This window comes from Ursus americanus, chromosome 13 (assembly GCF_024610735.1).
Source record: "Ursus americanus isolate L20-20 chromosome 13, mUrsAme1.1.p, whole genome shotgun sequence".
NCBI classification, from domain to species: domain Eukaryota; kingdom Metazoa; phylum Chordata; class Mammalia; order Carnivora; family Ursidae; genus Ursus; species Ursus americanus.
Window position 1 is genome coordinate 14,705,237 of NC_142139.1, and position 72,089 is coordinate 14,777,325.

The window sequence follows — 72,089 nt, forward strand, 5'->3', positions numbered from 1 at the left end:
CGATCTGGGAGAGTAAGATCATGTTCGGGGTCTTCTAAGCCGTTGTATACTTTCTCCACTTATAAAAGTGAATGTTCCTTTGACTTTATGACTTTCTGTAGAAATATATTATTCTTTATCGTCATTGACTTTTTGTGCAGCTCTACAGAGGCAGAATACTTTAAATAAAAGTTTTCTCTTGGTTTCAGAGGGCTTATATCTTTTTCCCCTTGTCATTTCTTTCTATAGGAACGTTATAGTGAACTTACGTAAATTACCTAAAACATGTTCTTATTAATCAGCCCACTAATGAGAAGGGCAGATATGCCCAATGAGTACCTGAAATACTGTTGTGTCAACCAAAAATGTCATGGGATTTCTCAAATGGGCTCAACCTCGTAAAATAATGCAAAATCCAAAGGAAAAGAGCAGTTGTCTTCAGCTCTTGTGACTAGAGAGTAACCCCGAGTTTTACTTTAATTTTTCACATGAGTATTGGAATACCCCTCATTTAGTCGAAGGTTCTATTACATGTTGCAAAATGCAAGAGGAATCACTCCTGTCGAGGGAATTAATTCAGCACTTGAGCTCACCAGTCAGGGGTGTGGCAAGGTGTGGCCCCACTCACTCTGGACCTTCTTCTCTTGGGGACAGGCAGCTGACCCTTGTGGCGACACCGCCGAGTCCCTTAGGGTTTTCTGTCAGGAAGGCAGCTTTGGCAAGTGGAAAGGGCCTGTGCGTTAAAGTCAGAATGACGTTGAGGCTCAGCCTTAGGATCCGGGCAGTTTGCTGGACCTTTCTGAGTCGTGGTTTGCTTACCAAAGCAACTCGTCCAAGGTGACCTTGTTAGTAGATAAAGGAGCTGGCATTTGAATTTAAGGCCCTCCGATCTTAGGCTTGTGCTACTTTAAACTTTATTTTCTTGGGGAAGACGCGTATCTCACATGTATTCAATGTAGACGGTTTAAGCATATATGGGTTTCATTAGAAGGCTCTACTTCCTTCCTGAATGCTTTGCAGAATTCTGCCTGCTGCTCAAATCATAGCAAACTGCCACACCTCGGGCTCTGACTGAGTGCTCTGTGGCTGTGCTGCCTGTCGCTCTTGTCTGCCCCCCGTGACCCGGGTTCTGCTGCGTGCAGGGCCCAGGACAACAATGCCGAGGCGGAGAACTTCCACATTTTAACACGGACATGTCAGAGTCAAGGCCAAGGTCTCTCAATCCCTGAAAAACAGGGCTACATTCTATCAGTTCCTTTTACCTCCTTCTCTTGTTTTATTTAAATTATATCTTAATGATTGAAACTGCTTCTAAAGAATTGGATGCTTTCTTCTCCCTTCCTCCCCAAGCTAAAATATTTAGGACTCAGAAAATATTTGGGCTGGACTTTGGCTCTCTTGGCTGTACATTGCTACTGCTGGAGCCAGCAGTAACCTCAGTGGGGAGCTGCCTCAACTTGGTTGTCAAGAAGAATAGTTGAGTGTTGGCTAGACTACACTTTCTGGGAAGGCAGTGATGGTATCTGCTTTTCCCCTATTATTATTACTTTTTAATAATTTTTTATTATGTTATGTTAGTCACCATACAGTATATCCTTAGTTTTTGATGTAGTGTTCCATCCTTCATTACTTGCGTATAACACCCAGTGCTCCATGCAATACATGCCCTCCTTAATACCCATCACCAGCCTAACCCAATCCCCCAGCCCCCTCCCCTCTGAAGCCCTCAGTTTGTTTCCCAGAGTCAACAGTCTCTCGTGGTTCATTCCCCTTCTGTTTACCCCCCCTTCATTCTTCCCTTCCTTCTCCTACTAATCTTCCTGCTATTTCTTATGTTCCATAAATGAGTGAAACCATATGATAATTGTCTTTCTCTCCTTGACTTATTTCACTTAACATAATCTCCTCCAGTGCTGTCCATGTTGCTGCAAATGTTGGGCAGTCATTCTTTCTGATGGCTGAGTAATATTCCATTGTATGTATGGACTACATCTTAATCCAGTCATCTGTTGAAGGGCATCTCGGCTCCTTCCACGATTTAGCTATTGTGGACAATGCTGCTATGAACATCGGGGTGCATATGGCCCTTCTCTTCACTACGTCTGTATCTTTGGGGTAGATACCCAGTAGTGTAATGGCTGGATCATAGGGTAGCTCAATTTTTAACTTTTTAAGGGACCTCCGCACTGTTTTCCAGAGTGGCTGTACCAACTTGCATTCCCACCAACAGTGTAAGAGGGATCCCCTTTCTCCACATCCTCTCCAACATTTGTTGTTTCCTGCTTTGTCAATTTTTGCCATTCTAACTGGTGTAAGGTGGTATCTCAAGGTGGTTTTGGTTTGAATTTCCCTGATGGCTAATGATGTTGAACATTTTTTCATGTGTCTGTTAGCCATTTGTATGTCTTCATTGGAAAAGTGTCTGTTCATATCTTCTGCCCATTTTTTTATTTGATTTTTTGTTTCTTGTGTATTGAGTTTGAGAAGTTCTTTGTAGATCTTGGATACCAGTCTTTTATCTGTAGTGCCATTTGCAAATATCTTCTCCCATTCCGTGGGCTGCCTCTTAGTTTTTTGACTGTTTCCTTGGCTGTGCAGAAGCTTTTTATCTTGATAAAGTCCCACAAGTTCACTTTATCTTTTGTTTCTCTTGCCTTTGGACATACATCATGAAAAAAGTTGCTGTGGCCAATGTCAAAGAGGTTGCAGCCTGTGTTCTCCTCTATGACTTTGATGGATTCCTGTCTCACACTGAGGTCTTTCATCCATTTGGAGTTTATGTACCAAATACCTAGCATGGTACCTGGTCCACAGATAGCACCCAGCAAATATCTGCTGAAGGAATGAATGAATTAAAAAACAAAAACAAAAACAAAACCAACCAGTGACTTTAGTTTTACATTGGTTTGTATATTCATTTATTCATTCAGCAAATATTCAGTAAGCTGAATACAGTGGATACATCCATTTAAGAACTTATGGATATATGTACACCTAGAACATTCTGGTGGATTCACTAGAAAACTATATTTTTCAATACTTGACCATGCTGGAATCATTTTTAAGATTTTTTAAGGTCACAAGGCAACATCTACTTCTTTTAATATATTTCACTTTTTAAAACAATTTTAGATTTACTGGAAAATTGTGAAGATAATACAGAGGATTCCTATATATCTTACACCCAACTGTCTTATTATTAGCATTATATATTCCTAGATCATATTTGTTACAATTAATGAACCAATATTGATGCATTATTATTAACCAAAGCCCATACTTCACTGATATTTCCTTAGTTTTTACTTAATGTCCTTTGGCTCCTCTTAGCTGTGACCATTTCTCAGGTTTTCCTTGTTTCTGATGATCTTAAAAGTTTTGAGGAGTACCGGAAAGGCGTTTTGTAGAACGTCCCTCAGTCAGAATTTCTCTGATGATTTTCTCATGATTAGGTTGGGGCTATGGGTTTTTGGGACCCGAGACTATGGAAGATCATGTCAGGGTACTTGCTATCAAGATCAGTATCATTGTTGATGTTGACCTTAATAAATTGAACCCAAAATTCATATATTGAAAACCTAATACTTAAGCTGAAGGTATTAGGAAGTGGAGCCTTTGGGAGGTGATTAGCTCTTGGGGGCAGAGCCCACATGAATGGAATTAGTGTCCTTATAAAAGAGACCCAGAATGCTAGCTCATCCCTTCTACCATGTAAGGACACATTGAGAAGTTGGCAGTTGGCAACACTTCATAGGGCCCTCACTAGAACCTGACCATAATGGCACCCAGATCTTGTGCTTATAGCCTTCAGAACCGTGAGAATTAAATTTCTGTTGTTTATAAGCTACCCAGGATGGTATTTCGTTATAGTAGTCCAAATAGACTAAGACAGAAACCAAGATCTGGGTGTTAGCTGTGCTTATTGCTGGGATATCATTGCTTCTAGGCCCTCTCAGCTGACAAAACATGGAAATTTGTGTATGTATGGTCAGCTGTGTATATACATATATTGATTAATTTTTCCACATGTAAATATCTGTATCTATCTTAATCTAAACATGAGTTTATAATGGCATCTCCAACTCTATTCCATTACCACATGGATCACTCTAGCTTCCTCATCTCCTTGCTTATTGGTAAAGTCCCATTCCAACAGTGGGAAACCTGTCTTTCCATCTGCCATACATTTTATCTAATCGTACAATTCCTGTATACATGCATAGCAGTATCAGAATTAACACTTAGCCCAATGGGAAACAAGTTTATCAACTGGACTACAGTGCCCACGTAGTTTCTTTTGCTCTTAAGCTTACACACTTTTTCAAAGTAACTTAGGTCAGCAACTTTCCCCCCATTCCCTACAGTGAGATTATTTCATACGTTTGTAATACAATTAGATTCTCTGGTCAAAATCTGTGTTCCATTCTGGGATGTCCGGACTTCTTAAATGATTCCTGAAAATTTGCATGCATTAAGGTATACTGGTAGAATATAACAAAGTAAAGATAAATAAGCAAAGTGATCAACTCGTGTGCTTTAAAAAACAGTATAAAAGCAAAGAAAGCAGATGGAAGAAAGAAATGAAGTTAACATTAGAAATTAACACAAAACCCAGAGGAGGTGGTCCAAGATGGTGGTGTAGGAAGATACTGAACTCACCTCCTCCCACAGACACATGGAATCAACAGTTACGTATGAAACAATTCCCTGAAAAAGACCTGAAAATTAGCTGAAGAGTTCCTTTACAACAAATGAGAAAAGAGCCCCATCAAAATGGTAAAAGAGGCAGAGAAGTCGTCTCACAAAAAAACCCACCCCAGTGGTGTGACCTACAATCGGGAGGGGTCTCACATATCTGGAGCTTCTTCCTGAGGAGTGGGGGTTTGTGCCTTACCTGAGGCACCCTTACCCTCGGGGCCTGCAATGGAGAGACAAGCACCCAAAATGTCTGGCTCTGAACACCAATGGGGCTCACATCCAGTAGATTGAGAACCAAAGGCTCTAGGAACCCAAATCCTTCTCAGATAGAGCCGGGGGGGGGGGGGGCAAAATGTGCAAAGGGGGTCAAGAGGTAAAACTTCCAGTTATAAATAAATAAATCATGGGGATGTAGTAAACCAAAAAGAATAATAATAAAGACACTTTTTAGAAAATTTAGAAGATTAAAAAATTTAGAAGCTTCTGCTTTCTTTGAGAAAAATAAAACAATAGATAAGTTCATGAGAAGCTTTTAAGAAAATAAGACAAGTAATTTGAAAAATAATTTAAAAAGTAAACTATATATAGACAGAGAATATTTAAAGACTGTAACATAATACTGTGAACAATTTTGGAACAGGGCATTTGAAAATTTAATGACAAGTTCTAAAGGAAAATATGAGTTAAAAATTTGAAGATGGAATAGGAAAACTGAGTAGAATACGATTAGTAAATAAATAGAATAAGTAGTCATAAGGCTCCAAAGGATAATAGAACCAGATGGTTCCCAGGTGTGTTTTATCAAATATTCAAAAAACCAATAACCGCTAATATTATACAAATTGTTTCTGAGGATAAAGAGAAAAGGAAAGCCCCCCAATTAATTTTGTGAGGCATAGATAACTTTTGTAAGAAAACCAGACAAAGGCAGTAAGAGAAAGAAATATTAGAATGCATTCTCATTCTGGAACACTAGAGTATAAATTCAAGACAAATATTTTATGGTTATTATATTCTATGCATGCTTTTTGTAAATAACTTCATATCCTCTGTGTATTTACATAAAATATATATAATTTTTTTTGTAAATACATATAAATCAGATGTACAACAAACCAGATGTTGGCATAAACTTGGTATTTTATCTTACCCAAAATGCAGATGCAGTAATAATTTTTATTATACACTCTTTAAAAATACTTTTCGATTCTTAGTTTAGTCCAGTATAGGTCCTTTGAGAGTAGTTTCATTTTACTTTTTTATGGTCGCTTTGTTTAATCAGAATTTGGAATGAGCATGAAATAGGAATATTAAAGCTATTTGCTCAAGCTTTTGTTAGAGAAGAGTGTGTTACCGTAAGTAAGGAGGTAACTGAGGCAAGCTCGGATGACCAAAAATTGAGCTTACTTGGGAACAGCAGAGGAATTGCAATTGGGGAAATGCAAAGTGCAGTCAGCTTTAAGGAGGCCATTGACGATCTGGGTGAGCTGTACTTTTGGGCGAGGAGTGCAAAGAGCCGAAAGTCTAGGCAAGTTCTGGTCAGTAAATTCATTGGCTTGAGAATGGGGAGAGATTCTTGTCAGACGTTCAGTGGTCATGAGATAAGTTTTGGTTTTCTATGGGAAATCTGTCTCTCGGTTCTTAAGTTTCATTCTCCTGATGGTACATGCGCGAGGTTCTCCATTTCACAGCCTCTGGTTCCATTTTAGTTTGAAATCCTTTCACAGGTGGCTTTACATTTAACTCCCAGGGGACCGAGATGCTGTTGGCTCTCTTTAGTGCCTGCCCTATCAGTCCCCTCCCCGAATGCTCCAAGGGCAGCATACAAAGGAGAAAGCTTCAAGGTGATTTGACTGTGGCTGTCATTTTCACCCACGGCAGAATTGTTTGAGAGTAATGGTGGAAAGATAGGACTTTCCTTCCTCACTGTTCCTTCCCCAGATAGGAAACCGATTACAGCTCAAGACCCAGGCAGAGTGAAGCGTCTTTGAAAGGACTCCTTTCCTTGCTTTTATTGGATTAAGTGGGGGGGGGGGGTAGAGGTTTGTGAGGGCGACAGTCAAAGAGAAGCCAGGGGGTGACCTGCTTTTAACCCAACCTCTATGTCACATGGATTCAGGGACAATGTAGATCGTCAGCTTTACTTGCCAAATGTCAACTTGATTAGTGTGGAACAGAAACACGGATCATCCCAAACAATGTTTAATATAAATGTTAACATAAAAATCCCTAAAACTGGGCTTCAGAAACATTTCCTTTGAACCTATATTTGAGTATATGTCTCTGTTTCTTAGACTTATGTGTGCATTAACCTCTAAGCAATATTCCATATTGTGGGGGTGAGCACTCCCACAAAGATGCGGATGTGCCCTAAGAAGACGAGCTCTGAAAGTGTTTTACTTGTGTTACAGAACAAGTTACTCGGACATCTGTTAAAAGGGTAGGACAGACTTTATTTAAGACCGTTACACTAGGTCTAGAGACGACTGCAGTGGGGTTTTGCCGTCGTGGAGAGAGATCCAGCTCAAGTCCAGAAACAACAAAGAGAAGTAGGGGTTGTCAGCCAGCTGGCAGGGTGGGGGAGGGGTCTGCAGATGGAAAACGACTATGAGAGGATGGTCATTCTGGCCAAATGGACCGAACGGGATTCTTGCTGCAGGCAAGCCTGGACAGTAAGATATTATGTGGGCGGTGGTGAGGAATGAGGGATTTGGTCAGCTATCAAGAGCTATCAGGTATCTGGGGTACAGGATTCCAGCAGGATTTTTTTTTTTTTTTTTTTTTTTTTTTTGAGAGAGAGACAGAGCGTGAGGGGGAAGGATTGGCAGAAGCAGACTCCCTGCTGAGCAGAGAGCCTGATGCGGGCTCGATCCCAGGACTCAGGGATCATGACCTGAGCTCAGGGCTGAAGCCACCAAGCCGTCCCTCTAGCAGGGTTCTTGCTAAAACTGGCCTATGCAGAAGCTGCCGGGCTGAAGCTTTAGTCCAGGCCTTGACAGCTCAGATGACAAGCCGCAGGAGAGCTAGGTCAGAGAGAGTCATTGTCACTTGTTGGGAGAGAAAGCTCATGTGTCACAGCGGACGGAGGGGAGGCTGGCGCTGATTCAGCACTGACCTTGAGGATGGTGTCATCTGTAACCGCGGTAGGTCACCCCCGTGTGTTTATGCTGATACACACTTCACACGTCTGAGGGCCACGTCCGGGAAGAAACGATGTGTAAACCAAGAGCATGAGATCAAGCTGACATGGAATGAGGACCAAAAATCAAGTTCGATGATAAAAGCCAGTTACAAAACTGTGTATTTAGTGTAATTCCGTATTTGAGAAAAATCAATAATAATAATAAATATTCGTTTATGTACGGGGAAGAAAAAAGCATTGGCATGTGAACAGAATTGTAAAAAGTAGTTTTCCTTGGGGAATGAAATTAGAGTGAAGATTCGAGTTTCATGTTACGTGTTTTAGTCATGTTGAAGGGTTTTTTAATACCAAACGTTGACTTAGGAATTCGGGGAAAATATTTTTAAAGTGGGGGAGGGGCAAGAGAGGCAGCAGGGCCCTCATCCCTCCTTCGCATTGTCTAGGAAAGAGCACCACCAAAGAAGCCACGTCAGCTACCTTCCCAGCCGCAAAGGCAGTACCCGAAACTCGTCAGCAGCTCCCTCCTTCCCCACGCAGGGCACAGGGCTCGCCAGCTCTCGGTCTGGGACTCAGGCAATAGCTATGTGCCTCTTCAGTGCGAAATACGGAGGAAGACTTTGTACGGGAGCAAAGAGTAAGAATGTGTATCAGAAGGGTATTCATAGCAAGTACCTGATGCACCAAGAAAGCAAATCCTTGGTGAAATGAACACAAGTCCAACATACTGTGAAAGTGAATGTGTGCCCGTGGATTCCATAGAAACCAAAAGCAAGGTATACGAGCCATGCCTTCCAGCATTGGCTTTATCTATAACCCTGGATTTGACACTGGGCTGTACCCAGTATTAGCTGTGTGATGTTGGGGAAGCACCTTAACTTCTCTGACCTTTGATTTGTTTCTTCATCAGTAGAATGTGGAAAATAATAGTATCCACCTCCTAAGACTGTCCTGTGAATTAATGCCATAATGCCTCCGCTCAGGGCTTCACGTATAATTCAGTAAGTTTCTGCCATTAAAAAAACTGTAACAAAAGAAGGCAAATATGTATAAAGGCAAAATTGAGACAAAAGTAAAACCACCACAGACACCTGTTTATATGCTAAAACACAGAAGCATCAAATAAACGTTTATTGGCATCATCTTACCAACACACAGTATATCATATGTGAGCATTACAGCAATATATAATACGGTCTATAAGCAAATACCGAGCAAGATTGTTGTGGCATAGTATAAGACATCATTAAAATGGAAAAATTCTGCCCAGTTAAAGGAATTTAGCAGTATTTTGTGAATGCTCTCCTGTCTCCAGCTCTCTGTATTTAACTGTCAAAGATCATTTGTTTCTAAATGTCCAGGCCAAGCTTTAAATGTATTTTAACTTTTTCCCATTTTTATCAACCTACTCTTCATGTATTCTCTTCTGATGGAATTCTGGTTCACTAATGAGCACTGGAGCTCGCGACCGCACAAGTGGAAGGAGAAAGATTCAGAACTTTGAAGCCAGATGTATCCACCTTGTATCCACTTCGTGACCTTGAGCACATTATGTAATTCCTTTGTGCTTTGGGGTACTTGTCTGTTCAGTGAGACTACAATAATGTCTTCATCTCAGAGTTTTTAGGATTAAATAACTGTATTTCCCACGCCTGGCACTCAGTATGTCCTTAAAGGTTGTTCGTTTCCCTGCTTTTCCAAAAGGAATCTTAGAGATCATCAGTCTTCTCATTTTACAAATGAGAAAGCTCAAATCACAGGAGTTAAAAAAAAAGAAAAAACCCACACGCCAAAAGTCCCGTTTCTACTATACTCTTTCCACGGCTGTCCTTTCTCCTAGAAGCTTAACTTCAATAGAGAAGAGAAAACTCAGTGGAATCAAAAAGTATTCTTTTCCTCTTTTTAATATAGGTAAGTCACCAAGAGATTTTTAAAGTAGGAGTACGTTTTATGAAAGGTAATAAGTAGTCAAGCACTGTCTTAAATCCACAGAGACATTAAAAACAGAAGTTCTGTGCTTCCAAGATTTCCATAGCAGAGCATAAATATTCTGTATGCTTTGGCACCAAAACTCCCAGAACTGAGTATTTATCTGCACATTTCAACTCAGGCCTCCCGGAATGCTTGCCCATGGAATTGGCAAAGGAGCGGGCGTTCAGAATTTAGAGCAGTCAAGTTTGCTCAGCACACAGCTGTATTTGAAGCGCGGCTCTCTGCCATTAGTCCACAGAACTTGCAGAAAACACAAGCAATTCAAATGTCAATGTTGTGATCTTACCCTGCTGTCATATCTTTGTCGTCTTTTTCCATACCTGAAGAGATCACCCGTGAATAACCCAAAAGAACCCGTTATCCTGTACGTAATGGAAAAAAGCAAAAATTCCGCAACCTGTAATTTAGATCTTGGACTCTTTATTTGAGAAAGAATGGCAAGCTTTCTTCAGCAGGAAGGAGATACTCAATACTACCATTTAAAAAGAGCCAGCCAAAAGAGTCTGTGATTTCTTTAAAAATTGTTCTTAAAGTGACATTTTACCATAGTAAAACTGGTTACATTTTATTTGGTTACTTAAAAAGTATATGCATACTTGTTTGTCTCTCTCGCTTGTCTCACGTGCCTCCTGTCTCAGGTATACATTCTTACTCCGTCCAGAAAGAGCAGGACACGTTAAATGTCGCTACGGATACATGGATACATGGAAACTCAGCCACTGGAAATGGGCCGTATTTGTGACTATACCAGTTGCTCTTAGCAAATGGCTCATATAGCAAACTAGATCTGCTGTTATAACCGTTACATGGTTAAGCCACAAGCTAGTGACTTTGCCATACGGATCCACGGATGAGCATGAGACGGGTCAAACGCGGAGGTCTAGGGGATATCTCGGTGGCTCTTGAGGGTAACAAGCTGCTTCTAAAAACTGCTCTTGTTCTGACTTTGTGGAACATTTCCCGCCTGAATGGTAAAAGCAACTATCACATTAATCCTATTTAATAGGTCTGAGTTCATTTTATAGGAAGGGATGAGACTGAACAGTCTAACCTCTAACCCTACTGTGTATTAATGTACTTGGTTCTGTTTGTTATAAACAGTTTTTCTCAGGATCAAAACCCTGTCAGAGTTATAATTAAGGATGGACATTTGGGGTTTTGTCAAGTGTATCTTAAAACAACTGCATACGGGGGCACCTGGGTGGCTCAGTCGGTTAAGCGTCTGATTCTTGGTTTTGACTCAGGTCATGATCTCAGGGTTGTGGGATCAAGCCCCACATTGGGCTCTGAGCTCAGCACAGTCTGCTGGAGGATTCTCTCTCTCCTTCTGCCCCTTCCCCTGCTAGCAGTCGCTCTCTCTAAATAAATAAAATATTTTCAAAATTCATTTAAAAAACCCCGTGTATATTATTCTGTGCTGCCTTATTTACACAAGTTAGAAGGATTATACCAAGAGCTAACTATAGATAAGAAATAGATTTGCTTATTTCCAAATTACGGCAACATTAATCTCGGCAGGTATTTATACAAGAAGAGAGAGAACCAAAACATTTTGAAATTGCTACTTAAAACTCAGTTTCTGACAACAATGTTGGACTCAGAAGTAAAGCAACACATTCATTACATCTCTTATTATAAGATGATTATTTTTTTCCAGACTCTTCTGTCTGATTCTCATCACCCACAGTGAGAACTGATATGCTCCAATTTCTCTGTATTACACCTTTGTCTTAATTCAAATATTATTTAAAATTCTGAAGTCTTGGGATACATCCACATCCTGGGAGGGTGCTTGATGTGTCCACGGCTCGAAGTCTCTAAACTTTACATTTCTGACAATTTTCAAGAAAACCTTACACTTACCTGAAAGTGCTCCCCTGTAGCCTAATGGGACGATGAATTACATTCATCCTTATTTCTATTTTTAATGAGTGTTGTATGAGGACTCAAAGTTCCTCCTCGCACTACTTTCCTCCCCCTCTAACACTCCTGGGGTAGCTGATGCCATCATATCTTCAGTAGTATCACAAGAATAATGACAAGGCGGCAATGTAACTATGCCGAGGGCCATGCACTCTCCCAGCTTGGTACCTATTACTTGTCTGTGCTGGCAGTAAATAGCCTTCTATTTATTTTACACTTTGAAAACATTAAAAAAGATCTTTGAAAGAGGTATAAGGGTGGCTATGAAAAGCCATTCTCAGTACCTTTCTCTCTAAATTTTGATTACTAACTTTGTTTCTCAAAGATTGAGAAGGAGGAATGTGAATAAACAGAACGGAAAATCTTATCCAAATAACATGATCAACGCTTCCTAGGAAATGAGAGTGTCAATCAGCGGGTACAATTTTAATAGAGTGAGTGGTGATCCAGGTCAAATTTTCCAGTGTAATTTTGCACATAAAACAGAATCCCAAATCTTTATAAAGTTAAGCTACAGTAGGTCTCTCACTGCCCTTGTCCTCTCAGACCCCTTACAGAAGGAAATTAGATAAAAACCTACTTTTCTCCATGCTCTATTTCATCTCCCTGCCCTCCTCTCTCCCAATCTCCACCTTCAAAGCGGCAACAAAGGCCCAAAGCCCAAACCACTGTATGTTTTTCTGGCTAAAATTCTCTGGGAAAAACCCAGTGAGGAGTGTGCCCTGATGCCTCACAGCTCGTGTGGACAGCTGAAGTCGGGCCTGGTCTCTTCTCTTGGTGCTGCTGAGACAACCCGATGTCAAGTTCCCAGATGATTTTTTCTCTATCACACCCTATCAAAGTGGAGAAAGAAGTGGTTGGAGATGCTCCAAATGACCTTGTTTTTCAAGTTAGATGCTAACTTGTTTTGTTTTGCTTTGAAGCCAGCCACGAAGTAGAGACAAAGCAGCCAACTCTGGAGGAGTAAAGAAACGCTTAGCATGAAGACCTAGGGCGAATGTTAAATCGGGAGTATAGGAATCTGGGTTCTAGCCTTGTTGGGCCTCAATTTCTTCATCTGTAAAATGACATAGTTGAAATAGATGATCTCTAAGAGGGTTTGGTAAAGTACTGGAAGAGATCCTGATTGGTTTTGGGTCCATTAGACCCTGGAACTGTATACAAAACTTAGTGTGTGTGTCTGCGTGTTTTCATTGAATGCATCTGGACCTCCCAATCTGTTAAGAATCATTAAGCTGATTTCAAACTGTAAAGTTCATCTAAGTGATTTTTTTTATTGAAGTCATTTCATTTGGCTTTTCAAGATACCAAAAGCATAATTTTTTCAAAGGTACTCTGAGTAACGAAAATAAGAAATGGATATATCCTTTCCAGCACATACCCTTTAATCCATGCACATTTAGAAAATTAATGTAGACATTGATTGTAAAGTAATTTAACCAAGACATTCATCTGGTATAATTTTTCATAGATTCTGAATAGTTTTAGATTTAAAAAATACAGGGCTTATCATTACAATTGATTAATGATCTTATAGCCCCAAGTCTGTGTGTGAATGAAAACCTAAAATACTTCGTGTCTTTGAAAATAACTAAACATATTTTTTTCTTACAAGTTTGAAGTTGTCAGTTATCGGTTACACACACATTCTTAAGAAAATCCGAAATGGCCTTTAAGAATAAGTTGCTTTGCAATAATAAATAAGACAAAAAATCTATTTCCTTTTGGAAAATGATCCGTAAGTGACTCTCCCCCCGCCCACGAATTAGTGATTCATACTCTGATAAGTATTTTGGAATCTGGGTAGTTCCACTACTTATCTGTTTGGACTATGAGAACTTTATTTTTATTTCTCTAGTCTTCAATTTCTTTTGTACCTGAAAAATAAAGATGGTGACCTTGAACTAAATGTCCTTAAAGATTCTTCCCTCCTCAATGATACTGTGGCTATCCTTGGGATTCCAAATGCCCTGTTCTCAAAACAGCTATCCTAGGATTTTAATGAAGACAAGGTGGTGCTTTCATAGTAGAGACTTTCTAGCTCTTTGTTAATGAAGAAAAGTTTCTCTTTGTTGTCTCCAGTTCACGTGAGTGCTCCTAAAAATCTAACACATTAGTAAATGAGATCTTTATTTTTAATAGGTTTTTCCCTTTCTTTATGAGTGATAGAAGTTTCACAATGTGCATTTAATTTTCCTGTAAGTTCTAAAAGGCAAATTTCACTGGGGCCATGAAAGAATTCTCAAATTTATCCAGACTATGTAGAAACCACCATCGCAGCTGGCTGAAAGGTAAAAGCTTGGTTAAATTGACTTGGCCGGCTTCCCAGGGGTTTGCAGGCATTAAGCAATATCTGAGAGTAAGTCCATTGCCTTCGGAAGCTGCAATAACTCTTTGATCCACTGTCGTTCCATTTAGCGCACTGCTCTATAATAACATATTTGTGAGTAATAAGAGAAAGTCGATTCTCCTTCCAAATGCACCACGTTTATAGCTTAGGCTGTAACATCTCTGGGATGTTGTCAATTTTAAAGTTCTCCTTCCAGGTTGACTGGCCACATGGCCACTGGGCACATGTCCTTTCTTTTTCTTTTTAAAAATCTTTCAGGTACCATTACCGTTTTATATAGATGTGATCAATTTTCTTTTGCTATCATAACCCAGAGAAGTTGGACAATGGATTTTTAGGAGAGATATTTTATCCTCAGGTGATCAGGGGACCTTTCATAATGACCTCTGCGTATACTGCCTCAGCCATAGCATAATGCTCCACTCCATAGGAACGCTACTGACGCATGCCCACCATATGAAGGGTGGTACCAGCAAGTAGGGGACAGTGTAGAGGTCAGGAGATTGCATCTGTCCCCACTTGTAGCTATAGGAATGCTTTATAATTTCAGAATCAGAGAATTCTACAAAAGACAATGTCTTATACAAAGTATCTTCTAATGTCATCTTATCCAAATCCGTCACCGCCTAATTTATAAATGGGCAAGGGGGACAGTGGGAGTTAACAGATTTGCCTAAAGTTATATAGCTTAGGTGATTGCAAATTCTACACTCTTCTGACTCCTGATCTAATGTTCTCATGACAACTCACGTATAGAACTGTGGAGAATGAAATTATCTAAAGGTGCTCTTTGTGCAGTCTTTGTTAAATGGTTTCTGTTATTATTGGCCTAACTTTTATCTTAACGCCTAAATTTTACTTTGTAAAAAGTCGTGAAAAATCAAAGTATCGGACTGTTAATGTTATCAAAACAGTAGCTTCTGTCATCTCCTCATTACCAAATAAAGTCCAAACTGGTGGTTGCTAGATTGCTTCAGATAGACATTGAAGTCGTTATCTTGCTAATACTCAAGCAGATGGAAAATACTTGGGATATCCCAATCTTGTACTTAAAATTGATGCTTATTTTTAAAATAAATGTAATATATTTTAGGATGTTAAGAACGACCTGTTGAATCCTTATCGAGCTACAGTGTTTGGCTTAATCTATTCTTTTAAAATAAGTCTGTTGGAAGTCCCTCAACTCTCATGACACCTGGCTCCAGTTCACCTTCCAAAAGCAAACTGTAGGAACTACCTCTAATGCCATAGTAACCTGAGAGAGCTGCAGTGTGCTATCTTAACTATTACAAGAAGGGTCGTTTCTGGGGCCAAATTATATAAGGGCGCAGTTTTGTGAACAGAATAGAAATTGAATACACCGTGGTAGCTGCTTGGGAAAATGAACAGTATATAATCTAATATCTTTAATTTTATGTACATGAATATAATGTATGTCAACTTTGTACATGAGATACATACAGTATTTAAACATTTTACTCAACAGATAAGAATTTACAATAGCAACAGAACTGACTAGAGGGCCGTCCACTTAATTATATACTTAGATTAGATCTGTACTTTAACAGGGAAAGAATTTAATAGTTTACAATCATAGAAACACTGACATTTAAAACAAGACTTTATAAAATAATTTATATATATCCTAGCATCTATAGAGAGGAATGATCTGCATTTGTGGATGTGTGCAATGCATGGCATATTTTAAATTTTCAGGTAATAAAATAATTTAGAAGCAGTTCATGCAGTGGTCAAAGCAAGGGATGGCAGTTCCTTCCAGATGCCCTCTCTCTTTGACACGGGCAGCAGACGCACACCAGGTACCACTGAGGCACACTAGAACAAGTCTCCTCAACAGTGACTCACATAAACACCAATATACACAAGCTGATATCCTCCCCTCCACAGTCCAAGGACCGGTCACCACTCCCGTCAGCCGTGGGAGTAGTCAGTTCATACTGAAAGTGATTCCACGTCTCTCCGGCGGGTCTATGTAATCAGGTAACTAACAGAACTTCCTGGTTTTCACGACTTTACTCTGATACTTCACCGAGTGCCCCCCATGTCCTATGACATACACATCCAGCAGGTAAGACTTTCCGGGCAGAAGTCCCTTAATTGTCTCCGTGGTCACTGCTTTCTGTAGGTTTTGACTGTGGAAATATTTACAGAGGACTTTTTCCGACTTCTTCCTTGTATCTGGTCCTAGGCATTGGTTCTGCTCTCTTTTCTTCTGGTCTTCATTGTAGCTGTCGTCCACTTCCTTTTTGTAGATGCAGAACTTGTTCCTCTCCTGAGTGCCTAGCCAAGCCACGGTGGCCGAAGAACAGGTGCGGAGCTTGTCGAAGGCTTTGATTCTTGTGTCTTCAGGAAGAGCGGGAAACGGCTGCTTGCTAGGCCTCGTGGTAGCCAATATTTTCAACATCGATGCTCCTTTCTTGTGTCCTTTCAGTCGGATGAGATACTTCGCTTTGGGCTTTCCTCGAAGCTGAAACTGCCGAATGCCTTCCACATTCTGAGACAGGAGAAGTTTCCCGTCCCTTCGCACTTGGATTTGAATAGCATCCAGACAAGAGTGAATAAAGAAAGTGACTTTTTGGTGAGAAGAGACTGGCGCAAACCGTAAAAACTTGGCTCCCTTCCGTTTGACGAATACATCCGTGACTTTCCCGTCTTTTAGCTCCACTGTCTTCTGTTTCGCTTCCTCCTTGGTCCTGGCGAAGGTGCCCACGTACGCCGTACTCATGTTGCTGTTGCTGTTGGCCACGAAGACGTCGAAGTAGTACTGCGTGTCGGGCTTCAGGTCCGAGACGGTGAAGATGTTCTTGTTTCCGATGCAGATTTTCTGAATGTCGACCTTGGGCCTCGAGTAGACATGCCGCCCCAGTTTCGGAGAAGGCTTTGCTAGGAAGCTGCGGTCTTTACCCGAATTCTCTGAAGGAAACCCGAAATGGGCAAAGTCAAAGGGGCTGAAGTCCAGACCGGGTTTGGGAGCCATCATAAAAGCGTCGTCTGCGCTCAGTTTGGCTTCTACTGCACAGAGACTTTTGAAATTGTGCTCTTTGTTGATGACCACACAGTACTGAATGGGTTGTCTCAGCAAGGAGGCCGTGGGGCTCGGCTTCCAGGCCAAAGTGACCGTGGTGCGGCCCAGGGAGGTGACATCTACTCTGGGGTCATAAGGTAATTCGGGGTAGGGCTGATCAGACTCCGGCGTTGTGGTGGCATAGACTTTGAAATGGGTGTCTTTCTCCGTTGAAAGAAGCTCCAACTGATATAAACCAGATGGGGAACTAGAAGATATAAAGTACTCCACATCGTTGCCTTTGTAGGAGAATAATTCCGTGCCTTCCTCATTAGTGATCTGCTGCCTCTGCTGCTCCAGGGGCTCTGGGTCACCTAGAAGACACGAGAGAAGCACAAGCTACATGTCAGGGTATGTGCTGTGCCTCGCCCACCTTAAATTCTATTTTTAAGACTATCTTTTTTCTCTGGTATAAAAATAATAATATGGGGCCCCTGGGTGGCTCAGTCGGTTAAATATCCGACTCTTGAGTTCTGCGCAGGTCATGATCTCAGGGTTGTGGGACTGAGCCCCAAGTCAGGATCCGTGCTCAGCGGAGAGTCGGCTTGGGATTCTCTCTTCCTCTCCCTCTGCCCCTCTCCCCACTTGTGCTTTGTGCTCTCTCTCTCTCAAATAAATAAATAAATCTTTAAAAAATTATAATGTTCCCAGTAGATAATTGGGAAATAGACAAAAAAGAATAAGATAAAAAATCATCCATTAATTCATGATCCTGAGACAGTCCTTCATTAATATTTTGATTCATTTCCATTCAGTCCTTTACATAGTTTTATGTAAATTGATATTATTTTTTTGTCTTTCCCTATAACTTAGTAACATTTATTTTCATACACATATCTTCCCAGACAAACATCCATTTTGAATCCTGCCTTTCTCACTTAAAATTATTATTATATAATAAAATAATAATTTTTAAAAAAACAATGTTTTCATAAATATATAAATAATACTGTTGGTCAATTTTTGACAATTTAAGATAATGCTTATATGTGTGTGTGTGTGTATATATATATATATATATATATAGGTTTTTCTGAATTTAAATTAAAGCTTCAGGATAGACTCCAATTATTGGAAGTTTTAGGTCAAAGACTGTAAACCTTTTAGAGATTAATCCCTACTGTCAGTCTGTTTATCAAAAGGATTCAATCTGATTGCATTTTGATGGCCATCCATTTCACTACTTTTTCTCTTGTTACTAGTACTGGACAGTCTCTCATTAAAATATAGAATATAAAGCACCAGTAAGAGTACCTAATTTTCAGTGTAGAGAACACATGTCTAGGAATTATGGGAGGAAAGTATTAAAATCAAACTAAATTTTTCTATCTTTTTATTGTTAATATCAGATATCACATCGATGCCAGATAAGTTTACAGACTTGGTGAAGGACTGGGTAGCCAGTGTGAGAATGTACATTGTTCAGCTTCAGCAAATTTAGTGAGGGATGTAGAATTTCATATCCCCAAACCATAATATGAAAAATCTCAAGCAGTTATTTATTCTCTATCTGATGACGTACTTCCTGTCATCTGGTCACTACAAGTAGCGCATCTTGCTAGCATCCTTTGTGTGACACCAGTCACCAAGCCTTCCCCTTTAAGCTATGAAGCCTTCACCCCTTAAAGGGAGCAGGTCACCCCGGGGCCTCCTATGGACTCTTCTCGTTCCCCATAACTTGGTATTTGCTTTCCACCATCTGCATCTTCTTTAAATGCCTAACATACCCTCCTACTGACTTTCTTGTCATCCTGGCCTTTCAATGGTGCTCAATGCCTTTTTACTCCTCTTTTTGGTGTCACCCTTTACTCTCCAGAGATCCTGACTGCATACCAGAACCACCTTGGGGGAGCTTTTAATAGTCCCAATGTCCAGATCACACGCCAGGACAATTAAATAAGAACCTCTAAGGGTGGGATCCAGGCATCAGTAGTTTTTAAAGGCCCTAGTGCTGATTCCAATGTTTGGGGGAGATTGCAAACCACAGCTAGAGAGTCTAGTCCCAACCTTTCCATTTTCCTCACTCCTTCACGCTCTGCCTCTGTTTCCCTTAACTGGTTTTTTTTACCAAGATCACTGTCCTTTGGAGCCATCCCCCATTTCTCTCATCCCCATTGCGAAGTCTCCAGCTTCTTGCCCTATGCATCCACACTGCTCTTTCGTAGCGAAAGAAGGCCGTCCACATCATAGGTCTTTGAGCTCTCCACCGAGAGGCCCGGGGCCAGAGTGGTCATGCTGCTTACCGGAGCCGTCCCCGCTCGCCTCCTCTGGCAGCTCTTGGAGACTCAGCTTCCACTCTAATGGTGCATCGCAGGGAGTCACCGTGACTGATAATGGAGTATTGTCTTCTTCAACCACAAAGAAATACCTGTGGGGAAGTGGACCAATTCAGACTGAGATCATTCATTCTAGGACTTAACACCAAGAGTCGCTGGAAAAATCACGGGTTTCGTTTTTATTCATTTAACAGACTTACTCTGTTACCCTTACGGAAAATATTATCTTTCTACCCGTGAAGCTCTCTTTCACTCTTCTGAAAATAATAATTCCATCTCCTCGAACTAGAATGAAAGCTCTAAGAGGGCAGGGTGTTCGGTTCATTGATGAGGACTTACAGACTAAAATAATTCTTTTTTTTTTTTTAAACATAGGTTCTTTTTTTTTTTAAGATTTTATTTATTAATTTGACATAGAGAGACAGCCAGTGAGAGAGGGAACACAAGCAAGGGGAGTGGGAGAGGAAGAAGCAGACTCCTAGCGGAGGAGCCTGATGTGGGGCTCGATCCCAGAATGCTGGGATCACGCCCTGAGCGGAAGGCAGAGGCTTAACGACTGCGCTACCCAGGCGCCCCCAGACTAAAATAATTCTTTTTTTTTTTTTTTTTAAAGATTTTATTTATTTGACAGAGAGACAGCCAGGGAGAGAGGGAACACAAGCAGGGGGAGCGGGAGAGGAAGAAGCAGGCTCACAGCGGAGGAGTCTGATGCGGGGCTCGATCCCAGAACGCCGGGATCACGCCCTGAGCCGAAGGCAGATGCTTAACCACTGCGCTACCCAGGCGCCCCATGACTAAAATAATTCTTAATAAATATTTGTTGAATGAATTGATGAGTAAGTTTAGACTTTAGCTTTTTGGGGAAAAGTCCTTAATTGTTTGCAGAGTCTAAAACTTCCTCACTGGTGGGACCCCTGCTTACCTTACTGGTCTCTCATCTTCTGTGCCCAAACCACAGGGGGCTCCCCTGGTTTCCCAGAATCCACCCCACATTGGAACTTCTGGGATGTTGTTTCATAGGCCTGAAATGCACCCATTTGCCCTTCCTCATACTTAAGTGTCATTTCTGAATTCAGGGCTGCCTTTTCTGACTCCTAATTCTGGGTCAGGTTCTCAGATAGTCTCAGAGTATCCTGCATCTTTCCCCTGGGGCACTTATTGAAATTTGTAACTATATATTTGCATTATTTGACTGTCGTTTTCTCTACAGAGGCCCACTTAGGGTTCATTTGCCATGTCATTGTATTCCAAGCCTTTAGCACTGATTTCTGCATATAGTAGGCACTTGATAAATATTTTTGAATGATCAATTATTAAATCAATTAATAGAACCCAAGAATCCTGGCACCAACCTTATTGTTCCAGCTCCAGGAGACGTAACACCTCAAGTCTGTTTCTATCTAAAGATACAGGATCTGAACGGCACTATCAGGACTTTCCCCCCTCACCATTCAAATATGAATTGAAAGAAGGAAGGTGGGGGTAGGGCAGTGGGAGGACAAATAAAGACTCTATAAAAATAAAAACAACTTGCTCATAGAATAGTAAAGTTAGACGTCATCTAGACAAAATAACTAGATGACTGAAGTATTTACTGGGTGGGAAGGTATATGTATCATAAACACCTTTCAAGACAGGTGTCAGATGGCTTAATTTTCAATTCGGTCTACTTTTTGGAGAGCAGAATTTGGTTCCTTTGGCCAGGCTGCATGGGATATATTAACAATACACACACAGCTGAACCCATCTATATTACAAAGACATAGGGACAACAAAATATTTTGTTTGGCATCATGTAAGTAAAAAAGTGTTCAAAACTTCTAGGTTTCGATTTTTATGTGGGTAGCAGAGCTAATTGCTGACGCAGAAATCAACGTGTCAGTTCATCTACTACCTTCTGTTCTCATTTCTAACAAGGAAGTAGCTTATTTCCCAAAGTAACTGCATCTTACTAACTTAAGTACAGGCCACAGGCAACCAATGACAAAACAATTCTTGCATTTCACAAGGTACTCATTGTACATATAAAACAGCAGCGAGTCCCTCTAACTCAACATTTTCATATGGAAGCACTTATGATTAGGGATAAAAGATAATCTGAATAAACTTAACAATTCGACACACATTTGTTGGCTACCACACACAGAGCACTTGGGGAAGAGAACAGCAATCGTTGATAATAGGGCGTGATCTGTGTGCTCCAGATACTGGCTGGTGAGGCCGACCGAAATGTAATGAATAACTAAGAAAAGATGGCCCCAGATTATAATGCCAAAGCTGAGGGATAAACACTCCATAAGCCATTTAGTCTTTGGAATTTATGTGGTAAACATAATAATAAGTAATGAAAAAAGCTGTCCGCTGCTGCTAAATTTTATCTGGAATTTCATCGTTAGTCGTAATGTCAACAGTGTCTATGAGTGCCTCCCGCTGCATATTTCACTCCTAGAGATGATGTTTCTATTGTTGCTGTAACTCTCAACTCAGGGTGAGGTAACGTTTCATCCAAATGTAGATACCAAAGCCCCTGATCATTATTTGCGGGGTAAAAAAAACAAGAAAGAATAAACAAATATGTATCATTTTTCAAGGTCAAAATATTTAGAATCATTACGTGAGCCCAAATTGTTGATGGAGTAAAGGTAAATGAACCGTGATAGTTTTTACTACGTTTGGTTTAATATTCTCAGAACCTAATCATATTGTTCAAAGAAATATTATTATTTATTTACTTTTTTTAGTTTAAGTAAGCTCCACGCCCGGCATGGAGCCCAGTACAGGGCTCGAGCTCACGACCCTGAGATCAAAACCTGAGCTGATATCAAGAGTTGGGTGATTAACTGAGCCACACAGGAACCCCAGAAATATTATTCTTATAAAACAATGTGAACGCTTGAGGAATCATATCTATTCATTTAATTTCATATTATTTTAGCTATTTAAGCTCTTTTTCTTGAGATGCAATTGAAATATATTAATTTCAAAGGTACAAAATAACGATTTATGTATACACGGTGAGATGATCATCACAGTAAGTCTCCTTCCCCCGTAACCGTATCAAGTTACATAATATGCAAAATAATATTGACTGTGGTCACCATGCTGTACATTACATCCCCTCATTTTCTTTGGATGGATACCCAGAAGTGGAATTGCTAGATTATATGAGAGTTAAACTTATACTCTTTTGAGGGACTATTACTGTCTTCCATAGTGGCTGTACCAATTTATATTTCCACCAACAGTGCATGAGGATTCCCATTTCTCCACATTCTTGCTAATATTTGATATCTCTTGTATTTTTGATAATAGTCATTCCGACAGGTGTGAGGTGGCATCTCATTATGGTTTTGATTTGCATTTCCCTGATGATGAACGATGTTGAGCATCTTTTCATGTACCTTTGGCATAGGTATGTCTTCTTTGGAGAAAGGTCTATTTGTATCCTCTGCCCATTTTTAAATCAGTTAGACGTGTTATTTTTAAGTTGTATGCATCCTTTATATATTTTGGATTTTAACCCCTTAGTAATATATGATTTGCAAATACCTTCTCCCATTCAGTAGGTTGCCTTTTTATTTTGTTAATGATTTTCTTCACTATGCAGAAGCTTTTTACTTTGATGTAGTCCCACTTGTTTATTTTTGCTTTTGTTGTCCTTGCCTTTGGAGCCAGATTAAACAAAACAAAACAAAAAACAGAGAAAAAAGAACCCAAAACACTGCTAAGAGCAATATCAAGGAGCTTACTGCCTATATTTAGTTTAGTGGTCCAGTTTCATTCTTGGGCATGTGGCTGTCCAGTTTTCCCAAGAACATTTTTAAACAAACTGTCCTTTTCCCATTGTATATTCTTGGCTCATTTGTCGTGAATTAATTGACCATGTATTCATGGTTTATTTCTGGGCTGTCTATTCTGCTCCATGGATCTATGTATCTGTTTTTATTCCCATACCATACAGTTTTGATTATTATACCTTTGTAGTACAGTTTGAAATCAGGAAACATACCTCCAGCTTTGTCCTTCTTTCTCAGGATGGCTTTGGTTTTTAGGTCTTTTGTGGTTCCATACAAATTTTAGAATTATTTGTTCTAGTTCTGTGAATAATGCCATTGGAGTTTTGATAGGGATTTCACTGAATCTATAGATAGCTTTGGGTAGTATGGACATTTTGACAAGTTTAATGCTTCTAATTCATGAACATGGAATATCTTTCCATTTATTTGTGTCCTCTTCAGTTTCTTTAGTCAATGTCAGTTTTCAGTGTATAGTTCTTTTACCTCCTTGGTTAAATTTATTCTTAGGTAGTCTATTCTTTTTGATGCAATTGCAAACAGGATTGTTTTTATTAATTTCTCTTTCTGGTAGTTCATTATCAGTGTATAAAAATACAACAGATTTTTGTATATTGATTTTTGTATCCTGCAACTTTAATAAATTTGTTTATTAGTTACAACAATTTTTGGTGGAATTTTCAGGGTTTTCTATATATAAAATCATGTTGCCTGCAAACAGTGACAGTTTTACTTCTTCTTTTCCAGTTTGAACACCTTTTATATAATTTTCTTCCTAATTGCTTGGGCTAGGACTCCCAATACCATGTTAAATATCAGTGGCAAGCATGGGCACCCTTGTCTTGTCCTTGACATTAGAGGATAAGCTTTCTTCTTTTCACCATTGAGTGTGATCTTAGCTGTAGGCTTGTCATATATGGCCTTTATCACATGGGGGTACATTCCCTCTATATCCGCTTTATGGAGAGATTTTTTCATAAATAGATGTTGAATTTACCAAATGCTTTTTCTGCATCTATTGAGAGGATTATATGATTTTTATTCTTCATTTGGTTAATGTGGTATCACACTTATTGACTGGTGGATCTTGAATCACCTTTGCATCCCTGGAATAAATCCTACTTGATGGTGGTGTATGATCTTTTTAATGTATTATTTGAATTTGGTCTGCTAATATTTTGTTGAAGGGTTTTGCATCTATATTCATTAGGGATATTGGCCTGTAATTTTCTTTTTCTTTTTTCTTTTCTTTTCTTTTCTTTTCTTTTCTTTCTTTTCTTTTCTTTTCTTTCTTTTTTTCTTTACTTTCTTTTTTCTTTTCTTTTCTTTCTTTCTTTCTTTCTTTCTTTCTTTCTTTCTTTCTTTCTTTCCTTCCTTCCTTCCTTCCTTCCTTCCTTCCTTCCTTCCTTCCTTCCTTCCTTCCTTCTTTGTGGTGTCCTTATATCTGGTTTCAGTATCAGGATAGTGTTGGTCTCATAAAATGAGTTTGGAAGTATTCCATCTTCTGCAATTTTTTGAAATATTTTGAGGAGGATAGGTATTAGATCTTCTTTGAATGTTTAGTAGAATTCACCAGTGAAGCCATCTGGTCCTGGACTTTTGTTTGTTGGGACTAGCAATCTTCTTGCTAGTAATTGGTCTATTCAGATTTTCTATTTTCTCATGATTCAGTCTTAAAGGTTCTATGTTTCTGGGGATTTATCCATTTTCCCCCCTAGTTTGTCCAATTTATTGGCATACAATTCCTCATATTAGTCTCATAGAAGGTCCTTTGAATCTTCTTGGTATCAATTGTAATTTACTCTCTTTCATTTCTGATTTTCTTTGTGAGCTAGAAGTTTATAAATTTTGTTTATTTTTTCAAAGAGCAAGCTCTTAGTTTCATTGCTTTTTCTATTGTCTCTTTAGTCTCTATTTTATTTATTTCCACTCTGATGTTTATTATTTTCTTCCTTCCTTTAACTTTGGTCTTCATTTATTCCTATTTTTCTAGTTCTTTTAAGTGTAAAATTAGATTATTTATTTGAGATTTTTCTGATTTCTTGAGTTAGTCCTGTATCAATAAGAACTTCCCTCATAGAACTGCTTTTGCTGTGTCCCATAAATTTTGCTGTGTTACATTTCCACTTCCATTTATCTCAAGGTATTTTTTAATTTTTTCATTGACCTGTTGTTTTTTCAGTAGCATGTTTTTAAATCTCCACATATTTGTGATTTTTCCAGTTTTCTTTTTGTGATTGATTTCTGGTTTCATACAATTATAGTCTAAAAAGATGTTTGATGTAATTTCAATCTTCCTAAATTTATTGAGAATTTTTGTGGTCTAACATATGATCTATCCTGGAGAATGTTCTGTGTGCACTTAAGAAGAAGAATGTATATTCTGCTGCTTATGGATGGAATGTTCTATATAAATCTAGTAAATGGTCTAATGTGTCATTTAAGGCCAGTGTTTCCATATTGATATTGATACTCTGTCTGGATGAACCATCCATTGACGAATATGGGGTACTAAGTCCCTCTACTATAATTGTATTGCTCTCAATTTCTCCCTTTAGGTCTGTTAATATTTGTTTATATATTTAGGTGCTCCTATCTATATTGGGTATATAAATATTTACAAATGTTAAAAAAATTTAAAAAATATATTTACAAATGTTATATCTTTTTGCTGGATTGACCCCTGTATCATTATGTAATGCCCATCTTTGTCTTTTATTACAGTCTTTTGTTTTAAAGTCTATTTGTCTGATAAAAGCATAGCTATCCCAACTTTCTTCTGGTTTCTATTTCCATGGAACATTTTTTCCCATCCCTTTACTTTCAGTCTATGTGTGCCCTTACATCTAAAGTGAGTCTCTTGTAGGGAGCATGTAGAATTAAAAAAAATCCATTCAGCTACTCTATGTCTTTTGATTGGAGAATTTAGTCCATTTATAGTTAAAGTAATTATAGGTAGGTGTATACTTATTACCATTTTGTTAGTTGTTTTCTGGCTGTTTTGTAGTTCTCTTCTGTTTTTTCTCCTTCTCTTGCTTTCTTCTCTTGTGGTTTGATGGCTTTTTTAGTGTTATTAGATTCCATTTTCATTATCTTTTTTTGTATATGCCATAGGTTTTTGCTTTGTGGTCACCATGAAACTCACCAATATAAGCCTATGTATATACACCAGTCTATTTTAAGTTGGTAACAAGTTAAATATGAATACATTATGAAACTACATTTTCATTCCCCAGTCCCGCACTTTATGCTTTTGATGTCACATTTTACATCGTTTTGTGTATATACCCCAACTAATTGTTGTAGTTTCAGTTTAGTTGTTTTGTTTTGTTTTTTCTACTTCTGTCTTTTAATCTTCATGCTAGCTTTATAATTAGTTCACTACGTTTAATATATATTTACCTTTACCAGGGAGATTTTTACTTTCATACATTTTCTTGATACTAGTTAGTGCCCTTTCTTTTCATCTTAAAGACACATCTTTGACATTTCTGGTAAGGCTGGTTTAGTGGTGGTGAACTCCTTTAGTTTTGGCTTGTTTGGAGAACTCTATCTCTCTTCAATTCTGAAAATCTTGCTGGGTGAGTAGTCTTGGTTGGAAGTTTATTGCTTTCAGCACTTTGAATATATCATGACATTCTCTTCTGGCCTGCAAAGTTTCTGCTGAAAAATCTGCTGATCTGCCCTTATTTGTAACAATTTTTTTCTCTCGGTTTAAAGATTCTCTCTTTATCTTTGAATTTTGACATTTTAATGTAATATATCTTAGTGTGGATCTCTTCAGGTTTATCTTATTTTGAACTCTGGGTTTCCTGGACATGGATGTATGTTTAATCCTCCAGGTTAGGGTAGTTTTCACCCATTATATTTTCAAATAAGTCTTCTGTCCCTTTCCTTCTCTCTTCTCTTTCTGGGACCTCTAATATGCAAATGTTTTCCATCTGATGTTGTTCTATAGGTTTCTTAAGCAGTCTTCACATTTTTTTTCAAAGATTTTATTTATTTTTCCAACAGAGAGAGAGAGCACAAGCAGGGGGAGCAGCAAGCAGAGGGAGAGGGAAAAGCAGGCTCTCCACTGAGCAGAGAGCCTGACATGGGGCTTGATCCCAGGACCCTGGGATCATGACCTGAGCTGAAGGCAGACACCCAACTGACTGAGCCACCCGGGCCCCTCTGATCTTAACTTTTTCAGATTATTTTTTCTTTTTCCTGTTCTGTTTGGGTGATTCCACTGCCCTGTCTTCTTGGTTACTGATCCATTCTTGTGCTTTATCTAGTCTGTTGCTGAACCCCTCTAGTGTATATTTCAGTTTGGTTACTGTATTTTTAAGATCTATGACTTCTGTCTTACTACTTTCTTATATTTTTTATCTCTTTGTTGAAATTCCCTCTGTGTTCACCCATTCTTCTTCCAAGAATGGTGAGCATCTTTATGACCACGACTTTGAACTCTTTATCAATAAATTACTTATCTCTGTTTCATTAAGGTTTTTTTTCTTTCTTCTTCCTTCCTGGGGTTTCATCTTGTTCTTCATTTGGAACATATTCCTCTGGGTTTTTTGTTTGTTTGGTTGGTTTTTGTTTTTTGATTTTGTTCAACTCTCTGTGTTGGTTTCTATGCATTAGGTGAAAGAACTATCTCTTCCAGTCTTGAAGGATTGGTCACAGGAAGACTGGGGGTGTCTCAGGCTTAGTCTCTGCAGTGTCCTGGTGGTAGTAACCTGCCAAGAACTGTCTTTCTGACTATTTCAGTCCAACAGGGTGCAGAAATGTAATGACCTTAGTCACCAGAGCCAGGAATTCAAGGGGGATCCCCTGTGTGGCCTGTGCACACATTCTGGCTTTGGTTGGGCTGTGGTGGAGTGCCAGGCTGGGGCAAGCCTACCTGCCAGGTTTAGCAGTGTGGGGCCATAGGAGAGCACAGATGTGGGGCAAACGGTGATAACAAGGTAGAAGGAGAGTGCAAAAATGATACTTGCCAGCACCTTCATGCCTCAAAAGAGTTCCAAGAGACCCCTGCCCTTTAAGACACTTTAAGACTTTTTAAATCTTAAGTCTTAAAAGACACTTTAAGATTAGCCAGTGAATCTCCTTTGTATGTAGTCTAGGCATTTTTGAACTTACTGTGTTTGCACTGGGTCCTGGGTGAGTAAGTCTGTGCATATGCCTTTAAGAGTGGAGTCTTATGGAGCACCTGAGTGGCTCAGTTTGTTGAGTGGCCGACTCTTGGTTTTGGTTCAGGTCATGATCTCAGGATTGTGAGACTGGGCCTCACGTTGAGCTCCATGCTCAGTGGGGAGTGTGCTTCAGATTCTTTCCCTCTGCCCCTCCCGTACCCCCATGCTCTCTTGCTCTCGCTCTCTCTCTGTAAAGTAAATATATAAACCTTTTAAAACAAAAAGAGTGAAGTCTTAGTTTCTCATAGCCTTTTGGGTCTCCTAGACATAAGCCAGATATTTTGGGAACTTGTCTCTCTGGTGCAGTTCCCAAGGGTTGGGGAGCTTGATATGGGGCTCAAACCCCTTGTTCCTCAGGGACGTGGTCTGTATTTGTCAGAGTCTTCCTTTTTGTGAGTTACCACACTAGAGGTAGGGTTTTGGCAAGATCATGCCTCTGCTTCTCCTATCCATCTCTATGTGGCCTTTTTATCCTTTGTGGAGAGGAACTGTTTAACTAGTTTTCAGATCTTTTTCAGAGAGAATTGTCCTATATGTAGCTGTAGTTTTGTTGTGTTAATGGGAGGAGGTGAACTCAGGGTCTTCCTATGGTCCTGTTTTGAACCCCGTTCTTGATTAATTTCATCTTAATCCTACAGAATCCTTCTTAGAAATTTCCTGCTATCCCAAAGATAAGAAAATAATCATTCTAAAATGTAAGAACGGCAAAAATTGCTCTCTCCACCCCAAAAGAGATCACAATCAGCAAGGACCAAACAGTCTCTACTTAATGATTAGAAGTTGCGTTGTCATTTTCTTTTCTTAGAGAAAATAGGCAATACTATTCAGAGGTTGATTGTAAATGATCTATCTAAGTCTAAAAGGTTACTTTGCTTTTTAGCATCCCCTTTATGAACTTAGTAAAAAAGAAAGTACTGCATAGAGCATACCTTTTGGGTGTGTCTCTAAAGAGATAACTGTTAATTTCAGCTCCATCTGGAATTACTGATGAATCATGAAAAAATGCCTTGTCCCGGATCTGCATCTGAAAAAGTTCCTCATCTCGAGTGGGTAACTTCTGAGTCCTTAAGCTGAGTGGTAATAGCAGCCACAGCAGACACCAGTGGAGAGGCACCATCCTGGGGCAACAGAAATGATTGCTTACATTAGTTCTGCAGGTAGACACTTGGGCAAGTTGCAAACTTTCTAAAGCATTAAGAATATTTTAGTTTTGACAGAAAATTAGAGTTGTATTAGGTATTTTGGATACAGACATGATCTTGAAGACAACTTTCTTGTTTTTTTTTTTTTTTTTTCCCCAAAGTATTCCATGGAGTTGATAACAAATTCACTAGAATTTCAGATACTAAAAAGATTTTGAAATGAAAGGACTCTTGGTGCATTAACTTCTCTGGATATTCAGAGAGAAAATCCCCACCTCAATATGGCAGAAGCCAATATGGTTCTTGTAGAAATGTGTATATAAATGTCTCAAAGATTGAACCATAGCATAAAGAGACACACTGAGAGCCAGAAAATTACCATTGCACAATCATTTTTATTCTTCCTTGAAATTGACTAAGGATTATACATGTATAGCATTATTCTTGTTTCCAAAATCAGATTTTCATAAATCAGAAGCTTTTAAAGATGATAAAGTTTAATTTTGTTACAGGTTAAGCAATTTATCCAAAATCACCAGATAAGTTATTTGCTGATGTTTAATTATTATTCATGACTAAACTCTTCAACACAACATTTCAATTTAAACCTTTGCCATATTAGAAGTGGGCTTGGATTCCCACTCTCGGATCAAGTGAGACCATTGGAAAGCTGGATAGTTAGGTCGTTTGTCTTAACCTCCAGCAGAGTTACATATTTACTACTCCAGGAGAGTATTTTCATTGAGTTACATTTTGGCCTTCAAACTGACTTTCGTCAGAAATCCTATAGGTGATTATGGCTCTCTCTCTACTGCACACTGCTGTAGGGATATTGTCAAGGACACCATCTTCTACATGTCTCAGTGTCCCTAACAGGAAGCCTCAGGTAGACAAGTTCTTTTGATGTCAAGTCCTGGTGAAAGGCTTTGCTTCCTCTGAGGATTTGGTGCCTTTCTCCCTCACAAAAAGAACTCTGTAAGAAGTTGTTTTCCCTTACCTCTTTGACAAGGAACATCAGGGATTTCAAGCATTAGGGAAACATAGTGTGTTTACACTTAAGTGCTTCAAATAGTGAGAAAGTCAAATGAAAATATTTGCAATAATTTGAAATGAAACGAATGCCAGTTTTATTTCTAAAGGGCCATTACTACAGCTATGAGATCACCTCTGCTTAAACTATCATTTGACTTTAATTTTATCTTTCTTGGAGTGCTACCAAAAATAGATTCATACAACTAAAAATACTTTTTGAAGGAAATAAGCTTCTCTTTTTTATGAGAGTATGAGAAGTAAGTGAGCTTATCCAAATAGTAAATTTAACTTCCTTTATCAAAAACAGGGTTTTTTTTGTTTTGTTTTGTTTTTGCCATGTGTTCTGCAGTTTTCCATATGAGGTATCTGCAGTAAATTGAGAGTTACTATGTGCAAAACAAGGCGCTAAACCCACGAGCTGCATTGTTGCATTTAGTCCTCACAATAACCTTGTGAAGTAGGTACTATTCTCATGTAAGAGTAAACTTCCTTTTACATAAGCAGAGAAAGGATTATAAATTCAGGTGGATCTGACTGCAGAGCCCAAAAGTTTGTCCCCTGTAATATCCCCGAAAGCCATTGTAATTTCTTACAAGGGGCTCTTATTTCTCATGCTTATTTCTCAATTGTATTGCAATTGAATGAAAACTGACTGAGAGGTAAGAAATCTGACTTTTCTAGTTGCGGCACTAACAAGACGTGTAATCTAAGGCAATGCACTTAACCACTCCAGATGGACCTCAGTTTTCTGAAGGGTTAAGGTGATGATCTCTAAACTTTGAAAACAAATGATGATTCTGAGACTGAATCCTCAACTCCTCCTCTCAATTAGCTAGCAGCTTCGGAATAAGACCAGGTCTTCTTAAGTTTCATTAAGTAATCTGAACCTCAGATATTCACATGATTGTCAGGATGGAATCCAAGGGGAGTTGGGGATGGAAAACAGGAGCTCGTATTAGTTACTAATAGCAGATGAAGCTTATAACTACAAGAGATGGCTAGACGGATCAAATCAAAACTCAGTGAACCCATTTGAAACAAACACGGACATGGTTGACTAAACAGAATGGGACCTCGGCTGGCAACCCTTAACCCCTCCCCTCTGATGCCCTTCCCCCAGTAGCTGACAGAAATGACCAATCTGATATGCTAGAATTTGCTTGGCTGCCCGTTAAGAAATTATTTTAGCATAATGGAATATATCCTGTTTACTTTGTAGCAGCACCCCAGAAACTTTGCCTTCTGAGAGCAGAAGCAGCCAGGTAATAAAATTTGTCTCTTCAGAAATGGATAGGATTTGGCTCTCCATACTCCAAAACACTGTTATGCAGATGGAGTGTACTTAGAGCAAACATGCGACGGCCGCCCTGGAGTAAGAGATGCTCAGGTGTCTTTGCCCTGGAACCACTCGCAGGCAGCCTTACCTCGTGAGGCTCTACGTTTGCCCAGGAAGCTGTCGATGGCAGCCTTACCTCGTGAGGCTCTACGTTTGCCCAGGAAGCTGTCGATTGCACAGCACAGAGGTACGACCGAGCAGGACAGGCTGCCCAATGCCCCAGGATATCTGGGAAATTTAGGTCCGCTCCAGAGTTAGGGAGGTAGCTAGTTATGATTGGGGAGAATCTTCCCAGCTTCCTTAGCCATCCATGGGAAGAACTTTCTCTTTATTAAATCAGTGAAGGATAAGAAATGAATTTTGAACTAAAAACAATATTAAAGTTTTGTTTTGTACACGCTGCACTCTTCTAAGTGCTTTATATATATTATCTCATGTGATGCTAGCAACAACCCTATGATGTAGGCACTATTATTTTCTCATTTCAAAAATGATCACACTGACGCTAGGACAGGTAAGATCACATAGTGAATACAACCTGATCTAAGAAATACAAACTATTTTTCATGAGTAAGTTCAAATACATGGAAAATAGGATTATTGCATATTCTCCATATCAGCTTTTTAATTTATAAATAAACAAACAAATAAATAAATAATGGTGAACAGCTTCAGAAGATAAGATTCTACAAAGTAAGGGTTGAAAGATAATTCTCCAAGGGTCTCTGTGGTTGTTTTTGCACATTTGGGAGCAGAAGAATTCACTGCCTTTGTTTCAGATTATCTTCTCAAGGATGTTTGTGTAACGAAAAGCCTTGGAAGATGAAGTTTCTGGAGCCCAGAGCAAGCATGATCACTACACCAATGAAGACCTGGGCTCCCCAAGTTCAGGGTTCTTCTTGTAACAAAACAAAACAAAACAAACAAAAAACCCTATTTGGGGCTGGTGATATCTGGCCTCTTTTCATCTGTGGGAATTGGGGGTCAGGGAGCCAGTGGGAGGAAAACGATAACACCGTGGGTTCTGCTATGGCTCTGAGTTGCTCTGAGTACTGTTTTTGTCTCTGACCCACGAGTCTCATGCCATCCAGCATCGATGAAACGATGGATGACAGGCTAACGTGTTAGCTTACAAGCAGAGTCAAATCTCAAACTCTTCACAGTTCTTGACACGATGTTTTACTTACTTAATTATTTTACTGGCTTATCTACTTTACTGGCTCAGGTAGAAGTTTTTATTTCAATTACCACAACAGGGAGTGGACTCAACCCTATCTTTGCTTTCTTTATTAAAAAAAAAAATCATTATTTCTTCAGCTAAAATTCTATGGGGTCAATTTTTTGTATCTGAAACAATTTTAGCCATTTTAATTGCCATATATTATGGGCAAAACAGACACTTTGGGAAAGTATTTAAAATTAATATGATCTCTTTTTTTTCTTCTTCTTCTTTTCCCTCTGTATCTATATAAGAAGACTGATGTTAGCTAAGCCTATTGTGGTAATCATTTCATAATATATATACATCAAACTATCATGTGTGCACCTTAAAATTACCCAGTGATATATGACAACTATTTTTCTATAAAACTGGAAAAAATTAGTATGATCTCAAAGCACGGATCTTTACATTCTACAGGATATCTTTTTCAAAATGTTATCTAATAACATTCATCCACTGTTGGGGAAAAGCATACTCAGTTATTACAGAAAGTTAACCATTTTTTCAATTTGATCAGGTTACAGGCAGAATTATTTTAAATGAAATGTATTTAAAAGAAGCATTGAAAGGAGCTAATCAAAACAGTTATGCAGATGGAGTGTACATATTTTTACAACTTCTATTCACTGATTCAGGTTTAAAGCTTTACTTAGATATTGTTTAAAAGATTATTTTAAGATCCTATAGATTCCCCCCCCCCACCACCAATAAAATGTTCTCTCTCGGACACTCAGCTTAAGAATCAGTCATTTCAAATAAACAACTAAAAATACATTCCTCTTCAGAATTAGACTTGGGTAAGCCAGTCTATACGAACTTACTTTTCTTCTAAGATTACAAAAGTGCCCTCTAATGGCATAACTTTTCCTCTCATTTATTTTTGTTATTTCTAGGTATCCAGAGCTTATCTAGATTTAAAGTTGAAGTTAAATAACATTTCTCAGAATTTCTCTTTCAGCATTATTTCTTCTGTCGCGGGCGTCTGGTGGTAATCTCGGCAACCTATCTGTATAGCAAGAAACCTTGCTCTTTTTTATAATGAAGGATCTAGTCCCAACAGAAGGAGGAAGTTGGTAGGATGATTCCAAATAGTTTTATTTGTCTCGGCGGATCAGTCAGCTTGGTCCCACAATTATTCACAGCCCAGAAAAACTAGATGGTGTTCGAGAAGACTGATTTTGTTTCAATTAAAAAGTTCTAACGAATCAAGTAATATAGATGCTAATCCGAAAGGATGTTGTCCATGTTGTCAGAGGCATCTTCATGTTTGCTACACACTTTCGGATGCTGTTAAGACTGAGTGAGGAAAGAACAATGGTCTAACGATTTGATATACCCGAACCTTTAGTCTAGATTATGAGTAATCTAGATTATTGGGTAGTTTTATACTTCGGAAAGCCCATGCGCCCTAGATTAAAAGGAGAAATGGTTTTTGAAATACAATTGTACAAAGATTCACCGTATGTTCTCTACTTACAAAGTTAGAGAGAGGTCTGTGCACTATAAAGTAAATAGCTTTAAACATAATTAATTTATAGGGTGCACACACACACATTTAAGATCAAACTATTTGGAAACATTATATGAGCCCAGTCAGTTGACATCAGAGTAAAGGTAAATGAGCAGTGGTTCTAAAAGAAGAACCTTTTACAGATAAAAAGTTATTTTTATATTTGCTGCCCTCTCTCTGGCCAGTGGGTAAAAGCTATGGATCGAGAAGGGTGGAGTGTGGTTTTCTTTGGGATGTTTTAGGAATGCGGACCAACGTGGCTTCTCCCACTCCTCTCCTCCACCTTCTCTGCAGGGCTCTCTGCTCCCCCAGCCCACAGAGAGACAGGGAACAGTAAAGAGCGCAGGGAATGAACTCAAGACCAGTTCTGAAGAAAGCGCCAATGAAGAGATATGAAACATTTATGTTGTTTCCTAAGGGGTAGGCAGTAGAACATCGGATGGATAACTGAAAACCTGCCACTCATTCTACGATTTTATTTTCAGCATTCACTTAAACATTTTACTCTATCGAGCTTTTAGTGCAGTGAAAATAAATAGTCAAACTGACCTGGCATATCCTTTTACCACAAACCTGTGGGAATGTTTGAGAACTGTAAAGCAGTCTAACGGTAAGCAGGAAAAAAATTAAAGGGAGCTCGAATAATTTACCAAAGTGTCAACTAAACACCCAGAATGACCACTACCACCACAAAAACACAGTATACGGAAAAGCAATAAAACTTGCCCTGGGGGCGTCTGTCACAGCTTCGCTACTGTCATTTGGCAAGATTTCTCTTTAATTACATAAATTTACCATCTGGGTTAATCCACTGGGTCACTTAGTGAACATAAAAATTTATTATTTGAAATTATGTAAACAATGATGATGAGTAAATAAATCTCGTTAATTTTTTTACTTCTTTTAAGAAATATATTAGATGTACTTAACCACAATCTTAATTGGTAATCTTGTCTTAAGAGTAGGGAAATATTTCAAGCCACTAAAAAGCTTCCTTTTGTATTTATAGACTGCTGTTTAGCTGTATCATCTCACTAATATGAGGAATTTGCAAGTCTGGTAAATAAAAAGTTGAGGTTTTCATGAACTGTCCAAGGCTCTCTGAATCGAAAGTGTCATGTATATATTAAAGATACTGGGACCGTTCTCAGCACTGTCGACTCCTCAGAACAGCAGCCAATAGCTCAGCCTACCTGTGAGTGACACGTTCAAAGCAAATCCCTCCATTCTTCCACCACCAACCACCAAGGGCCTGCAAGTTCCTTGCAAAAACATGTGACATATTTGTAAAAAATGTTGTCAAGCTCTTATAGCTATTGAATGTTGCAAAACTCAGTAAGATCAGATTCATTTGTATACATAGGCCACACCAAGCAAAAGATTTTTTTTTAATTCCCATAATGCCATTAAGATTCACTTAAAAACTATTCAGTGCACCCAATCCCGTGTAGGCCACAAACATGAAATAAATTTACAATCACCAGAAAGAAGGATGGGCATTCTGAATTTATTTGAGGCAAATGCATCTGGAGTAAATGAAATCTAATGTTTAGTTACAGGGAGTGGAAAGTGCATGATTATAATTGAGTGAGGATGACTTCAAGAAGTGGTCGGCCGCAGAGATTTCTGTTCTTTTCCTTTCCTTTTTAAGTGCAAATATTTAGTCTCTCAACTTCTATTTTTAAACTCAAGGGCATTTGTTTTTGTTTGAATCATCCATGCCACATCTGATAATAAATCTGAAGCATTTAATCTAGCTGTAAATTAAAAAAAAATGTAGCGTTCACTGGGGGACCGGCCCCGTGTCTGCCACAGTCTGCTCTGTGAGCGAGGGGGTCTGTCTGTGCACTCGAAGAGCACGATGCCCAGCAGGGACATACAGAGGCCCTCCAGGCTGACACTGAGCAATGAAAAAAGCTGAATTCCCAGGAGTCATCCTATTCTGTTGTCTTTTGCAAACAATGAAAATTGCAAACGTGAAAAATATGAAAAATAATAGCTGAAATTCGTTGGTCATTCTTAGCCATATAGAAATATCCCCTGCTAAGGTTGAAAATTAGAGGGAAATAGGGCATATTGTGGTTTGGGGTGTTTCTAGAGCCGCGTGAAGGGTGAAATGAATAGAGGGGAGGAAAGCGCTCCCACTGAGGCGTGCTCTCCGGCACGGGCTAGGGGGCTAGGTGAGCTCTAATTCCGACATGACTGGAGGGCACAGCTGCAGTGCGCTGGCCCCAACACGGCAGAGCCAGACTTAGCCACACAATCCACCAGCTAAAGCCTCCAAATGCAGGCTGTCATTACATAGTGGAACGATTACTAAGAGTTTTAGAGTTCATTATGTCAATAATCTATGGATTAGGGACCCTCACATGCATTTCAACTGCAATGATTCCAACCTCCTCTACCACTTCTCTAAATGATTGCCAACTTTCATTCTGGAAGGAAATTAAATTAGTATGAAAAAGCAACGTAAAATTAAAACATGCCAAAGATCTGAATGAAGTTTCCATTCTCTCATCTCCTCCCCTCTGATCCTCATGGTGTGTAGTTCACAGCGGGGCCGAGGCTAGGGCACTCTAATTTTAAAAGACGGTCGTGCCTACGGAGTAAACTTGAAAGAGGAGCAGATTTTAGAGTAAGTAATCCTGTATTCTCATCATCACTAATGCCAATAAAAAAGAATAATGAACAAGAGAAATGGCCAAAATAAGTGTACTATAGATAAGAGTAGTCTTTGATCCGGGAAGCCAGACCCATTTTACTAAAGGAAGGAGCAGATGCCCTAAAATGCATCTGATGGGTGATTAGAAGATATGATAAATTCAAAAGCAACAGAGAAGATAATGCAAAGTAAAACTGGAGCAAAAAACTGAATATCTTCTTCCTATCAAAGTTTTCTCTGCATGTGCAACTGAGATAGCTGGGATAATTTCCACTATCTTGGGAGAAGCTAATGATTCCTGGAATAATGAAAGCCCCTAAGGGAGAAATAATATGCTTGGTTGCTTTTCTTACTTTAGTTTGGCAACTAAGCCTTATTTCCTGTTGATCTGCAACAAAATGAAAATGACTTCCTGTGCAATGTTCCCCAAAGCAGTTAACAAACTGCACACCCCATCCCCGGCTGAAATGTAGCAAAGATGTAACATGGCAGCCTGCCAGCAGCATCTAGCAATAGCACCTATCAGCCTAGAAGATAAGACATGAATTGTCATGGGCAACAAATACTGAGTCCCTGCTGTGTGTAACACACTGAAAGTACAAAGATGTTTAATATAGATTCAGACTGTTCTGTTGCTTACAATTGAGCTGAGTGGACATTAATTCCAGATAAAAGTACCCGGAAATGTAAGATAACACATATACCAACAGGAAACAGGTGGCTCATATAATAAGTGCTTAACAGAAGCGGAGTGGAGACAGAGCAAGACTCAGAGAGAGAGTAGGATAAGGGGAGAAGGGCTGGGTGCGGGGAAGGGAGATAGATGGAGGTGGGAGCTCAGAGGCTGAAGTCAAAACTGCATCAGTAAGCATTAATACACAAATGTTAACTGAGCACTTCCTTTGTGCAAGACACTGAACAACGTGCCAGTTATATAAGACATCCTCTCTTCTTGAGGTATTTATGGTCTAGAAAGAAGTGAGGAAGAAAATACTTTTAGACAGAGATAGAGAGAGATCAGTAGGGAACTAATTGTGAAGATTCATAAAAGCAAAATATCCCTTTATAAAGGATGGGAAAACTTAGAAAGCTAAAAGGTAATTATCTAGGTTTCTTAGCAACCACTGAAATTCTGGGAAGAATTCTGAAGAGGGGCCCACAGTTCCGCATCGTGTCCTAAGACCACAGGGAAAGAGAATGGAGACAAGAACAAGTATTTCCTCAAGACAGACCACTTTTTCAAAGAGTACTATCTGCGAAACTTCTCTTTTCCACACAGAGTTTCCCTCTCCTACACCCCCAAGGTTAGGAAGCATGGTTTGGGGGAAAAATCACAGATACTCAGGACACCACCGCTGCAGGCATGAGAACTACCCACACTGGTGGCTTATTGGCCCAGACGTTCTCCTTGGTGCCCTGCAGCTGTGAACCCCTGAGAGGCTAGGTGAGCGCGTCGTACCTTAAAAGCTGGCAACGTAAGGCATTAACTAAGTTTCACAAAGATGCAAACTCTGACTTGGGCTCCTCTGTATTTAATTCTAAGACGAAAAAGGACAGGCTAAAGTCTGAAGTGAAGAAAAACCAACCTACTTCTATGGAAATCTGTCCATCCATTTCATATATAGACTTGTTAGGACACCAAAACTAAATAAGATCAAGAGCTAAAAATCAAGAGAATAAGAATTTTCCAAGCACTGACTCCATATTCCAAACCAAACTAGGAAATATGAGGACTCAAAAGACATATCCCAGGAATTTATAATTTACTTACAAAAACAAAACTTACATATTTAAGCAGCAGAATCCAAAAATGTCAGTATATTCACTCATTCACTGTTTTTTTATTTGACATATCTGTCATGAGTCCTTGCTACGTGCCAGACACTCTTCTAAGGACACTGATGATCTCATGAAGCCATGTTCTAGTCGGGGTGACAGTGCATACACAGAAACATCAGTAAGAAAACACTAGTGGCTGGCATTCACTGCTCCACAGAGAATTGAAATAGGCCCACGTGAGAGAACACGATGGCTGCTTCAGGTGGAATATTTAGAGAAGGTTTCTTGGAAGAAATGACATTTCCTCCGAGATATGAACCAGAGGAAGCCAGTGAAATGAATGTCAATGGAAAGAGCATTCTGGGCCAAGAGACAGCTGGTGCAAAGGCCCAAAGTCGGCACTAGATGTGAGTATGGGTGAAGGAAAGGGTATCAGTCCAGGACAAAGTGGGCAGAGGGGAGAGTGGAAGGCAGAGGGCAGATCACATACAGTTCTGCAAACCATATTAAGGAGTTAGGATTCTATTCTGAGTATGAGGGGAAGCCTTTAAGAAGCTCAGGATCAGGACACCTGGGTGGCTCAGTGGGGTAAGCATCTGCCTTCGGCTCAGGTCATGATCCCAGGGTCCTGGGATTGAGCAATGCATCAGGCTCCCTGCTCAGTGGGAAGCCTGCTTCTCCCTCTGCCTCTGCCTGCTGCTCCCCCTGGTTGTGTGTGCTCTCTTTCTCTCTCTGTCAAATAAATAAAGTCTAAAAAAAAAAAAGCTCAGGATCATGATCTAATCCATGTTTCTTAGGAATAACTCTGTTTTGTAGAAAACAGATTTTAGGGGAGGGATAACTATAAAAGCAAAAACCAACCTCATCTTTGTAAAAGCAAGATCAGAAGAAGGCTACTGCAGCCGTCCATGGCAGACGTGGTGGTGGCTTAAACTTGGTGGGGGAGATGGCGAGTAGTGGAGAGATGGGCTGTGTCTTATAGTCACCGTCACCAGAATGTGCAGGTGAGTTGGAGGCAGGAAGTGAGGAAAAGAGAAGGATCAAAGATATCTCCTTGATTACAGGAACATAGGCGCAATAAAATAACAAAACGGAAGAAATCAGAGAAAAATGAAATTAGTCGGGCAGAATTTCCAGGTGGCATCAAATAATTCATGAATGGCTGATCATGTTAGACGCAGTTTTTAAAAGCAAATTCATATACTGGATAAAGTATTAGAATAGATGAGAAAGGAAGACACTCTTCTTGTTAATGAGAAACATTAAGGGTGCACCGGCCAAGGTGGGAAGTAGCAAGATGTTTGGGTTGAAAAACCAAAAATATTGATTTCAATTGTCAGGATGGGAAAGGGGATCTGTTGGATGCAGGGAAGGTGGATGAGACATACTGGGGAAAGGCAACAAGTGTATGTGTACACACACACACACACACACACACACACACATACACACACACCAGTAGCTGCTTCTTCGAATTTAGATTTCCAGTGAACGGTGAATAACATCCAAGGCGAACTCATTTGTCAACAGTTCTGGTAAGAGATTGTTTATGGTCAGTGAGGAGGAAGCTAAGAGAAACAGATAACGGAAGTTAGGAAGGAAATGTGACCCAAAAAACCACTGCAATTTGTCATATAGCCAGACCTCTTCATAAGCTGTGTCCGAACGGACAGGCTAAGTAAAACTTGGGAATGTTCCTATGAGCCCACATCTGCCAGTGCCACCTAACGGAGACTCCTGGGCACTTCTCTGCAGAGCACCGCCCTCCACGGAGGAATCTGAAAGATGGCGGGCTGGCAGGAGAATGAGGGGAACTGCGCAGGCGCAAGCGGAAAAAGGCAGGTGGTGAGCTCAGGGACAGGCAGGAAAAAGCAAAAAAAGGGGGGGGGGTGCACCTGGGTGGCCTAGTCGTTAAGCGTCTGCCTTTGGCTCGGGGCATGATCCCAGGGTCCTGGGATCGAGCCCCCCATCGGGCTCCCTGATCCACTGGGAGCCTGCTTCTTCCTCTCCCTCTCCCCCTGCTTGTGTTCCCTCTCTTGCTGTCTCTCTCTCTTTGTCAAATAAATAAATAAAATCTTTTTTTAAACAAGGAAAAAGCAGGCTAGGGAAAGCAAACAGGTCTCTGGCGGGGTCATTAGAACAGACACCAAACTTTGAAGTGTAATACTCTAAAGGAGGAAAGTCAGCAATCTTTTCAGACATTCTGTAATACACAGAGTGAGGGTTTACTAAATATCAACTGACCAGTGGACCAAACTGAAGAATCACTACACCCTCTGAAAGGAGATCATTAGTAGTGTTGTGTGCTAGTGACAGCAAGGATAAAACAAAACACTGTAGTGGGAACAAAGACTCCAAAGATAATCAATCTCTTCACTCATCCATCAGCAGCAACCTTACATTTTTACATATTTTCCATCTGTCTCAGGGAAGACATACTACCTTCTCAAAGGACCTTCAAAATTTAAAAAGCTTTTTCCGTTCTACTTACCATACTAACAAAACCAGGTACTTTAATTACTCAGGCTCAAGGATATTCCTGTTCTGATGACAAACCTGGTTTCAAAAATTGCTTTGGTAATTCTGCCAGCTATGTCTGCTCAACACATGGGCCGAATCTTCCATAAAGTTTTGATCAAAGAAATCTTTATAACCCAGCTTCTAGCGCTGTAATAAAAAGCGGTACTCATCAACAAGGCAGTGACAACAGGAACTTTTTTGCAAAGAGCCAGCGTGATGGAATTGAGGAGTTCATTGGCTGATCCAACATGCTCATTGGGCACTTACTCTGTGCCAAGCACTGCCTGAGATGCTGGGTATATGGCCGAGGACACGATGTGTGATGTCCCTGTGCTTGCAAATCTTGCACTTCGGTAGGTAAGGGAGGGGATGAAGAAGCAAACATCTAATATAAGCATTCCAGAGAGCAGCCGCACAGGGAAGAAAGTGAAACAGGCGAAGAGCTTGGGCGGGAGCCACAGGAGGAAGGTTGCGGGGAAGGAGCCCTTCTAGGCTGAGTGGTCATGGAACGCCTCTCTGAGAAAGTGACATTTCAGCAGGGACTTGAATGGAGAGGAGTAAGTCATGGAGACTGAGGGAAAGGACCTATTTGGTCTGTTGCACTGTATGTCCAGGAATCTGCCCCACCTGTGCCTTAGCCACAACTCTCAACCACTAAGAAGGACACGATTGCAACTCACAGAGACCAGAAGACAGTCCTGACTCACTGAGGCAGCCACAATCACATCTGGTGAGGAAGGACTGGCCAGTGTTAAATCCAGGAATGCTGGGATGGGCCGTGACGCCAGCTGTTTTAAGGTCTGTTATCAGATGAAAGAGGGATTGGAAGCACTCTGGCTGGCCCAGCTAGTCCCAGCGGCTGGCACGGGACTATAGGGAAGGAGTTCGGGACTCAGTAAAATAAAGACTTCTCTGACAAAGCCGTTAAACTGAACAGAGTAGCTTAAAAAGTAGGAGGTGTTCTGACAGAGGAAGGATGCTTCCTGACTTTCTGGAGCGAGACACCAAAAGAAAAAAAAAAAGTACAAAATCTACAGGAAGATTCTTAATAGGATTGCAGCCGTGCGGTCCTTACTGGGATGGTTTGCTATCTGAGCTCTCTCTGTACACTGCCAGTCAGTGAACTCTTGTTTGTTAAGTGCCTATTGCAAGTTCCCTGGGGACATCAGAGGCAGATAAGACAGAGTCAAGGCCGTCCAGTGAAACCAGAGACTTTGAGTCTTATGGTACTTGTTTTTTTATCTCACTTGAATTATAGCTATTTTAATATTTTTTTCTCACCCTTAAAAAAAAAAAAGCTCTTCACGAGGCTTTCATAACATGAGTTTACTCAAGTAAGTGCCCCTTAGAAAAGATTTTTTACTCATCTTTCTATCTCTTCTATAGACTTCTGTAGTTCTTACACCAAGTAGGCACTAAATAAATATTTGCTTAATTATACTGACTTTAAGAAGTTCATTGCGAAGAGTAAGGTGATCTGAAATCTCTCCCATCAGACTCTGGACTAAGCAAGGAAGCCGGGGTGGTGGTTTGCCAAGGCCTCAAGGCTGATTTTTAGCTCCAGACGCATTTTCCTCCTGGTGTCCAGGATCGAACGCTCAAAGGTGTGAGGTGGCTCAGCACTGGTCTCAGCAAGCCAGACTCGGGCTGGAATGCGAATCTGGGCCCTTTTCCTTCCTCCGCCAGAACACTCCTGTACCGTCGAGTCCATGGCAGATTAAGTCACTGCGACCACTCCTGAGCTGCCTTGGTTTCTTCCCGTGTTTGTTGACTGAAATGGAAGAGTCGATCTCAGCAAGGCTGCTGAAGGGTCACCAGTGCTGCCCGGAAACCAGCACGCACGAGTGTCACCTCGCAGCCCCGGCCTGCCAGGTGCCACACTGGGAACGTCGGCGGGAGCCGCTTGTTTTCGATCTCGGTCCCCCGCTAACCCACAAATCCTGCCATCTTCCCGCTGCACGTTCTCTCAAACTGGTTCTCTCTTCTCTATCCACACGGCCAGTCCCCCAAACGACCCGCTTGCTGCTTCTCACGCCCACTTCCCACACCTCTCCGTGATCATTTCGCACAGCACGGACATCATCATCTTTGTAAACCAAAATGTTTCCTTCCTCTGCAGACAGAAGGAGAAACGTCAGATGGTTTCCCGTGAACTGGAGGGTGCACACTGACCTCGCTACTCGGCTCCACCGAACTCGTTTCCTACAACTCCCCACACTCGCTTTCCCTTCCCAGCACCGGCTGCCGGCCGCCCTGGGCCGCGTGTTGTCTCTGCCGCCTCCCCGGCCCCAGACGCCTACAGGACTCGAGCACCTACGGCACAGGGCACTTGAGCCGTGTGCCTTCCCGTGTGCCTGTGTCTCCTATAGACCGTGTAACTTATTCCTGAGATGCCCAGGTTCTGCAGAACGGAGATGCTATCTTTACACAAGTTATAATGCTGACCACGGAACCCAAACACCAAGCAGATGTTCCTGACATTTGGTGGCTAACAAATACATGAAATTGAAAAGAGTAAAATTGATTATTATTGCTCACTTATGAAATTTGTTTCGCAAGAGAGATTATAAGCTAAACAGGAAATAAGGGATGGATGCTTTTGACAATTTCATGGGTATAAAGTAGGTTACTTTGTAAAACTTAAAAACTTGGGAAATATTTCTTTAATCTTTTGAGGTGGAAGCTCATGGACCTGTTGGCTGGTTGCTACAGATTGGTGGATGGCCCAGGAGCCTGGTAGAAGGATGTGGTTTTTTTCTGTCCTTAAAAACCCAGACATGTCCTAGGAAGAACAACATAGTGCATGGAGGCCCTCTTTCCTCTGAAAACATGCAGAATATGGTTTGGTTGGGATACACTCTGATCAGAGAATAGGAACAAATGTTATGGACCAGTGCTTCTCAAATCTGAATGTGTAATCACACGACCCAGCTTTCCTCTTAACCTAATTCAAAAGGTGTGGGGTGGGCCCGGTCACTGGCCTCTCTAACAAGCGCCTCGGAGATGCGGATGCTGAAAGTCCATGGGCTGCACTTTCAGTAGCTCTGCCTCCTCCAATCCCATGACCACTTATCTGGTGATGGGGGCACTATGATTTTCTTCTCCAGTATTTTCACTATTCTCACCTTAAAAAAAAAATTATTTTTAAGTAAACTCTACACCCAACGTGGGGTTTGAACTTACAACCCCAAGATCAAGAGTTACATGCTCTATCCACCGAGCCAGCCAGGCACCCCTGTCATTATCTGAACTTTTTTTTTTTTTTAAAGATTTTATTTATTTATTTGACACAGTGAGAGACAGCCAGCGAGAGAGGAAACACAAGCAGGGGGAGTGGGAGAGGAATAAGCAGGCTCCCAGTGGAGCAGGGAGCCTGATGTGGGGCTCGATCCCAGGACCCTGGGATCATGACCTGAGTTGAAGGCAGACACTTAACGACTGAGCCACCCAGGTGCCCCTATTTGAACTTTTTGATTCTAATTTTTACTCATTACCAAATGTTAATGTTTTCAACATCTATTCAGCATGGATGACATGGAGATTATACACATCCTTTCATCCTTTTGAGTACTATTATTACATCCACACAATTTTACAGCTTTCTTTTCTCTGCCTTCTTTACATTAAAAAGAAGAAGAAGAAGACAACGGGTAGGTTTATTTGCTCTGGGAAATATGTCTATGTTTATATTAAAGCCCAATAATGGCCTAGTGGAATTTTTAGAAGATTGTGACAAGATTCTAATTTGTTCATATACTTAATGGAGTTGGCAAATACTAAGAAATAAGATGCCATCGAGAAGATATCATTACTATAGAATAATAAATACCATAGACTAAGAATTGCCATTTGATTCCATGGACCCAATGCCGTATTTTCCCAAATACCTGATCGTCCTGGAGCTTTGCCTCTTTATTCCCTTGCTGGCACTTATTTTGATAAGACAGCAGTAAAGCCTGTCTGTTTTCAAAGAGTTTTTGAGGCGGCCTCCAGGGCCAACACACAGGACAAAACCAAGGTACTAATTTAAAAATAACTATAACCAGGATAATGTAATCCAAAGATAGAAGAGTGAGACAGATGTTCTAGGAACATTAAATAGTTAAAAGAGTTAAACCCTAAATTATTCTTATTTCCAAAAAAAAAAAAGAAAAGAAAAAAGCGGGGCACACAAGTATGCGGTTCTCGTGTTCTTGTAAAAAAAAAAATAAGTTAAAGTAACAGTTTTCAAATATGTATTTGTTCTGTGACCCCTCTTACGAAATCCAAGGCCAAAAACAAACAATAAACGTAGAGCCCTGTCTTTGGAGAGATGAGATAATACTCCCCAAGGACACTGGTTCGTGACAATCTCGCAGTTGAGAGAACCCTAAAGAAAGGGTAGTTAACCTATCGCCTCTCTCTTCTTTCTGTTGCTCACTCTCTGGTCTCATGTCTCCAAGTTCGGGAACAGTGAAAAGGCTGCCAAAGTAAAACCGAAAACGATCGCTGGGCTTTGAGTAAGAAGATCAGAGTTGAAGAGGTTCTGACTAAACCCTTATTGGCTTTTGTACTTTGAGCAAGGCTCTTCAGCTCTTTTGGTCTCCGTTTCCTCATCTACACAATGGAAACAATTATTCCCAGGGCTGCTATGAGGTTCAAGATACTGGATGTGAATGCCCTTTTGAAATAAAAAGAGGTCCTAGTTATCCATAGATAGTATAAAACAGCTTCTCTAACCAGTTGCAACATTTTTTTCAACAACAGAAGATACATGTTTTGACCTGCTCTTTAAACAGGTATCGGAAGGAGTCTCAGCGTCAGGTTATTCTGTCTGAATTCACCTAATCAGGTAAAGGGTTCCTATTTCATCAAAGACTGACTGGAAACACAGAGGAAAGGCCAAGATGTTGAGTTTTTAAAAATAATCACACGAACAGTAGGAAATTCTTAATATTCTTTTTGTTAGCCTTGATGGACCATATCTGAGGGCATCAGTATTGTTTCACAAACAAAGATGGATTAACCGGATTCAAAGGGGAGTGTGCTCGGGCCTTTTAGGCACTAGATCTAGCAAAGGATTTCAGAGGCACGTGTGGAGATTAGAGAGCCGAGGATGAGGCTCAGTTCCTGGGATGTTCTGCATTATTATTTCTGGATTAAGAGATGATTAAAGAACAGGGCACTCAGAAGGCAGATAATGCGGGCAGACCGCACGGTCACTTTTAATGAAGAGTTTATAGTAAGTTATGATGATATAACACAAACACACAAGTCTACAACAGTCAGAGAGATGACAAACCACACAGTGCTGGCCACAATTATTTCACCCCTTCCCCTCCTCCCCCCAAAAGTAAGATACACAGTTAGGTGTAGTTCTTCTTCTTTCAAACAAAATTTTAAGGTACCCATTAGGGAAAGGCTGCAGCTAGTGAGTGTTGGGGGTCAACAGTGATCAGTGGTCATTACACAACATAGAGCCTGCTGAGAGAAAAAGATGTTTCAAAACTGTCTCTTTGTTGTTATTGCTTTGTAAGTGGAAATAAAACTTTAAATATAGCTTTTTTTTCAATTATAGACTGAACTTGCTGGCTGAAGTGTTAATATGTGTGTGTATAAATATTTTCACTGTTGGAGCTTACTCATTCCTCATTGTTTTAAAGGGCTTTAAATATTTAGAATATTTAGAATATCCTATCATTTACATCTATAATAACTCTCATTATTCCATTGAAATGAATAACTTCACCCAGTTTGGGGGGAAATCATTTATTTAAAAATGTTTAAAACAGATCTAACTTCAAATCTTATCTCTTAAAAATGCCGCATTATTACCAGAATACTGGAATGACTATAGAGGTAAATTATTATGAATTACCACTAATTTAAAAAGGGATTCTGCAGATTCTTAATTTTTCAGTGTTGCACCTTAATAATACTCATTTAAAAGTGGAAAAGTGTAATCATCTTCCTCGACAAAATTACCTAAAAAGTTAGCCATTACCAAAACCAGTAAACATTTAGCACATAGAATGTCTAAGATTAAGGTCTTGTGAATTTAGACTAAATTAATGATATTTTTTGAATCATTAAATTGTAACAAAAAAAAATGCCAAACAAACTGTGTCCTTACAAATTAATTTGGAAACTAATCTCAGTTTGAAAGTTTTTGACATTTCCATCAATTTTGCTCCTGGAACCAGAGTCCCCACTTTATTTTTAAAAAGTTTGTGAAGTCTCTGAAACTGAGTCTCAGATTTCTCAGCAGGAGGATTAATATCCTCCTCACTGGGTTCCTGTGAAGATTAAGGAAAATGATGGATGTGGCAGTACCTTGTAAAGAGCTGAGGGTTTTACACATTTATAATATTGTTAATAAGTAGGAAAATTTCCATTCACGTTGTGAAATCCAAAGCACAAAAACAACTTTAACATAAGTTAATAACAGGCAAGGTTACTGAGAGACAATAAAATTTCAAAATGTAACACAATATATATTTTTACGAGAGCATTAAGCAGGCTAGATAACTTTTTTTTTTTTAAACTCTTGGAATACTGAATTTTTCAGAACATAATAGAGTGTATTATCTATTTACTGGTAACAGAGGAATTATCAAATGCTTATATATATAACTAAGAATACTTGAAGATAATGGTGACTAATTTATTTGAGGGCTCTTTCAGCTTTCTGCTTAAGACCTCTGGCTCTCTAATGTGTTGTCTTCGAATCTTTTAGAATTGGGATTTAATATATACATAACTTACGGCATTCTATACTGTGATGAGTAGCATAGTTGATTACATGGAATGAACTCCTATACTGCGCACCTTTTTTTCTGGTTAACTTGTGGGTAGGGCCGACTTCTTGTCAGAGCTGATTAAATGTCATTATTTTCACCTTTATTTTCTTCACAGAAGCTGTCACCTCTATCATTATTGATTTTTCGATGACCATCCAATATGCTGAGTCAAAGTGCCTTTGTCGATAGATATATTACATAATGTTAACAAAACTTCTTTTCCTTCTTTATACATAAAAGTAAGTGTAAATAGAGTTTTGATATTTTCTACTTTCATCATAAGGAGACATCTTGTGAGGCAAATAGGACACTTCCTTTTAGAGACCTCTGCTTTATAAGATCAACACTACCAAAGGCTAGATTTCTGTTCAGTATCTCAATTGTTTAAAAAAGTATTCTGTTTCTTTACCTTACTGAAAAGATAAGTTTTTAATTACAAATATTCACTAGACCTAACCTTGCAAAGATAATCTCAAATGTCCTCACCAATTCCTCAACATCCAGATTCCATATCTTAAATTTACATCAAGGTAGAAAGAAGATGAGTTACATATTTTGCGGGCCCAGTATAAAATGAAAATTTGTGGGGCTCAGAGCAAGACCTTTTGTTCAAAAATTAAGAATTGCAAGATGGTGACAGAAGAGCATTCAACTGGGAGGCGCCTGGGTGGCTCAGCCATTGAGTGTCTGCCTTCGGCTCAGGTCATGATCCCAGGGTCCTGGGATCAAGCCCCGCATCGGGCTCCCTGCTCAGCAGAGAGCCTGCTTCTCCCTCTCCCACTCCCCCTGCTTGTGTTCCCTCTCGCGCTGCCTGTTTCTGTCAAATAAATAAATAAAAATCTTGGGGGAAAAAAACGCATTCAACTAAGCACAAGGGCCCTTCCAGGTGTGGCCCACGAAGCTGGCCCGGGGTATAACTTTTTCTAGAGTATAAGAAACTGAGAAGCAATTATCAGAGGAAGAGAAAAAAGAATAGGTGTGCTCTAAAGGTAGGCTGTCCAAAGAAGAGGCTTAGAGATCCAAAGATCAGTATCTCCCTTCTCTAAAATTCTGTCTTAAACTAGCCTTCTTCCAATCTGGCTTTATCTAGCAATTAACATCTTTGTAAGCTGTTAGCTGATGGCAGCTTACCCTGTTTCCCATCCTAGGGGTATTTTCACATTTATAGCGGACACTGAAAAACAAAATGACTTTAAAAATGAACAATCATCTTTTTGCAGATAACATTTTAGTACCGTAAGAGGCCTCAGTAACATTTGGGAGCAGGCGGGCTTCCCGAATACCTCAGGCCGTCTCTCATGGGACCTGCCGGCTTGTCCGTACTGGTACGATTATGCCCACTACCGGGGTCGTCAGAGGGTCAAATCCTTATCGTCTAAGAGGCAGTTTCATTTTCCATTTAAAAAAGTAGTATATTTTCATAGCACATTTTAGCAAACTTCGAAGGATCACCCCTAGAACTAAAATATCTGAGACTTGCAGAGGCCACGAGAGAAATGATCGCTGTCTTTCCTCAGCTTGCCAGGTGTTCTAGCTCCCACTGCTGTTTCTGATCTCTGTCACTACTGTTGGCAACAAATAGCTCTTCAATTACAGGATCCAGTTACTTCTGAATCAACCCCAGCTTGAAGCGTTTGATAATACAGTGAATTTCAGTGAATGCTGTGATTTAATGTGAAATACAACATTTATTGAGTGCAATCAACATATGAATGATATTTAGATTTCAACCAAGACATATCTACTAGGGTATTCTTATGGCTAAAATGTATTTATTATCTGTCTTTAAATGTATTTTAAACAAGATAACTAAAAAGGATTAAGTACATTTATGATTATGTAAGTTGGGTTTTTGGGGGGTATGACTCGGATAATTTAACCAGAAACAGATTTTATTACAGAAATAAAATGCATAGTGTTACATTTGGCAATGCCCGTGAGCTTCGAGTACACATGACCTGAACAAAAAGGAGTAATCAAAGCCATCTCCTAGGTTCATATGGATTGTTGAGGTTTATTTCTCACTACGATGTGCTGTAAATTTTAACTATCTATACTCCAGGAGACACCTAACACTTGTAGCACCTAAGTCAGAGAAACTAACCTTAAATAAATCAAGCCTTTTCACACTAATGTTTCCCTTTTAAACATAATATTTTCAAGTAAGTATCACAAATTTGCCCCTCATTTTGTTTGTTCACTATCCAGACGGGGTATTCTCTATCTTTACAAATAAACACTTGCTCATAGTTTCTATATTATAACTTTAACAACGGTCATGATGATTTTTAAAAATAAGATATCGCCCTTCACAAATCCTTCTAATTATGAGTTCAGGTTTTACTATTTCTTTTAGAAAATGATAAAACCCAGTCTCATTTTACCTAGATCTGTGTGCTTGAGGACAATTGCCTCAGAGAACAAGATCTACATTGTTATGATGATTTTTAGTTATGGGTAAGACACCCATTTGAATATAGTCCCTATTTTTTGGCTATGTCTTTAGATTGTGGAATATATGTCCTTTGAGCACACAGCTGGAAGAACACAGTGTGTGCCTTGCTTTCATGTCAGGGAGAAGACAGAAACTTGCACAGTTACCATATACTACTAAGACAGTCACCACTATTTGTGATATTGGCTGTAATCATTCCAATTAGAAAACAGACATGAGTGCATGTTGCTAACTCAATTTTTGTTATTTGATTATTATATTTAAAACCTCCATACTGCAGAGGCAGGGTCTAAGAGGTCCGTTCAAATGAGTCGATTTCTAATCATGTGTAATCATGTTTTGATCAAGTTCCTTCCAAAATTTATATAACCCATTGTTTCTAAAATGTTTTTTTTTTCTTTTCTTGTAACTATATAGAAGCAATTCTTTCAAAAGGATAGCAGCAAATTCTTTCAAAAGAACAACCAAGGGACATAGGAAAAGTTAACTATATATATTCTGCCATAGTTTTCTTTTTTAAAGATTCATTCAGAGTTTTCACAAGTGAAACTAAAAATAAATACTTCAGAGAAATATATACAATATTAAATATGTGTCATTTTTAAATTCGATACAGGAAAAATTAACAAATCAAAACCAAAAACTACTCACCAACTTACTAAAATAAATCAGTTTCCAAGGGATCCGGAAATCGTTGAAGGAATAATGACATGTAATCTTGGAAGTTTCTAGATTTAAAAACTTGAGGTCTGTGGACTTTAAAGTTTAAATCACATTTAGTTTAGTGAGTTCTTAAAAAAACTGACATTGTAACAGGACCCAATATCCAGCTGTTCTGCGGTCAACTCTGTCTCTTATCCCAAAGGGAAAAGTTTGCAGAAACGTATTGCCAGTTTGCTTTTATTCCATACTGATCAAATACCTTTCTCTGAATTTTTAAAATGTAAAGAAGTAATACCTTTTAAAATCTTGGGTCAATTAATACTGTATATTTTATAATTTCCAAGTATTTCCAAATACTAAAATGCATGGATTAGTTGGTTTGCAGTTTTTAGTAACATACCAAAAGGAAGGGGGAAGATGTGACTGTAGCATCTTCGGATTTAGGAAATGTGTTCAGGAAGTAAGCAGTCAGGGATACACTTGCATTTGTCATTGGCTTGGGCACTGGTGGGCTACAGAAAGCAAATGTCAGGTGTCATCTCAGAAGAGGCAAGAGATCTATACACATATCCAAACACGGCTTCCTCCTAAAATGGTGTGTTTTTTCCCAGAAATATTAACTGAATTTAGGATCAGCATGCCACCAGATGATGCAATAAAATATTAGCAGTTTTGTTTTTCTATGTCACGCTATGTGATTATTTTTAACAATAACAGCAAAGCATATACTTTTCTTCTTAGGTGAAAATTAACGTGTGGAAGCATGAGTGTGTGGGCATCATAGGTGTCAATTTGCATTGTAATATAACGTTGAAATGAGGCAGAATTTAGCCTAACTTCAGGGTTTAAATTGCAAAGCATTTTTAAATGGAGTATTTAAATATGGGAGGACTTTAATTTTGAAATCAGTTTGAAAGTAAAGATATAGTGTGATTTACTATTTACTACTCAACTATAACTTGTTTAGTTGTTGCTTCTACTGAATGACTGTGAACCAACTGGAAAAGAATAAATTATATTCTTTGGAATAACTATTCCAATTTAAAGGTTCTAGACATTGTTTCGAGGTCAAGTGAATAATCTGAATGACTTTTGTAGATTACACTTGCTTTTGACCCAATATGGATGGCTATGGGATATGCTTTCTTCCTGGTGATAAGATTATGACAGCTGACACTGGCAAGGTCCATTCATTACTTGGATGCTACCCTGAGTGCAGGGCTCCCCAAAACAAGACCTGACACAGAGATGGGGAGCAAAAGAAGTGTGAGAGCACCACTTAGTCACTAGACTCAACCACCTTATTACTGGAATAACTAAGGAAGAAAGATTAAAATAATTTTAGTCGGTGCACATTATGTGGAATTCACACGACTCCTTGCTATCTGCTGACTCAGGCACAGTCCTTACATTTCCAATATCGACTCATTTGTCGTTGCAAAATGAAAAATAAGTTCTGTCCTAACAATGACAACGAAAACACAATCAGTTTGAAAATAAAAATTCTGGCCTCTTAATACACCGAATAGAAATACTATAGAAACAAACACAGGAAGATAACAGCAGTCAGGTACATTTTATTTCTGCCCTCCCTCCTTCATTCCAAATAATTAGAGCTCTACAACACAAATTTTCCCTTATCACACGGGGAGTCTGGGCAATAAATCCAAGTGAGAAAACTAATATGTGAATCACCAGGATCATGAAGTCAGTTGAAAAAGTCCCTATGTTAAGTTATCTGCAGCCTGATTCACGATGGCTGCGATGGCTGCGTTGAATGTAAGCATTCCCTCAGCATGGTATTGCCAAGGTTATGACATCACTCTTTGCTTTTTACTATTCATGTTACCACATGAATGTTCAATAGACCCAGGACAAATAAAATGAGGGTCAGGGTTACCCTCATTCTTAGAAGGATATTTTTCAATTATATATTTTGTTACATCTTAAGAGATAAAAGCTGGATCTGCAAGTGATTAAAAGATGTTTTATATTCATGGTTTCATTTCTGCTGAAATAAATGCGTAATTTAAACCACACATAATTCCTAGCAATTTAGGCCCATTACAGAGTTCTAGCTTCTTTTTTATGATAGTTACTAATTAAAACAGAGTGCTGCTGCCACGTGGAGCCTGTGACTTCCACATACAGGTTTAATGAATAAAAGGTCCTGACATAAAAATGAAAACAATACAGACAAAGCTGCAAGCTGTTGTGTTTCTAGTGTATGGTAAAGATTAAGGACATTCGATGAAGTTAAGAATCATGCAGAGAAAACACTTGTTAATTTCATTCTTTACAGGAAGAATTAGAGGATTTTTTAGTGAAATCTGAAATAGTCACTAATTTTTCTAACTTCTGGACCCCTCATTCCCAGCTGACTGCCCCTTCTGAAGAATTTAAACTCATCAGAGTCACTCTTAAAGGATAAATGATGGATATTTTAATGTAATCCTTCATATAGGTTTAGATTGAAAATGGGAATTGGGACCATAATTAATTATGTTGCCAAGTTTTTTTAACTTTAAGGAGACAGACTGAGGCAAACGAGGGCATTTCATAAGAGTGCAACCTTCTAAAAGTTCATGGGTTAAAACTTTGGTAAAATGACAGTATCTTTTTGACATTTAATTAATTCCATATGCAGAATGAGTGTGAGGAATTAATACCCTTTTGGTGTATTCACTTTCTGAAACCACTGTAACAAGAAACTGACACAAAATCAAAACCAAACATAAACACTGTCTTCAGCTAGGGTACGGCCTTATTATCACCCTTAATAAACCATAATTAATAATGATAAATACGAGAGCCCTCAGTTCACTGTGCTCTGTACGCATATTTGCTCTCGCACCCATCCATCACATCTTTCAGGATAATAAAACAATTCAATCCCATCAAATCCTCAAAACCGCTCCCTCTGGAGGGATGTTTTATCTCTACTTCTGCGAGCCCAGGGAGGATTTTACTTGTTTAAAGGGGGCGGAGAATGGAGCGGGGGTCCTATTTATTTCCATTGACGACTCCCCTGGTTCTCACAGGCGCTCAGGGACCGGGTGGGAGGAAGAAGGGAGGAGGTACGGAGATTCCCTCCTTCAGAAAAGAAAAAGGGTTCAGGAAGCGAGGCAAAAGAAGGGGTGGGGGTGGGCGAGGGCGGTGGGGGGAAGAGGGTAATGTGTTTGGAGAGGTCAGCGACCAAATAAAAAAATAAATTGTTTTTCGATACAGCAGGATCGAATGATGATGAGAAATAGACAAATTAACCAGCCCAACTAAGTTGCTGAAAGGCACTATGTTAAAAAAAAAAAAATCAAACCCAGAGACATTTTCTCAGGTTCATTTCTCGCTCAAGGTCTTGGTTTCAGGGAGCTCCTTGTACCCAGAGAAGGAGATGGACAGCGCCCCGAAGGGGACCGGGAGGGGAACCGCGACCTGGCCCAAAGGACAGCTCAGCGCCCTTGTAGAGGTGCCCGCGGCAAACTCCAAGCAAGGGCCGCGGCGACCGGCGTGGACCTGGTGCGGGGGGCTGCGGCGAATTCTCCAGCCTCGGGCGGGGGTACGGGGGGGAGGGGGCAGGAAGGGCGCACAATTAAACGAAACCGCACCCTAAATTCTGCAGTTTGCGAAGTGTCCCAGGAGAACAGCTGGGACCTGGAACCACTCGTTCGGATTCCTGAGTGTCGGGGCCACCCCAACTCTCAGCTCGGTGGTACTGAAGGTAGCGCCGACTAGAGCGAACACCGACTGGTGCACAGACAGGGCTAGGGCACGACGCCCTGCCGCTGGGTCTGGGGCTGGAGGGAGGGACCCCTTGGTGGCTGCTCTGGTACCCAGGCAAGACGTAGGGTCAGGTCCCAGGCCTCCCTGCTCAGCTCGAATAAGTTTCCCTAACGATGCTCGGCTAGCAGGCAGAAGACTTACCAGGAGCCAGAGCGGTGGGGGTTCGGCTGGCCGAAGCGGACCGAGATGCCAGCGCCCCGGCTGCGCGGCTGGGGGCCGCCCGCCAGGAACCCGCTCCTGCCCTACCCGCCGGCGAACCAGCCCCATGAGCAGCCCAGACCCCTCGCTTTTCGTCCCGCACTCACGCGCCTCCAAGACCCCAGTCCCGCAGACTTTCTCCAGCCAAGGGTGGAGGGCATGAACCGTAGAGGGAGGCAGCAAACCCTCCGGCAGGCGGGCAAAGTAAGTGTCCAGGCCAAGTCCGGGATAAAGGTTCCGTGGCTTCCCGGACTCCGCCGCGCCCTGGGCACCGGGAACCCAGTGTCCCCGGCCTGTGCACCCCGGTCTCTCCACCTCCTAACACTGTTCGCGCCGCCCAGCCACTAAGCCAGCGTGGAAAACCGAGGGAGACCTGCTCCACGCCCCTTAAGCCCTCGGCTCCTCCGGATCTGGCGCCCTCGTCCAGCGGTGACGGAGAACCTCGCTGGGCCCCTCTGAGTTAGGGGACGCGCGCCTCCACCCCCATCCCAGATGAGCCCTCGGGTGTGAACGCTCCCTGTGCCAGATTTTGGGGTGGCGGGCTAAGGCGTGGAGGCGTCAGGAGTTTGCTTTCCTCTCGCTACTTACCTTACAAAAATCTGTTTGATTTTCCTGGGATGGGGAGAGGAAAAATCCCTCCCCGAGGTGTGGTGTGCGAAACAGTCCACGTCCCCGGCACCGGCCAAGATGCTAAGCACCAGTACTCAGGAACCGAAGGGGCTGGGAGGCGGAGGAGGAGGCAGATAAAAGAGAAAAATTAAACCCGCCGAAGTGTCCCAACTTTGCGGTGGGCGCTGCAAACTTCAAAGGCGGGCGAGGCTGGTGGCGCGCGGCAGCCGAAGTTGCTGCGAAGTGGAGCAGGGAGAAGCGCGGGGCTGGGGGATCCCGGGACAGAGCGGGGAAGTGGCGGGAGGTCCTTTTAAAAGGCGGGGAGCGTGCGGGGGCTGGGCGGCGGGAGGATGCTGCCGAGCCGAGCGGGGCTGTCGCGGGCTCCGCGGGCGGCCGCTCGGGGCACCGGCGCCTGGCTGGAGTGCGACGCGAAGAGAGCCGGGCGCGCGGCGGCGGCGGGTGCGCGGCTCGGTTCGCTCCGCTCTCTCGCGGCTCCGAGCGGGGACTGTGTGTTCGCTCCCGAGTGTCACTGCTGAAGCCCAGAGCCGCTCCCCCTCCCGCCCCACCGCTGCCCGCCCGCCCCCTCCCTCCTCTGCCCGATGCCTCCCCCCCCAGTTCCTCCCTCCCTCCCGCTGCGCGCCACCGCGCGCGCGCGCGCGCGCAAACACACACACACACACACACACACACACACACACGCCAGGACCCAGCGCTCCCCAAACAGGGACCCTCGCGGGCGGCATCTCGGGGGACACCCGGCCGTCCTTACAGCCCCGCCTGTCTCTAGGAAGGAGAGGGAGGCCCATCGAGACCCCCTAAAAGCCACAAAACCTAGGGAGAAGAGTACGCGGGGCCATCGCACCGTCAGGGAGACCCGGGTGCACAATAAGGGGATCTCTGGGGTTGATGCGGGGGGGTGGGGAGTGGAGAGAAGAGCTAAATCCAGAAGGTCGGAGGCGGAAAGCGGAGTGTGCAAACTGTGCATTCATGTCCCACTTTTCACCCGACCGCCTGCCTACCACAGCCTTCACTCAGGGAGCGCTTCCCCCTCGGTGCACACCGAGCCTCCTCCGGTTTGAAACTCAGCAGCTGTTTTAACAATTGAAAAGCGGCCCTGCAGGACCAGTGAGAGACGGAGCAGAGTGTGTGAAGCCATTAAGGCTGACTAGGTAATTATGATAAGAAGTTACCTAATTAGCAACCTGGCCAGGGCAGAGAAAAAAGGGGGGGGCGGGGGGGAGTACCGAGTGATTTAGTGATCTCATTTTCCCAAATGCGAACCCAGTTTCCAGCAAACCTGGTTTTTATACTCTCAAATTTTAAGTTCTCAGAGAATAGTTTATTAAGATAGAGTGTCAGTATTGAAAGCATGAAAAATACTTGCCCTCTTCTTATTGCCACAGAGAAATGGAGATCAATAAAATGAAAATCAGCCTTACCGAGGTCATATGAACAACTATGGTCTTTTTGTTAAATACCTGGTCACAGAGGGCGGTGCAATGAGGCTCCCGAAGTTTTGTGGCTCCTAGGTGAGAATACTGCGATAGATGGATTTATGAAACTGTTTATACTCCACAAAATAGTTTTGTAAAAGCCATAGAATGTTCAGACGCTTATTTATTTATTTAGGGTATGAGACAATGAGGTGAGAAAAGGGGATCTCTTGGTCACTGCTCAGAAGATCTGGAGAAGTGACTCCAGTACTTACTTAACAGATATGACCCAGAGCTGGTCCTTGGGCATTCATTAACAAACATTTATTAAGTGCCTACTGTGTACTATGTATATCTTTGCGCTGTGATTTCAAGGTAATACATAGTGCATGCTGACTTTAAGGAGCTCATAGCCTGATGGGGAGACAGAAGCGTTAATGGAAGTGGAATTATCACTATAATAAATGTACCTGTTGGGTATGTTTCTGTGTAGGACCATTGGAAAGGAAATAGCTAATTCTTCTTTAGAAGGTACTCTTGATAGAGATTTTAGTGTAGAGTTCTGAAGGATGAGGAAGAGAATGCCAGGCAAATAAGGATGGGGAGGGAAGGGCATTCCATAGAGAAAAGCAAGTGAAGAGGTTAGGAAAGTGTTAGAAGGTAGGCATGGGTGGATTGCTGCTGGAAGTAAGCATGGCCAGGCCACACTAGGCTCTATGGGCCCAAAGGGCCAAAATTCTCCTGAAGGTGGTGCATGGCTGGGAAACTATTAAGGGCTTTACATGAGGACAGATTTTAAGGTTTCTAATTGTCATCCAATAAGAGTTTTAAAAAGTTATGTCTGCCATTGCTGTGGAAGACAAATAGGAGCGAGATGGCAGTGAGGAGGTTATTTCCAAAGAAAAAGTTAGGGCTCAACTAAAGGCAATGGAAGTGCCAGTTGGGAGGTTGGGGCAGCTCTAGAGATATTTAAGAAACAGAACGGACAGGACCTAGTGGTTGATCAGATATGGAGGATAATGGAGAATAGGAGTAGTCTAGACTGACATGGAGGTTTCTGGTTGGGGCAAGAAGGCAGGAGACGGTGCTATTTGCCAAGAGGAACAAGAAAAGAAAGGAGTAGTTTTGGTAGGAATGTAATGAGTTCTGTTTTAAACTTCTTGAGTTGGGGGCAAATGTGGGATGTCTGAGTTCAGTACTGTGTAGGCTGTTGGAAGGAGTGTTCCTAAGAGAGAAGATCAAAAATAGATGATCCATCAGGAATCATCAGCATTCAGGTATTTCTTAAAGCCAGGGAGAAGAAGAAGGCAGCCAGGAAGAGACTTAGGATGGAACATGGCAGACCACCAACATTCTATTCACGTAGGGAGTAGATGGAAGAAGAGGAGCCTGCAAAAGAAAGAGATGGAACCCAGAGAAGAAGGAGGAAACTAGGAGAGAGCAAGGTTGGTGAAGCTGAGAGAGGAAGGGACTGTTGACCGGTGCAGAATGTGGCAGAATGATCAAGACAGCCAGACTGAGAAGCAACTGCTGCTTCTTACAAATGTCTCCGTGATCTTCACCTAAGCAATTGTAGTTTATGGTATATGTGTGTGAAGGATCCAGATCATAGCAGGTAGAGAAGGTGGGGTCATGGGGACAGAGAACACAAGTTCATTTTCCTAGCGGTTTGGCCTTGAGGGAAAGGAGAAAAGTAGAGGTTGTGCTTTTGTTTGTTTTTCTTATGTGAGACACTTGGTCTTAACTGCATGATCCTGAGGGAAAAGCAGGTGGAAAGGGAAAGGCTGAGAAGTTTATGGAGTTCTCGGAGGATCATTTCCCTCGTCAGAATGGGCAGCGCACTCCAGCTGGCCCGTGAATCTCACAGAGCTAGAGGGGAGTTTGAGTAAACCAGAGATTGAGACAGTACTTTAAAATTGCCATTAGGAAGAAATGGAGTCCAAAAGGCATGAAAGTGACTTAGCATTAATGCAGACAATTCGTGACAGACCAAATCTATGTGATAAGAACTCTGTGAAGCATAGTTTTATGAAAGGTCCGAAAAATATTTCTGTTTTGAACATCAAGATTTGCATACATATCAATATACCCTGTCTTCTCAAAAAATGTATATGTATTCAATATCTTCAGACTCGGGTGATGTGCCGAATTAGATAGAACGTGCATTATGTAGTCAGGCACACTTGTATTGACTCAGACAACTATTGGCTATGGGGTAAACAGGTTAGCCTCACGGAGCTTCAGTGTTTTGTTTTGTCTTTCAAGTATAAAAATGGAACAAATTATAGCTGACTAACAGATGTTTTGTGAGGATTAGGTAGTATGTCATATTCAAGTGTTTGGCAGAGATTTATTTATTTATTTATGAAATTACTTTTAGATTATGAAATTTATTATTATTTAATTGGGGGAAGAAAGCCGAAAATGATTATAAAATTAAGAATATAATTAAAATCTGTGTAATTAAAATCTCCTCGTTCAAGCCTGCGTCTTAAAGCAGCAATCCTCCAAGTACTGTCCATAGACCCCTCAGGGGTTCCTGAGACCCTTTCAGGGAGTTCTACAAGGCCAAAGCTATCACTATATTAATTCTAAGGTGTTATTATTTTTTTTTTTTACTTTGTTGACATTTGCACTAATAGTGCAAAAGCGATGGTGGGTGAAACTGCTAGCACCTTCACATGGGATCAGGGCAGTGGAACCAAACTGTCCTAGTCGTTGTAGTCTCCACTGCCACAAATGTCACTTTCACTTAAGAATGTCTTTGATGAAGCAGTAACACTTATTCATTTTATTAAATTTAAACCCTTAACTCTGTCCTTTTCATATTCAGTGTGGCAAAATGGAAGACACACATAAAATTCTTCTGCGGCTTCCCAAAGCACAGTGTTAGTCTCGAATTAAAACCCTTGGGTAATTGGGTTGTGAGCTAAATTAGTTGCTTTTCGTTCATGAAACGTATTTTTACTTGAAAGAACAACTGACAGACAAGCTACGGTTATTTACACTTGGATGTTTTGCAAATATTTTCTTCAAAACAAATTAAGTGAGCCTGTCACTTCAAGGTAAACAACTGGAAGTATTTATTTTCAATGAAAAATATGGGCTTTCAAGTAAAAAATAGAGAATTTAGAAAACTTGTCTCCGCCACCAAGAGCTTGGTAGTTTTCCTATATTCAAAGTCTTTTGTACTAAGATTGTGATCATTTTAATTAATGTGTTTTTTTGATATGGTACAATGAAATGTATTGACGTTTGGAAGATCTGCGTGACTCAGTGCACCAGTATTTCCAAATGACCAATGACGGATGATGATATAAAATCATTCATGAGTTAAAGATCCATTCAAAGTACAAGATAGATTGAAGGATTTTAATATAATGGAGTATGAAAATTTAATTGACACAGTTTCATATTCCGAACTGCAATTAGAAGGTTTAAGAAACTACCACTTGTTGAATTTTGGCGTAGCATCAAAGAAGAATATCCAGAATTATTAAAAGTGTTATTAAAATGCTGCTGCGTTTTCCAACTACATGTCTATGTGCAATGGGGTATTCTTCGTCTACTTCAAACAAAACAACATACTGCAATACAGATGGAATATAGAAGTGATGTGAGAATCCAGCTGTCTTCTACTAAGCCAGATGTTAAAGAGACTTGCAAAAATGTAAAACAATGCCACTTTTCTCACTAAATTATTTTCTTTGGAAAATATAGTTATTTTCAGGGAAAAAAAGTTATGTTAACATGTAGCAGATATACCACAGTTATTTTAAAATAAATCTATGAATATTTTAACAATTTATGTTTTAATTTCTAACATAATGAGTACTGATAGCAGTAACCCATGTAAACCAAAGTTCCTTGGGATCCTCAATAACTTTAAGACTGTGAAGCGTTCCTGAGAACCACTGTCATATGCAATAGGCTCAATCATGAAAATAGATTGAAACATTATCAATAGACTGACAGATGATTGTTGAAAGATCAAATAGACTGAAGATCATCAATACTACTGAAGTATTCTGCCTATCGATTGGCCACCACCTTAATTGTATCCGTATAATATATTTCTCATTTTACACATATACATACACTTTCTATACATATACGTAACTTCACAGAGTGTTGTGGTTGACATCTCCACTCTGGGGACTGGGACAAAAGAACTGGTGGAAACCATCATACAGATCCTGAAGCTTGGATGAAACGGTGTCATAGTCCTGGCCATACCACTGAATCAGAAATTGGCGTTCTTTTGTCTGTGGGCTCAGTTTCAATCCCTTTCCCACCCCACCCCACCCCACCCTCTCAATGGCAAGGGTTGTTATGCAATTCTTGAAGTGGTTCTCTAAAGCTCCTTTGAAATTAATGATTACCTCTAATTTGATGACTCTACACACTGAACCAATGTAAAGTTGAAACGTTAAGCCCCAGTCACCTTTCATTCTTCCAGAGGGCATTAATTCACACAATAAATATTTGTTAAGCACCTACTATATCCCATGGATTATGCTAGCTGCTAGAATAAAAGAATAAACAAGGCCCTTGTTCTCCAGAAGCTGTAGTCTAGTGGAGAATTAGGTAATTACCATGTGATATAATAAGGGGGATGTGTGTGTGTGTGCTGTGCAAGTCCATGAGGAGGGTGGGAATGGGACATCAGGGAAAGATGCTTGAAGAAAATAACATCTAAGTAGAGACCCAACAGATGGATCAGTCATCTTGGGCTACAGGACGGGGCTGTGGAGTCAATGAGGGTTTGAAGGAAGAAAGAACATATCTAGGGAATGTTACCTATTGGGGACATATGTTACATTAGGGAGTGACATATTTAGGGAATATTACAAAGAAGCCATTACTATAGAAAATTGCCTTAATTAAATCACTTTAATTATAAAGGTGTAGATAAGCTCAGCATAACTTTCTTGAGTTTTAGTTTGTTTGAGAAGTAGAATGGTGTATTTAAAAATTACTATAGTACATTTAAATACATTTAACTTAAATCAGAATCACCATTATCTTACAAAAGCATCACTGGATTAAAACATATTTAAAATTTTATTACAAACTTCAAACATAATTTTGCATGGATTTTCAAAGATTAGTTTAGTACATGGAAAAGAAAATTACTCTTACTTTGTTCAAGACACTGTGCTCACTGCTGAAAGAGATACCAAAAAATACATAGAATAGTATTTTCCCAGAACAACTCTGCAAGGAGAGTTCAGACATTTTTTCTTTCCTTTCTTTAGACATTCAATAAATATTTATCTGCCAGATCCTGAGGCTGTATTATTAAAAAGACAGAAGTTGCCCCTGCCCGCAGAGAGCTTACAGCACAATAGTGCATAATTAGTTGGCTTTCAAATTTTGGTCACAACATCTGACACCAAGGGGTGATTGCCAAGGGAGTGGTAACCATCATAAAATAGAACTTATTCACCTTGGGAAAGGTTTGGATCTATGGAGAAGAGAGTGAGAGCATTGAAGCCACAGAAAAGTAGTTGGGAAAGGTTCAGAGGAAGGAAATACCAAGAGGCATTAAGAGGCAGTGAAGAGTACAGCTTGACTAGGATGGATTTTGCTAATGGAATTAATAAAGAAAAAGAAATTAGATACATAGGTTGGGTAGATTGGAGTGACCATATTAGAAGAGGTTTGGACTTGATCTTCTTAGCAATGGGGAAAACTTAAATAAATAAAACATTAAAGCAAGCACCGTTTGCCGCACTTAAGAAGAGCCCTCCTGGTTTGTAAAAGAGGCATTCTTTGGATTCTAGTAAATGAGTTCCTCTTACAAAATATCCCCATTTGTCTTACTTCAAAGTATATATCCATTCATTGCATTTCAATATAGCCGTGCATTTCAATATATATTTTAATATATCAATTAGTAAAAGCAACATTTCTGACATATTACACTTTATCAGTTATGTGCTGGAAAAACTAAAATATTTTTTAATGTCAATCCAGAAAACATTTCCTGAGAACCTCCTATGTTCCAGAAGAAAGAATCTACTGATGACATTGAGTCTTAGCCTGTGATATCCTATCACTGTTCTTTGGTCCAGGCTCGTTGACCAAATCAGCATGGTTTGCTGTTTTCAGTACCCTGCACCAGATCAATTACAATGACCAACAGTGCAAGCCTCAGCGAGTAGCAATATTGTAAGGATAGTAAAATTATATGCACACAAAAATAGAGAGATGAGAAAAGTCTGGAGTATAAAAAGGGCTGAAAGAAACAGGGGTAAGGATGCATTCTTTGCTATAACAGGGAGTCCAGGGGTATGTGATTAATATGTTCCTATAATGTGGGATCATTTAAAAATTGTTTTATTTTCTGGGGCGCCTGGGTGGCGCAGTTGTTAAGCGTCTGCCTTTGGCTCAGGGCGTGATCCCAGCGTTCTGGGATCGAGCCCCACATCAGGCTTCTCCAGTGGGAGCCTGCTTCTTCCTCTCCCACTCCCCCTGCTTGTGTTCCCTCTCTCGTTGGCTGTCTCTCTGTCAAATAAATAAATAAAATCTTTAAAAAAAATTGCTTTATTTTCTATCTCTCGTGGTTTATTTAGGCACAGCTAAAAAGAAAACTCTTCCGTGCGGGCAGTTTGGCCCAAGTGCCCAATAGTTCCATGCCAGTGATATCATAATGCCTTAAGGCCACACAGACACAAAGCCTGGTTATTTTTTAAACGTTGTGAAGCTGAATAGCATGAGATAGAGTGGGAAAAACACAGGCTTCTGAGTCAGAGGTCTTGGGTATGATTTCTTACATGGCCTCTTAATAATTCTGTCACTGTGAACTTGGAAAATTATTTAATCCCTCTGAAGTTCTGTGTTCTTATCTGTAAAATGGGGATAATACAATTGCTCTCATAGGGCTGTTGTCAGAATTAGACTGTTTTAAATATGTAAAGTATCTGATACAAAAATACGTACTAAATAATTGGCGGTTCTTATTCCCTGGATTCAATTTGCCTTAAATTTAAATTCGATTTGCATGAATCATTTGCCCCTACCTAATCAGAAAACCATTTTTAAATGAAAAAAATAACATGAATGGAACATTCAGAATGTGCCCATTAGGATGACCAACACGAGTGATTTGTGTTTGACAAAATGTACTATATCTAGTACTCTTCCCTTTATAAATTTTATCTAGTTTATTCCTTAAAATATCCAGTGAAAAGGACATAATTTTCCATATTTCTCTGATGAGGAAACAGAATTAGAGGCATAACTGGCCAGGCTGGGGTCTAATCCCAAGTCCCTGCACTTAACCAACCCTCCAGGCTCTCCTGATATATTACTTGGAGCCTTTCCACAACTATTTTCACACATTCATTTTTCTCCTTTTGGTGCTGTCGTGTTAATGGGCAATTTTTAGAAGAGGATCTTACCGCAGAATTTGATTTGGTGGCTCCTTGTTGGCACTCCATAAGAGCAAACGTAACCCCACGTACTGTTTCCACAAAAGCGTCCGGATTTATCAGTTCTAGCCACAGACGTCTCCAGTCCCAAGTCTGGAAGATTAAACCAGACAGAGGTGGAGTAGTCCAGACTGAGCTAGCTGTCGGAGTCTTTTACTAGACAACCATATTTAAACTCCATCCTATTGACACAGTGTAGGTCCTTCCCTAAACGTACTTAACAAATGAGCTGTCTATGAAAAATGGGATGGATAGGAGGCCTGACATAATATAAAAAATCTTAACATGTGCAGCTCATTAAAAAAAAGACATATGATTATATGTACTTTTGATTCAACCACTTTTCATTACTAGTAATTTGTTAACCCTAGAGCTCAATTAAGGAAAAAAAAAAGCATCTCCTCATTAACCCGTTGACTGTCTAATCCTTGTAGTGAGTGTCTACATGCCTGCTACTGCTACTGCTCTTGGAGTCCCCACAAGAGCCACCTTCCAGAGGTATTATTATGATCCCCATTTTAGAGATGAGGCTACCGAGGCTGTCAGAATTTGTCGTATTTTTGCCAAGAAGAAATTTGAACCCAGGCAGCACTTTCTTCTGTGACACGGTCTTCTCCCCTTTTGGAATAGATTCAAGGTGGCCTCTCACAAGTGTAGGGAATGAACCAAATAATGAAAGAACAAGTCAACTCCAGTCATATCGACATCCATTTTTAGCTATTGCTTATAAACATTTTCCCTTTGAGAACATAAAACTTGTCTTGAATAGAAGAGCGTTATTTAAAAATTCCGTTAAGCTTCTTTGTGTGTTATCAGACTCAAATACACTAAATTCCTTATTGGATTAGAGAAGTTCGGGCTGGATTTTGTCACATTTCTAGTTTTCAATACCATGTCTCAGAAAGAAATGTATTAATATTTACTACAGTGTGCCAGATCAGATTCTGCTGTAAAACTGATCAAATAGCAATCACTACTCTGTAAAATTCAAAATCTGTGTGTTCAAGGTAATGAGAAACAGAGGCGGTTCTCATTTTCTGAGCATAACTTCTCAACTCTCATTATGCTCTATTGAAGAAAAAGATTGCATTATTTCGGGTCATGTAAAAGGAGTTAAGCCATTTTTTTCTGGATAATAAGTTGTAATTGAATCACTGGAAATATTTTGGGAAAACGGCTTTCATTCCAACAGAGTCCGATGTGACTCTGAAAACTCCTGGTGTTATAAAGGAAAATTATGATTTTTGCTAATGTAAGCTTAGACCATTTAACCTAAATCATCTTCATTCTTCGGATTAATCCTTATATGACATTTTCTCCCTGTAGAATATAATCAACATAGAACCTTGAATTTTTCCTCTCTTGTCTTCCTAGCATTTTGTCAGTATTTCTGTCTGTATTTCTAAGGACGTCAATTTCTCTGAACGTGATAATCATAGTGGTGTTGTATCTATTCCAGTCCCTAAGCCTGAAACTATTCAGTGAAAATCGGAGGGAATCCCATTGTGAAGAAACTGCGAACTGAGGGGTTGGACATTTTTCTGCAATTAGAAGAAAATAACATCATGAACATTCAAATAGGGTGGAAATTCAGAGGTCATTTGAAATACTAAACTCCAAAAAACTCATTTGTGCATCTGTCAAAACATAGGAAAATCATTCTGATTTTGAAAGAACTTTTCAATGACCTTATCTATGTGGGAAATTGCACACTGACCTATGAGGAATATGTAATTTGTGTTAAACACCGAGTCTCATTCAAAGACTAAAGATGATCTTATATCCTACACCAGAATGTTTGTAATTTGACTGAGAAAGTTCTTAAGGGAATACGTGAAAGAAATCCAGCAGGATCCAAGTGCAGAAAGACCTTCAAAAGTGCTAAAATGTCTGACTCTATGCTTGCATGAACACACACTTTATGAGCCCCCTACTTGCTCTTCCTCTGTATTTTGAAGCAAGTCCAGCAAGACACATGTAGGGGAAGAAACACAATAAAAAGGAGAAGAAAGGCAGTGGGAAATAGGGATAGAGAGGAGAGAAGAGTGAAGAGAAAAGAGCAGTGATTAAGAGTTTAAAATAGGGAGTCGTGAGAAAGGAAAGACAGGTAACAGAATGGTTAAGGCGCAGGACAGTGGTAGAGGGCTCGGAGGCGGAAGATTTAACAAGGGAAGAAGGCAAGGAAAGAAAGAGCGAATGCATCAGAGGAGTGGAGAAATCCAAGTAAAAAAGGGGTGATACATGACTTAGCACCAAATCTAGAGATAACACCGTAAAGCCAATATTTATATAACGGAAAACAAAGCTGAGTAAGGACAGTGACATTTACTGGTGGTGGGTGTGGGCAGGGTAGCATTTTTCAAGAACTTCTGTCTCCTTACCAGTTAGAAAAGCTTCACAGAAGAGCTTGGTTTTTGTCTGAGTGAAAGGAAAGGAATAGAAAGCTGAGGCAGAAAAGACCTTGAAGGTAGAGGAGTCCTTTTAGGAAAAGGAGAGAAAGTAAATTGGATTGTATATTTGCACCAAGTGGGATTTGAGCCAATATGCCTTAAAGCAGAATTTCCCCAAAGTTCTCTGTATTTAAACACAGCTTCTACTATTACTTGATTTGTTTAAACTGTAGACCTTCTTTTTTTACTAAATATTTTATTTAAAAGGGAAATTAACAATCTAAACAGTAATATCTGTTTCATATACTGGTTATGTTCTTTTCTCATACACACTAAATAAATAAAATATTTGCCATGGAACCAATCTAAAGCAGTATCTCATGCCATTGCTGCTTTGTACACACGTGAAGTGAGATAGTCCTAAGAGGAGAAGAAGGCAGGAGGGATCATGTCTAACCTACAGTGTTGGGAACCTCGTGCAAGATCCTAAGGAGACAGGAAATGCAGGAAAGCAATGGGCAGTGAACCCCAAGGCCTGGAAGAGAGGGGGCAGAAATGAGGAAATGGCCCCTTGACATCTGGTAGGGAGGTCTCTCTCGTACCGCCACTTCCGTCTCATTCTGTTGATCAAAGCACCTCACAAAACCAGCACGGAGTCAAGAAGTGAGGAAGAAGACTCCACTCTTCCATGAGATGAACTGTAAAGAATTTGTGGCCATTTTAAATCCATCTCGACTCATATAATCACAGGCTCAAAAACTCAACAGAGAGTCATCAACATAATTCAAAAGAGGTGATATGAATCTGGAAAGTCATTTTTATATTTTGGGTTTTTTTTTTTTTGAGGCATAAACAGTTTAACTCCAACTCTTGTTTTTATTTCGAGATGCGGATTCTCACGAATCCTATTTGACATAAGTATGCACACTCATGTAAACACACCCCCCTCCAGGTTTATTGTAGGTTTCTTACACTATCTTTGTTCCACCAAACTACAAAATCGTTTTTATAATATGAATAGGAAGAACCAAATTAAAGGCCAACTTAATTTATTTTAGTCTAAAGTAAACACAAAATGTCTTGTTTTTATGATATCTTTCTGTGGGTGAAACTCCTAATTCAAGCATTTAAAGAAGCAAATATTCATTTAAGGTAGAAGAATAGCTCCACTTCAGAATGGAAATGGAGGAAGGATTTATACTCCACTTAATTCTTAACTAAGAGTAATATTAGAGTGTGTCATTGAACACTTCCAGACTGTTACTATTACCTCAAAAGTAGAGAAGAGAGTAATTTACACATTGTATTGACCAATATTTAAGAAGGAGTGGAAAGTTCACAAATCTTCCTAAAACGATGAGAGAACTTTCATTTTTTTACCTCATAGCTAGGGCTTGGAAATGATGATTTTCCTGAAGTCTAAACATATCTGAGGCTCCCTTCCGAATATATAAATGTGTATGTTGCATATATAATATATGTGATTTTGTGCCTGGTATTAAGCTCTTTTCACTCCGTTTTGTGCCCACCTCCCTCTCCCTCCCCTGTTTTGTGGTGTTGAGGCTGGGACTGCGCAGAACCCACTTCTGCTTTGCCACTGCTCCGGGTTCTGCCAGAGTGGTGAAGGTGGGAACGTGCAAGACTGGAGGGGAAAGGAGCACATTGCTTCCTCAGTGCTTTCTGTTTTACTCCCCCGCTGCTTTCCTCCCTGTGCCTCCCTGCCTCACCCAGCACCACTTCTCCCCTTGGCAGGGGCTGGATTTTGCAGTAGCAACAGTTGGCCCCAGATAGCAGTGTTCCCAGGCCACAAAGGCACCCTCGTGACACCCCCTCAGGGACACCAGCGCCGCGGGTCCTCGGGGTCCGGGTTCAGTCCGGGTTGGGGTTCGCAGGCCCCTGGGGCCCTCTCCCACCTGTCAGAGAGCAGCGTGAGCCTGACTGGGCCTCGTCCTCAGAGTGGGCATTTCAGCTGCTTGGAGACCCTCCACGCTTCTACTCCAGGCTCTCGGCTTTGACAATTTCACCTCTTCTCTTTGCGCCCATGGGAACCCACTGCTTTCTTACTTGCTACCTCTGTGAGCCCTCAGTGTCCCCCTTTTTTTTTTTTGCCCTTGGTGTGCCCTTTCCAATTCTTTCATACTTGGCGGTGTTAAATTCCGTCTGTTTTAAAGAACAGATCTAATTTCTGTTTTCTGATGAACCTTGACTGACACACATTATTACTTATTTGAAAAGAAATTCAAATTTTTATATCGGCTCCATTCTTACTGAAGAAATTTTGTCAACAAAGTGACTGAAGAGTAACGTAGATGATAAAATAACAACGTAACGGTAATCTTGACCATTTTAGGCACCATCACTGAAGTTCGGGGTGTACCTCCCAGCAGGCTTTATAAAGAATCCAATCTGTAAGAAGTTTCAGGGTTTACCACATTCGGAGTAGTTTAAGATTAGGGAGACTCTCTGATATGAAAACTACATAACATAATGCAGACTTCTCACCTCCAGATTTGGAAGCGCTCTGTAATAGAGACAATTCAGTTAGTTAATCTGCACAATAATCTTGTGAATGTGATAGGGTATAAATATCACATGCGTGTCAGCCAAAGATTGAGATTGTTTCAGGAATGCTTGTTTCAAGCTAATAGAGGGGAAAATCCAAATAAATCATTTTTATACATCTAAGTTAAGCAAGAGCATGTAGAAAAAAAATAAAACAACTGATTTCCAGCGGATTGCAGCTTCCGTTGGAATGTGTGAGAATAGGGACCATTTAAGTTGTTATGGTTCAGAGCAGAAGATGTAGGAACTTTGGGCTTCACTGCGCCCTGTGTTCCCTGTGGGGATTGTGTGCCGAGAGTGATGGTCTTTTCAGACTTGTGACAGAATTTTTCTCAGTGACTGAGTGACTCCTAGTAGTGAATACAGTTAACAGAGCAAGTAGGCCAATTATAGGTGTCAGCCCTGGGTGTTGCTGGCTTTAAAGGTGGTAAGTGGAATCTTCGGTTGGAGAAAGATGTGGGGGGCAGTTGAAGAGTTTAAAAGGTACGTAATAAATTTCTTATAAATATAATATCTGTGGGAGTATAAATTAAAAATTGATGACGTCTCTTGTCCTGAATGAGGGATCTGAGTGGCTGGAAGCAAGACTGGGAGAGGACTTGCCTGTTACTGTGCATTTGTATTTTTTGAATTTATGCAAAGTTTATATATTACCTATTCAAAATTTAAAAAACCCGAATGTTTAATTCATATTTGTATTGCTCTCTACAGTTTCCAAATGGCTCCAACCTCCATAATTCTCCCTGCTCCTTACAAAAAGCCAGTGAGGTAAATATGGCAGCATTCTCCTCATCTTATGCATATAATAACTGAGAATGCAAATGTCTGACTTCCTCAGTATCATGCAATCAGTTAAAGCTTAGATTAAAAACAAGGGTTTCTTTCTCCAAATTATTCTTTCCATCATATTGCACTGCCTTAGGTGTGCAAAGGATTACAAAACAGATTGGATAGGGAAAAAAAGTCTGCCAGGGGCGCCTGGGTAGCACAGTCATTAAGCGTCTGCCTTCGGCTCAGGGCATGATCCCAGATCCTGGGATCGAGCCCCACAACAGGCTCCTCCGCTGGGAGCCTGCTTCTTCCTCTCCCACTCCCCCTGCCTGTGTTCCCTCTCTCGTTGGCTGTCTCTCTCTCTGTCATAAATAAATAAAATCTTAAAAAAAAAAAAAGAAAGAAAAAAAAAATCTGCCTTTACAAACCAGAGTTTACAGGCCAGTCTCTGGGCCATGTATCCCTCGATGCCTGGTTGAAAGACTGTTACTGCAGCCACAGTAAACTGCAGACCAGAAAGCAGACCAAAGCTCCATGCTATGTGAGTTAAACCAATAATACGTTAAGTAATGCTATCCCTCCCTCCCTAGTTCAGGGCTGAGGACTTTATATGTGTTATTTGCCGTCTTAGCCAAAGTATTACAAATAGCTCTTCTCCCCATTTTGTAGTTGGGGAAATTGAAATACAGAAAAGTTACATCACCAACAGATGAGGTTAAAAAAATTGTAAGGCTAGGATTTGTCTTCGGTTCGTCTTTCCCAAAGCCCATTCTGTTTTCAAAGCACTGGGCTAGGCTAGTTGTTCTGGGGGATCATAGGTAAGTGACAGCACAAATGTCTTAAAAATGGAAGTGTGCAAGGTGCCTGGGTAGCTCAGTCCGTTGAGTGTCCCTGCCTTTGGCTCGGCTCAGATCCCTGGGTCCTGGGATCGAGTCCCACGTCGGGCTCCCTGCTTAGCGGGACCCTGCTTTTCCCTCTCCCCTTGCTCCTCCCCCTGTTCATGCTCTCTCTTTCTGTCGAATAAATAAATAAAGTCTTAAGAAAAAAATAGAGGCGTGCGTTGTAGAGAGGTGGATGGCAGAGCAGAGAGAAGACAAGTACTGAAAAGCTGTGTGACGAACCCAAGCATGACAAGTCTGAGCAAAACGGCATGGGGTTTACAGGAGGAAGCAATCTCAGCCTCCTTTGGGTGCATAGGACGTGGCTTCATGAGAAAGATAGGATGCGAAATAAGCGTTGAAGAACGACCAAGAAATTGAAATGTGGAGTGGACTTGGAGTCATGAATAGGAGGAAAGTGACGCATTGCAGATGAAATGTGTAATGTTTTTATGGCTGGCCAGTGCCTGAAACATAAACTATGTTAATAAAAAGAAAAATTTGTCTGTTGTTTCCCCG

The 72,089-nt window shown here is 40.4% G+C and overlaps 1 protein-coding gene across 1 annotated transcript; it reads right to left on the bottom strand.

The window, feature by feature from the left end:
• Positions 1–8,937: 8,937 nt before the first annotated feature.
• On the bottom strand, positions 8,938–56,612 carry NDNF (neuron derived neurotrophic factor). Its single transcript, XM_045799060.2, has 4 exons — positions 56,080–56,612; positions 29,343–29,531; positions 19,410–19,534; positions 8,938–17,480 (listed from the first exon to the last, which is right to left on the bottom strand). The coding sequence occupies exons 2-4, from the start codon at positions 29,528–29,530 to the stop codon at positions 16,087–16,089; spliced, it is 1,707 nt and encodes a 568-aa protein (XP_045655016.1). The 5' UTR covers position 29,531; positions 56,080–56,612; the 3' UTR covers positions 8,938–16,086.
• Between the last annotated feature and the right edge of the window lie 15,477 nt (positions 56,613–72,089).

Bases quoted from the DNA above. Each gene is read 5' to 3' on its own strand.
- NDNF (XM_045799060.2), bottom strand. From the start codon at position 29,530: ATGGTGCCTCTCCACTGGTGTCTGCTGTGGCTGCTATTACCACTCAGC. The intron at 19,535-29,342 runs GTATGCTCTATG...ACTTCCCCACAG, and splicing joins TTTAGAGACACACCCAAAAG to GTATTTCTTTGTGGTTGAAG. The intron at 17,481-19,409 runs GTAAGCAGCATG...CGTGTCTTCTAG, and splicing joins GGCGAGCGGGGACGGCTCCG to GTGACCCAGAGCCCCTGGAG.